This window comes from Solea solea, chromosome 9 (genome assembly GCF_958295425.1).
Source record: "Solea solea chromosome 9, fSolSol10.1, whole genome shotgun sequence".
NCBI lineage: Eukaryota > Metazoa > Chordata > Actinopteri > Pleuronectiformes > Soleidae > Solea > Solea solea.
Window position 1 is genome coordinate 457,201 of NC_081142.1, and position 72,089 is coordinate 529,289.

A 72,089-nucleotide genomic window follows, 5' to 3' on the forward strand; every position below is an offset into this window, starting at 1 on the left:
ATCAGAGTTTTGAATGTTTACAACATATTTCCAATAATGCAGCAATGTCTCTCCTCTTGCTGTTTCAAATGTTACAATGATCTTCTTAAAGCCTAATCAAGCTGCCTCATTATTTCAGATTGCCTTAATGTCCTTAAGAATATCTGATTAAAAAAAATCTAGAGATCTGATACATGGTATTTTTAGAGTGTAAAAAAAAGAGAAAAAAACCACAAAACCGAACCCAAACCCGTGATATGAACCGAACCGTGGATTTGGTAACTATTCCTAAATGTATTCATGATCAAGAAAAGATTAAAATCAATCTCATTTCCTCTAAAAGTAGTTAAAACACCATCACACTGATACTTATATACACTGTGGGTCTACTACACACACACACACACACACACACAGAGTGTTATCCTGACCTGAACCATAAACAGTTAATGCCTAACCTTAACCTAAGCACAATCCAAATCTTAGCCCTAATCTCAACCAGTTGCTCAGTTCTGTCTCATTAGGACCAGGTTTTGGTCTCCACAAGGACTACTGGTCCTGATAAGGTCAGTGTTTCTGCCAGAAAAAGATCCCCAAAGGTAACAAATACAAGTCTTCTCTTACACACACACAGCCATGGTTGAGAACATGAGGAGGATGATGATGATGATGATGATGATGATGTGTGTGTTGTGGACTACACACACATTAAGGTAATTTCACGGAGTGCTGAATCCAACTTGTAGCTGTTTGCAGTGAGATGTAAATGTGTGTGTGTGTGTGTGTGTGTGGGTCTGTGTGTGTGCGCGTGTGTGTGTGTGTCTGTGTGTGTGTGTGTGTCTGTGTGTGTGTGTGTGTGTAGGAGGTTGAGGGGAATTGTGGTTTGCTTTTCATCCTGTTACATGTTCTACTTTCTACAGCACAGTGTGGGAGTGTTTGAATGAACCCAGTTTTTGAAACCCTGGACATTTAACTGCACCATCCACATCCACTCTGAGAGAGACACTGTTTTTTTGATGTGATTGATTCACTCGTTAAAATGTGTGTAAAGCAAATGCAGAGATAGAGATTCTCTTCTGCAACATTATATGTGTAAGAAAATAGAGGCTGAGAACGTGAAAAATGTGTGGAGTAAAGACTGAAAATAGTCCAGTTTCTCTCTGGTCCACCTGCTCCTACACTACTCTCTTTGCTTTGGCAGAGACGTCTTTGTCCCACAAATGCATCGTCCCTGGATGCAAAGACATTTTATTTGAGGAAGAACAGACCCCTGGTGTCGCAGTAAAATATGACCAACAGTGGCGTTGACCTGGTCTTAGTCTCCACCAAAGCCTGTAACATGTTATAAGAGTCCTGCAGGGACACTTTCATCATTCACATTTGTGGCCATTTGGTTGATTATCTAGGAATTTTTTGGGACCAAATTCAAAGTTTTGCCTCTGACAGATCTAACCAATCAGAGTGTTGCTCTTGAATATGTGATGTTCAAAATATTCAAATGAATGAAGGAAGTGTGCACAACTTTTAATGTTTATTATGTAAATAACATCACTTCATCATCCCTACATGTTTAATGTGTACCTGAACACTTCATGTGCATGACATGGAAATGGTTTCTGAAGGGTTTGAGTTCATGAGTAGTGGTGCTTGCTGATCTATTGCAATTGTAATTTTAGTCCGATAATGTTTTTGGGGGTTTTTTATATCTCAGGCTTGTGTTATGGTCAACACTATTATGACAATGTACAATAGTACAGCCTGGGATAGGATTGCGTTTGGACTGAGAACAGTACTTTTACTTGTGTCAGTGAGACAGACAGGATGACTGTCTGGTTATTATGGGACAGATAGACAGGATGACTGTCTGGTTATTATGGGACAGATAGACAGGATGACTGTCTGGTTATTATGGGACTAGTCCTGAGCCAAAAACATACCGTACCAAAACAAACCAGCTAATGTTGCTGAGGTTCTCTACTGACCTTACACTGTGACTGTCAATCACGTCAACTAGTCGTAAACATTAAGTCCCATTTAAGGGAGCGCCAGTTAACGTGATCTGTTTTCCACGTGACACGATTTTTGGGGGGTCTCATTTGACCTTAATCCTGTCCTCAATAATGAGGTATAATAATAATGTTTACGCTAATGTTCTGTATTTATATAGCACTTTTCTAGTCTTGATGACCACTCAGAGCTGCTTTACACTTCATTTTTGCCATTCACCCATTCACTCGCTGTTGGCACCATCGTCAGGAGCGATGTGAACCCACATCCTTCCAGACGACTCACTCTGCCACTGAGGTACCGTCGATGTGCTCTGTGAATCTGTATGTTGGGTCATTGATCTTCCATCACAGAATACTGGTGCTAGTGCTAACATATTAAAGCAAGGAGAGCTAAAGAAAGAAAGCTAAGTAGCTTCTATTTAACATTTTGAGCTAATTTGCTCTAGCTTTACTTGCTTCCGTGTCCTTTTAAGGAGAAACACAGCAGTTAAAAACCTTGTAAAATGTATAGAAGTCGTGTCCAGACGTGTGTTTAGGTTTGAACTTTTATAGTGTGTTAGTGCCGGTAGGAGAACATAGGAGGCAAAAACAAAAGTGAGCTCCCTCAACTGTCAACGCCCACATTTATTTATGGTTATGTTTCACACAACATTAAATAAATGATACTACAGCGTTGACAATTTGTGGGACTTTACTTTTTCCCAAGACTTCCACGACAGCAGCTTTAAGGTTTCTCCCTCTTGTTTCGTGGGGATTAAGGTTTAATATCTGCTGCTCACTGTTTCATGGTGTTCATGGTGGTTTCATGTGTTCACTCTGTAAAGTGACCAGATTCGAAGCAACACAACCAAGTGAAAATGTCTCCTTTAAAATATTACTTTTCTTGAAACTCTCTGAAAGGGTTAGCTCTGTGGTGAGTTCACTCTCACTGAAAAAATGGCACATGGAGACAGATTTTAGCCACTTCACCATCATCCATCTTAAATCTACGATATCTCAAGAATATGTGTGTTGCTGTATCGTTAGACAAGTCTGTGTAGCTTAGTAAAGTGCTCACTCTGCACACCAAAGTCTATAGATATATAAATCAGCAGTTTTGCATAACGGCAGACAGTAATTGGTGATCTATAGCTGCCTCCATCAGTAAGTTCAAATGTAGGACCTGGGAGTGACGTCAGTACTCTGTGTACGATTTACTGTGAAACCAAGAAGACAGACGTGCTAATAACAGCGAAAGTAGCCGTGTTTGAACAGGTAGCAGCCATTTTGGAATCGTACATCAGGGTTGGTGAGGTTGCTCCGACTTTCTGAGTTTACCTCAACTCTGAAGCACCTTAAATGCATGCGTCGCTGGTTCTGAAGCACCTTAAATGCATGCGTCGCAGGTTCTGAAGCACCTTAAAAGCATGCATCGCAGGTTCTGAAGCACCTTAAAAGCATGCGTCGCAGGTTCTGAAGCACCTCAAATGCATACGTCGCTGGTTCTGAAGCACCTCAAATGCATACGTCGCTGGTTCTGAAGCACCTCAAATGCATACGTCGCTGGTTCTGAAGCACCTCGAATGCACACGTCGCAGGTTCTGAAGAACCTTAAATGCATGCGTCGCAGGTTCTGAAGAACCTTAAATGCATACGCCGCTGGTTCTGAAGCACCTTAAATGCATACGTCGCAGGTTCTGAAGAACCTTAAATGCATACTTCGCTGGTTCTGAAGCACCTTAAATGCATGCGTCGCAGGTTCTGAAGCACCTCAAATGCATGCGTTGCAGGTTCTGAAGCACCTTAAAAGCATGCGTCGCAGGTTCTGAAGCACCTTAAAAGCATGCGTCGCAGGTTCTGAAGCACCTTAAATGCATGCGTCGCAGGTTCTGAAGCACCTCAAATGCATGCGTCGCAGGTTCTGAAGCACCTTAAAAGCATGCGTCGCAGGTTCTGAAGCACCTTAAAAGCATGCGTCGCAGGTTCTGAAGCACCTTAAATGCATGCGTCGCAGGTTCTGAAGCACCTTAAATGCATGCGTCGCAGGTTCTGAAGCACCTCAAATGCATGCGTCGCAGGTTCTGAAGCACCTTAAAAGCATGCGTCGCAGGTTCTGAAGCACCTTAAAAGCATGTGTCGCAGGTTCTGAAGCACCTCAAATGCATGCGTCGCAGGTTCTGAAGCACCTCAAATGCATACTTCGCTGGTTCTGAAGCACCTCAAATGCATGCGTCGCAGGTTCTGAAGCACCTCAAATGCATGCGTCGCAGGTTCTGAAGCACCTCAAATGCATACGTCGCTGGTTCTGAAGCACCTCAAATGCATACGTCGTTGGTTCTGAAGCACCTTAAATGCATACGTCGCAGGTTCTGAAGCACCTTAAATGCATACGTCGTTGGTTCTGAAGCACCTTAAATGCATACGTCGCAGGTTCTGAAGAACCTCAAATGCATACGTCGCAGGTTCTGGTCAGAAACAGAGACACGTGTTGATAGCAATGATGCTCACATTCACTTTGTGATTGACTCTTGTCAGTTGCTATTCCACCAGCTGTCGTAAATGAAAAGTTCTGTTCAAACAAATGCTATGTTTTACAAACACAGAACAACACAGAACTGCCCAGAGGACAGAAACTCACCGTACTGTACATTGTTAGGTGTGAGGCAGATTAACTTCAGATAACAGAGCAGAAAAATGCCTGTGTGGACACAAATAGTTTTCATTTTAAAACCAAAAATCTAAAGTAGTATTATTGATGTAGCCAGAGTTTTGGAGGGAAGCAGAGTAGAATGTAGCAGCTCTGGATTAAAGGCTGAGCTCAAGGCAGTTTATCTGACAGAGAAAGCCTTTCACTGGGGCCCCCTGCTACAGCAACATCTGAGGCTTTTCTACACACACACACACACACACACACGCACACACACACACACACACACACACACACACACACACAGACACACACACACACACGCACACACACACACGCACACGCACACACACAGACACACAGGGCTTCCTGTGTGCACTGGGACGAAAGCAGCCAACAACAGACTGGAATGCTGAACCTGAGTGTGGAGAATTGATCGGAATGTTGTGTAGGCTGTGCGTGTGTGTGCATGCGATGGGGGAGGGGCATGCAAGTTATGGCTGAAATACTAATGTGTGTGTGTGTGTGTGTGTGTGTGTCTGCTTTGTTTCCACGAGTGAACCTCATGCCTGTGTGTTAGTCAGTGTGTTTACATGTTAAACGTCGGATTCTATTTGAACTAAGACGATAAATAAACACGTTAGTCCGACTACAATCAAGTCTTAGTCTTAGTCGGAGTAACACACCTGGATAGTGTGACTCACAGTCCCAGTACTCCTGAATGTAGACACTTAGTTGGACTGGACCAACATTTGAACAACACAGCAAACACAAGAGCCATGTTGGATTTAATTTGGATCACAGCACGAGCCGTCATCGTTGTTCAACAGGAAACCGATACAATGGAGGCGGAGTCACGCATACACGTCCAATAAATCGATTTTCTCCTGCGGACTCTGCAAGTTGTCCGATCGCCTGTCTTAGTCAGACTACGGCCTTAGCGTACTGACAGTGTGATTAGCCTAGCTTAGCCTAGCTTAGCTTAGCATAACAACTGACGACAATGGGGGGAAAAACACCAATAAACATTTCTAAAACGTTGTCGTCCACACGATGTATTGCAAATGTCACCTCATGCTTAGTGTTCAGAGCTGGTTCATCAGTGAAAGTACACAAGGATGCTGCACGTGTACTGTGTGTTACTGTGTTACTGTGTTACTGTGTTACACCACACAACTCACACTGTATAGTATTACAGAATTTGCATGTTGCAAATTAAAAACACATGTCAACACTGAGTTAGATAGTGGTTCCGTTTGTGATTGCATTGCAATTGTAGGAATTCCTGGAGGAAAAACACAGACTCCAGGTCCCTGAAATAAAAGTCTATGGGACGCTAGAGTTAATATTCTCAATCTTCAATAGAACATGATGGTAATAGATGATTATACACATGAGCACATATACACATGTATGCTTCAAGTGGAACAGATCGGTTTGGTACAGTAAGTACCTTACTGTACCAAACCGATCTGTTTGGAAGGGTTATTTTGTACTATTATACGTACCGTATAATAGTACAAAATAACCCTTCTCTTGGAGTAGCAGAGTAAAGTCAGCTGAGGCCGGTGAAATATCTTCCAAATACAAACCAAATGAAGGTAACGTGCTAACAGAAGGTTTCATTCGCTCCAGTTTATGAATCTGAAACAGTAAAAACCTGTTTGAATGCTTTTTACAATAATTACAATATGTTGCATCACAATTATTTTTGGACACGTGTGTGTGTGTGTGTGTGTGTGTGTGTGTGTAATATGATTTAGCGAGACAATAATAGCCATCCACGCGTTCTTCCCCTCCCCCAACCCGCCATCTCTCCTCTCTGTCTGTCTCTCTGTCTGTCTGTCTGTCTGTCTGTCTGACCACCTACTGTATCACTGCCGTCACTCTCTGACCTGCATTTGGTCGCCCGACCCCCAGGCCTTATCAGAAGACGTTGCTCTCCCTCTCTCCCCCTCCCTCTCCCCCTCTCTCTCCCCCTCTCATATGGCTGTTAGAATAAAGGCAGCACTGTATTGTACAAAACCAATGATGATGTCAGCTTGTTATTGACTCTCCCAGGTCTGAATGACTGAGCAGAGGATGGGGGTGGGGTGGAATCTATCTATTGCAGTGAAGGTGACCAGCCAGGCACAAATGAGCTCTAGTGTGTGTTGTGTTTGTGCATGTGTGCGTGTGTGAGTGTGTGTGTGAGTGTGTGTGAGTGTGTGTGAGTGTGTGAGTGTGTGGGGGGATGGGTGGGATCCTGCAGTCCTCGTTTCCGCAGACATAATCTGTCCCAGTTGCTGCACACCTCTTACAGTTTACAATAAGCTCTCTCTCTCTCTCTCGCTCTCCTCCCATCCCATCCCCCACTCTTGTGTGGAGATGGATGAGTCCATTTGTGTAGAGAGGGAGGGAGAGAGAGCAAGAGAGGGAGAGAGCGAGAGAGAGAGGGAGAGAGAGAGGGAGAGTGAGAGAGGGAGGGAGAGAGAGCGAGAGAGAGGGAGAGGGAGAGAGAGAGGGAGAGAGCGAGAGAGAGAGAGGGAGGGAGGGAGAGAGAGAGAGAAGTAACAATAACAGAAAGAGCTGGAATGTCACAGTGTTGAAATGACTTTACCCACAAGATTGAAATGCTCTCAGTGTTTTTGTCCATTTCAGGCTTCTGTATATTTATCCATTGACCCTTTTATACCAAACTAAGCAAATGCAAACTTCTTCAAGGCGAGTAAACCTGCAATTGACTCAAGTTTCTATTGTAATAATAATTTTAAATGAATCCCCTTAGGGAAAGTATTCCTCTGCATTTGACCCATCCTAGAATTAGGAGCAGTGGGCTGCCACACTGAGTAGCGCCCGGGGAGCATTGGGGGTTGGGTACCTTGCTCAGGGGTACCCCAGCCCTTTTTGGCCGGGTGGCGATTTGAACCGGCGACCCTCCGGTTACAAGCCTAGTTCCCTTTCCACTTGGCCACGGGTTGTAAATAATAAATAATAATAATAATAATAATAATAATACTACGCTTCTCATTCTGTCTTCAAACATGTTTACACACAAAAAATAACACAACTGTAATATTTCAAGTGGAACAATGAAGGTGTTTTACTCTAATTGAACAGCTTAGTGTGTGAGCATCATTACTGTTACTGTGATAGCAGAAGATCAGGGGCGGCGTCCCAGAGTCCTCAGAAGAAGTTAGAAGTAAGAGGACACATGTCAGAGCTGCTCACACGCAGACAGCATTAAATACACGTCACACCAGCACATGCATCATATACAGCTGTGTTTCCATCACGCTACGGTTGGGTTTGTCATGCTTGTGTCTCGTCTGATACTGACGTGTGACGACAATGAACCACGGTTTAGTCTCAACAAGGCGTCAAACTTTGTATGAGCAACACTGCGTTTGCATTGACTTCCATGGGATATTGAAACCAGTCGCCCAATCAGCTGACTGTCGTGGGTGGAGCCAGTCTAGCTCCACCCTGACCTTACTGTGGTACACCAAGGGAAAAGTGCCAAAGAATGGAACAGTTGGGATTATTTTGGTAATAATGCAGAAAACCACGCGTCATACTTTACTAAACCAATCGTTTCACTCGATGGAAACACGGCTTTAGAGAATTGTGAAGAGATATTGTGAATTATTGTAATTATGTCCACTGAGTAGCAGCTGCCTCATTGTCTGTGTGAACACATGTGCAGCAACAGTTTTATCTACATCTGCTGAAGTCGTTACAACTCGTCACAGAACTTCTACATATGAACCCAATTCTGCTGAAATCCGCTTGATATTTGTGGAGACATTTAAATCAGAAGCATATTTGTGGACCTGCAGAGGCCTGACGTCTGCTCTCACTTTATCACAGTTACTGTTTATACTTTACATCCCTGAGATTTGAGGGTTTTTATCATCCGTGTTATTGAGAATTATTGGTGTTGAGAGTTTCAGCGGGACATGGTACTGACTGTGGGTAAAGGTTTTATAACTCAGGCTTGTTTGCTCACTCTGGGATTTATTATTGCTGGGTGTTTCCTCCTCCTCCTCCTCCTCACCTCCCCTTTCACTCAGGAGAGTCTTTAACTGTCTGTGCTGGATTTCCTGGTTGTAAATGTTAATGTATAACGCGGTGAGCAGGGGATCGATGAGGATATTAGAGTGACTGGCCTCTTTGTCTTATCAGTGTGATGAGGCGGAACACACCGCGCTCTCTCTCTCCTTCTCATTCACACATGTGTAAAATATACAAGTCATGACTTCCTGTTTTTCTTCTCCTCATACACAATGATGCAGTGTCTGTTTTTCTGCGCTGAATAATTTACTCACTTAACACAAACCGTGCTGTTCCCGTCTCCGCGGCGCAGGGTCAATTACAGCCGAGCAGGTAGAGAACAGCCATTACTGTACATTACTGTACGTTACTGTACATTACTGTACGTTACTGTACTGTACATGACCTCGTCATTAGTATTACATGTCCTTTCAAGTGCGTATAGTCTAAGGTTGGTGTGGGGAGTTTTTAAAGGCCATGGATGTTATTATTCGATGTGCAATGACTGTGGAAAGTGTGTGTGCACATGTGTGTGTGTGTGTGTGTGTGTGTGTGTGTGTGTGTGTGTGTGTGCACGTGTGTGTGCGCGTGCGTGTTAACCACAGATAACGGAGGACATCATTACGGCTCTGCTAAGTGAGGGATTTCCTCATTAACTCTTTATCCTTCACAAGCGGGTCGCCGGGCTGCCGGTGCCAATCCCAGCTGACATATCATTCACTACCTGGGGTCAAATTAGAGGGTTTTTTTCTATCTGAAAACTCACACCTTCACCTGGAGAACATGCAAACTCCTCACAGCAGTACCCTTCTCGCTGTGAGGCCACAGTGTTAACCACTGCACCGCCTTGTGGCTTTAACTGAGCACACTTCCCACAATAGGGACACAGACTCACCTGAGCTTTGAGCCTCTTTATAAAGTGCACTTTCTATAAGTGAATCCATGATGTTACATCACAGCCTCAGGAGTTGTTGATCCACAGCTGCTAGAACTATAGTTATGAAATGCTTTGATTTACCTAAGTCACACAAACTTACCAGCAGCTTGTGTTATAACACACAGCTGTGTGTTACAGCTGTGTGTTACAGCTGTGTGTTATAGCTGTGTGTTATAGCTGTGTGTTACAGCTGTGTGTTACAGCTGTGTGTTATAGCTGTGTGTTACAGCTGTGTGTTACAGCTGTGTGTTATAGCTGTGTGTTACAGCTGTGTGTTATAGCTGTGTGTTACAGCTGTGTGTTACAGCTGTGTGTTATAGCTGTGTGTTATAGCTGTGTGTTACAGCTGTGTGTTATAGCTGTGTGTTACAGCTGTGTGTTACAGCTGTGTGTTATAGCTGTGTGTTACAGCTGTGTGTTACAGCTGTGTGTTACAGCTGTGTGTTATAGCTGTGTGTTACAGCTGTGTGTTATAGCTGTGTGTTACAGCTGTGTGTTATAGCTGTGTGTTATAGCTGTGTGTTACAGCTGTGTGTTACAGCTGTGTGTTACAGCTGTGTGTTATAGCTGTGTGTTACAGCTGTGTGTTATAGCTGTGTGTTACAGCTGTGTGTTATAGCTGTGTGTTACAGCTGTGTGTTACAGCTGTGTGTTATAGCTGTGTGTTACAGCTGTGTGTTATAGCTGTGTGTTACAGCTGTGTGTTATAGCTGTGTGTTACAGCTGTGTGTTATAGCTGTGTTACAGCTGTGTGTTACAGCTGTGTGTTATAGCTGTGTGTTACAGCTGTGTGTTACAGCTGTGTGTTACAGCTGTGTGTTATAGCTGTGTGTTACAGCTGTGTGTTATAGCTGTGTGTTACAGCTGTGTGTTACAGCTGTGTGTTATAGCTGTGTGTTATAGCTGTGTGTTACAGCTGTGTGTTACAGCTGTGTGTTATAGCTGTGTGTTACAGATGTGTGTTACAGCTGTGTGTTACAGCTGTGTGTTATAGATGTGTGTTACAGATGTGTGTTACAGCTGTGTGTTATAGATGTGTGTTACAGCTGTGTGTTACAGCTGTGTGTTATAGCTGTGTGTTACAGCTGTGTGTTACAGCTGTGTGTTACAGCTGTGTGTTACAGCTGTGTGGGCAAATGTAGGCACTATACTCCTGTAAATGCAATATACGCCAGCGTTTACTTTAATAACACGCAGTTACACACAGCTTGTGTTCATTGAATGACTTTTTCTCATTTCAGGTACTGCACACGTACAGAATATACTTGGATAAATGTGCATATGCAAAGTTTAATTGTGGGAAGATGCATTTGAAGTATTATTTGTTTCACAGTTTTAAAGACTTAACAAACTTCAGTATATCATGAATACTTATTGTACGTACAATGCAATTGTGTCTGTTTTGTTGAGAGCTCCATTAACACGTGGAATCTACATGTGATTTCAGAAACATTATCTGGATGATGACATTTGACCTGGAATGTGTTTTTAGATCACATGTTAATGCCAGTAGTAAAACCATTAAAAAGGCCAATTCATTCATTCATTCATATATAATTCTTTATACTAAACACAAATGAAGGGAGAGGACTTGCTCTGTGTTAACTGTTGACAGATCCCACCTGAGTTGTAAACACTGGACCATTTTTATTCCACTAACCCTTTAAAAAACCTGATCATTACAAATGTTCCTCGGTCTAATACAGACATGGTTTTCATGTACAAAGCCATGAAAACATTCTCACCTTGTGAGGCAAAGCTCAGCACATGATCTCATCCCTGTTAAACAGTTGATATAGGGAATACTTTTCAAATGACATCACTACTGTTTGCTTCTTAACTGAGCTCACTTTGATTTATGCATGAGCACAAACTGAATGTGAGCTTATTTAAGACCATTTATACTCCATTTTATCTCTGTCACTAACCTACATGTATGTTTACTATTTATTGTCTTTACTGTCTTTGCTGCTGTGACACTGTAAACTATTTTCTCTTTATGCAATACTTCCTCTGGAGGGCATTACCAAATACCAAATTACAGGCATCAACGTGGCAACTTGTAAAATGTGTAGTTGTCGACACACAACATTTCCCGTTGCTTTGTTATGACTTGGCGATCTTTGATTCATCACCACTTCCATCTCTGACACCCCAGTACCCTCCTTGTTTCCTCCTCCGGATGTTTGTCCACGTTATCTCTTCGAAACGTTCCATTTTCAGAATTTTCCGTGTACAGGCTCTTCTTTGTCGTTTCCCTTACTGTCCCCACCATTTCTGGTGGTATTGCTCTGTTAAGTACGGACGCGAGGCTCCGCCTGTCTCTGTGTTTTGTATAAATGAGCCTTTAGAGAAATGATTTCAGAACCTTGCTGTCAGCTCTTTGTCTAAAGTTCGTAAGTTCATGTTATTTTCTGCTGCACGACATTCTTTGGACTCTTCCAAAGTCCAAGGCTACGACACTATTGAAGACATATTTCTTCATGATAAACAGTAGTCGTGGAGCAGTGGTGTTGTGTTTGCTGCAGCATGAACAGAGCAGAGCTGATGCATATACTACATGCTGTGTTGTGGTTTCCCCGGAAAGTCATTACGCTGACAGTGGCGTGCTGCACCCTGAGGTCTTTCACTTCTATATCACTGTTCTTCCTCTTCATTCATGGCCCACAAAGGCAGCAGCGTGACTTTAACTTGACTTCTTTCTCCTCAAAACATTGTCGTCTTAAAGGAATTCATTTGAGAACAATGTAAAAATCATTGCCCCCATCACATTTCTAAGGGCCGTCTTGTAGTACAAACCTCCCCAGGCGTGTGAAAATGCCGGCCGGGGTGACTCACTGATGTCACCCCCTGAATAAAAGTCATTACCCATCCTCCACTTTCCTGTTACAGCCACGCTTAAGCTCACACTATACTCCACCTCAGGGCTTTCCATCCGTCTGTCTGTCTGTCTGTCTGTCTGTCTTTCAGCAGAGCCTGAGCTGCAGTGTGTGTGTGTGTGTGTGTTGATGAGCATATGCTTTGGGTTAATGCAAACAGCCACGCATGAGTAGTTTCCTATTGTATTTCATGGTTTACATGTGCAGACATCGAGACAAGCCTCCTGCCTCCTCCAACCGACGGCTGGAGTACAATCCACACGGACTTCTAACGGGATGGAGCGACACAGATTCAGGGCGATTTTAAGTGACTTGGTTGTGACCGACACATTTCCAGTGTCACACCTAATTATGAACATTGGGAATGATGAACAGACTATATTCCTTTTTCCTGCCTCGTCTGACATCTCCCACGACTGGACGCCGAGCAAGTCCCCTGAACAAGACACGGCATGAATCAGTGCCACTGTGATTGATAATCTGACGCGGTGACCATCGTGACAAAAGACAAAACTATTGTGTAGACATGTCAACACTGTTGTCACACTGCTTTATGACTACATTTAAATGTGCACTTTGGTCTAAATGAAGAGACTGGAATGACTTCATTACTACGACGGTTTGTATTTTTATAGGATTTTCCCGTCGTGTGAATCCAATCTCATTGGAGCGAATTAAACTTCCTTTTCCAATTACAAATGGTATGAATGAAATTTTACAGGGCACAGAGTTCAGAGCTGGTTTAACACGCTGTGACTGACAGATGATGAACGGCAAAACTAAATTGCAATCCAGCTCAATATAACTTGGCCAAAACTTTTCTTTTTCTTTTTCCTGTTTTAGCAATTATTTGGTCACAGCTCACTTCATGTAGGCAAAGACTTTTTACGTTCACTGTAAATCACACAAGTGGTTGTTGTCATTTTTAATGATTGCCATTGTGGTTTTGGGGTTTCCCTAAACTTGCACTGATAAATCAGAAGACTCTGGGCTCATCGGGTTTATAGACGACACCATGGGCTAATGGGAGCCCGACCAAAAATACCTGTGGTGTTGGTTTTTGATTTATAATTCGGCATCAGCCAAAACACTCATACAGTCTATAGATCAAATGGTCCAGCTGCTTCAGTAAGGGTGGAGTTACAGTGCTGATGGTTTTGAAGCGGACAGAGGTGGGACTATGACATCATCACTTTCCCAAAGTCTACATGAAAACGCAAAACTGTTTTAAAGCAGTTTCCAAACAAAACGCTGTTAAAATGTTAGAATTATAGATAGAATTTAGAAGATTGACCTATACTTGTTTTTGTGTGGAAATGTTTGTCTGGACGCAGAGTTTTTATCCAAAATGAAGTAAAGACGCATGTTTTATATGCAAATGCTAAAGTGTGTTTCCCGCATAAATAAATTCTTCCTATTTTGCTTTAACTTCCTGTAGCGAGTTGTAAACCAACAAAAAAGCTCTAACTCGGTCAAAACAAAGGGTTTTAAAAAGGCTCAAATGAGCATGAAATATGAAATGATATATAATATATGTAATATCGAAGTTGTGTTTGTTGTGTTTGTTGTGTCTGTTGTGTTTGTTGCGTTTGCCTGAACCTCGGTGCTCTCCGTTCTTCTCCACACTGCGACACCCATTTTGATGTTTGTGTGAGCGGCGCGTGCTTCCTGCAGAGAGAAGCTCGGGCCCGGGCTCATTTTCGCCTGGCGGGTCTGCTGCTGTGTTTCAGTCTGAAGCCGTTGGCTGCTACTGAACCGTTTGGCTCTTTTCTCTGCTAGCGAGCAAACCCACGATCCAGACCCAACTGTCCATCCAGCTCGTTTTTAAGGGGATTTATCGCCACATATGCCCGCGAATCCGACACGCGGCGGTCATTGGGGACTCCCAGCAGCGGGTGGCCGGGTCTGAGGGCCGTTATAACGCGTTTTCGAGCTTTAATCAGAGCTAGAAAACAGCGGTGGTGGTGGAGGAGGAGATTCCATATTAGGAGCACAGAGGAGAAGGCACCCCCCCCCCCCCCCTTGTGTGATTTGGAGCTTGTGGTGAGTGTTTATCGTCTTTTTACCTTATTATTGCCGTTATAAATTGCACGTACATGTGGAGGGATACCGTGGGGCTATGAATACGAGGTTTGAGCGGGTTATTGCGCCGTTGACCACCTTTATTTTCATATTTTCTGCCGCGGGTGTGGGGGATGGGCAGCAGCAGCCGTCGGCGCGTGAGTAGGTGCGCGCGGTTGCGTACGCGTGCGTGCGTTTGAACGCGGGATAGAAGTGGCGCGTGCGTGCGTGGTTTGTGTTTGTGATCGCGCCCATCCTGCCACTAGTGTTAGCGTTCAATTAAAACTACTCATTTACCAATTGTTACGTGAACGCAGTCATTCCAAACTCAATTATGTTTAATAAACACAGTGGAATTTAATTCAATTTAACTTTTATTTACTTTAGGACACTTTTAAATTATAATTCCTACTACAACTTTAATTCATTTTTTTGTAGTTTTGTGATATGCTCACAACAACATTATTGGAAAAACCTAATATTATGTAAACAAAGATGATTTTTGTCCTGTAGTTACAGTGACCAGTCTGTGGACCAGTCTTAATTAGTGAGTGAACGTGTGTGTGTGTTGTGCTGCTGATGTGATATTAAAAGTGCACTCTTTACTGTCTTATTACTTTTATCACATGTGTGTCAGTCTTATTCAAGGCTTTACTAGAGTGCTCCTGCTGCAGCTGGTTGCTCCAAAGACATTGGTGGTGTGGGGGAGGGGTCCCCCCCCCCCCACACACACACACACACACACACACACACAGAGAGAGAGAGTAGGGCCACTTGCCAACCTTGTGAAGCTCAACTCAATGACATGATGTACCAGTCCCTGATAAGCCTTTAGTATTAGAACAGGGAAGGAATACGTTGGTAGTTCCAAAACTCACATGCTGATTATTTGCTTAAAACATTCATTAAATTTAAGCAACTACACATTGTTGTATCCTGTTGCCCACATGTTGGCTCTGCAGCTCATATTTAAAGTGGGTTATATCAATGATAAGGAGGCATTTTGATCAGATAAATTTCAGGTCTGAGGTATGGAGTAAAAATATAGGTGCCTGCATAAGAATTTTGTGGTTGGACGACCTTTCATGACTGGAAAATGAAATTAGTGTTGCTTTTTAAAGAAATCACTTCCTGCACCCAAAGTCTATAGAGAAAGTCTGTGATGTTTCCTCCACTGCAGACAGGAGGTGGAGGTTTGGATCCACTGCTGCTTCTTCCATGAAGTTCAAAAGTGTTATTTTGGGACTTTGGAATTTCACATCCTTTGTTCGGATAATCCTTAGTGACACAAACTTTCCAGAAGAGACAGCATCAGGTTCCATGTACCCACAAGCTTAAAATGATTGATTTTCTGTATAGATGTTGCGAGAGAGCGATCTGTCAGTCACTGTTTTGTAGTAGAGCTCGACTTACACTGGACTTTCAAAGCATTTGTTCTTTTCCCAGATAACAGTCGTTTTTAACTTGAACACTGAAGCCCAACATCTGCTGCCTGTAGGTTGATTTAAGTTTCTCAGGAATTGTTGGCTTTAGTTTCCATCATTATTCAACTCCCTCTCGCTTGATTGGAAACAATGCTTTATCACCCAGTTTGTGACCGGTTGAACAAGGACAAAATATCTTAGATATCATGTTTTCCCCCGTTGGATCATATGATGGGACCATTTAATCAGCTTTTTGGGAATAGAATCTTTGACTACCGTGCAGGTATTTCCTTCCCCACAGGTCTGCCTTTGTGGTGTGTTACAGTACAACCTTTCACAGACACTGTGAGCCAACGAATGCTGAAGTGTTTCGTGCTTGTATGTCGATGTTGGCTTGGGGACGACTGACAAACACAGAAAACGGGTTTTCATTTGTATCGTGGACATGGACACACGTCATGTGTGTGTCTGTAAGTAATGACACAGCTATTGAGAAATTCTTGGCAGATTTGCGTACTTATGTTTGGAGAAGATCGGGCGACTTTTGTGTCCCCAGTTAGGACGTAGGTGCTTTTCCTCAAGGCTGTTGTTGTGTTGCATCATCAATAAACACACAAACAAAGGTGTAAGATACAAAGTGACCATTCTTATTTATTGTTTTGGACATTGAATAATGCACTTCCTCTGTAAAAATCAGTCCCGGTGTCCAATACAATATTATAATGATACATATATGGTTGTAGTAGTTTTTCTATCACCATTACACTGTGTAATCAGTGGTAACATCATAATCCCAAATTCAAGCCACGGGCACAAAGGAAAAATACATTGTAGTCTTTCACAGGATCACATTGACCAAACATTACCTTTAGTTACAGACAGACATTGTTTTTTTAGAATTATTTTAGCCTCAGATAAACATCAGCATCTATATTGATAAATACAGATGTGGAAAGGGAACTTGGCTTGTGACCAGTTTGAATCCCGACGGGTCAAGGGCCTGTAGTGCCTCTGAGCAGGGTACACAACCCCCATTGATCACTCACATCGCTCATTGCCCACTGCTCCTAATTCTAGGAAGGTTCCCAGAAAAGGACGGATTAAATGCAGAGATTAATAAAGTACAAAAAAAAGAGCTAAAATAACCATAAAGATACCGATGGTCAATAGTCTGTATATCAGCCAATTTACTGCTGATGAATCTGTTCATCTCTAGTCACAACTGGTTAGATTTGTTTTTATTAGCTCTTAAAAATGATGAAGGAGAATGGCCTGATCATTTGGATTGTAGAATATAGTGGAACACTAGCCTGTAACAGAAGCAGACCAGCGTTTACTGTATTCCAGATGCTGCTTTACTACTGAAATGTAATTCACCGAGTCCGGAGGGAAAACCGTTCCCTGGATGTTTCCTCTCTTGCTTTTTTCTTTTGTGCCGCTGTAATCACAAGCCCTGACTTTAGCTAGTTGCATATTAGTTAACTGCTCTGAGATGGTTGTTTGTGTCACAAATGGTTACCTTTTAAGCTCTAATCAGGATTCTACTCTGCAGGTAGGAATAAAATAACCGTAAACATTGAACTGTTTATTTTACACCAAAATCTCAGTTTAATCTCTGATCCAGATTTTCTGGGTGGATTTCCTTTTTCCCCCCTCGTCTAATAAAATACAACAGTTGAATTAACAAAGGAAGAACCTTTATACCTGCTGTGACATGAGTATGCAAATGTTTGTGTTAATGTATGTACACAAGAGATTAAATTACCTCTGCAGTTGGGCATATCGGCAAAACGTCTACCATCATGTGATCCTTCTGTCTTGTAACATGTGATTGGCTGTTAATCATATAGAATTTAGATGTTCAGTTCATTTGGAAATAAGAAAGTGTAAAATGATTTGCTATTGTCAGGCATGGCTGTTCTTAGTGTCGTTCAATGCTTTTTGTTCCACTGGCTGAGTAACCGCAGCAGTAGGTTTTTATGCGTTCCAGCGCTGATAAGCAGTTACTTAATATTTGAAGTCTAGACGATAATGTGCCACCTTTTAAACATCTAAATCTAAAATTGTTAATTCATTGCTGAGCAAAAATATTACCATTAAAACATTGTCACTTGTTGCCATGGTGCTTTTTATCTGCTGTGTCTTACATTTCCCCTTCAGATGCATCACTTTCTAATGTGTTGTTGTCTGACGTTAAATGTGACTTAAAAATACTGTTCTGTTTTACTCTCTTATGTTGTGCAAAAGAGATGCAGCCATGTATCCAAAGTTCCATTCAACTGAAAGATTTGAGCTTTTCAGAGCCCACAGAATAACATTTAAAGCATCACTTTAGTTTCATGTTGACGGTGTCAGAGAAGTGGTTGTTTACTTTTGCTGTCATTATGCTCTTGTCACTCTGTGCTGTGAAATGAAATCCCAACAGTTTTTTCAGATTAACTGAAGAAATGTGCTTTGAATGGCGGTGTATGTTTTAGTTTCCTACTCTGATCCATGGAAATGCGATTAGAGTAAAGCAGAGAGCTTGGTGGTGACCATCCTCACACTTCCCGACTGAACTGCAAAGCAAGGTTTCCATTAATGAACGTCATGAACCTGAACACAGTGCAGTGACAAAATTCTCTTTATAGTTACTTGTTTCTTAAAAGCTTCACATAGCAATTTCAGCAGAGGAGGAGGCTGAGATTGACCAGAGGACTGAGTGTATATAGTACAACATAATGTAAACACTGCTGTACATCCAGTATATACTGGATTTTCCTCATTTGTTCTTGCTTTTCCAGAGCAAACAAAAAAGCACACGCAACACTAGAACATGGTTAGTTGCAGAGCAGGCAGCTGAGTCATGTTATCTACATAAGACACATTGATTAGTTGGCCTTATTAAATCACAGAGGCAGAGTGGTGGAGTAGTACAGTTATGTAACTAGAGCACATCACAGGGATGTGAATTGAAATGGAGGAAGACAAAATAGACAAAGAAATGCAGTGAGTGAAAATGTCTTCCTTAGTTAGGTAATGGCCTGACATGCAATGGAGAGATGCACAGATATGGAACAGCCTCAGATCTTGTACACATGCAGAAAATGAATGAACGTCATTCTTTATAATAAATAAAAAATCCTGTCCTCTACGTAAAGTACACATTGTGTCAACCATAAGCTCTTTCTTTTCCAAACAGTTCAGTGAATGGTAGCTCTTTATTCACAGTGTAATCGGCTGCATTGGATTTTATTGCCGTCTCAGCTTCCTCTGCAAGCGAATATTAAATTCCTGTCTTTGAAGAGCTGCTGGCGGCGGCGCTGAAATTCCATAAGTGCACAGTTTATGTTTCATGGTGCTGCTGTTGTGCTTTACAAGTCAGCAAACTTAGTTTTCCCTGCAAATTGTGGGACACACCCAGAGCAGTGTGGACAGTACATGTTTCCCACGATGCTCCCTGACTGACAACCAGCCATACTGTAATAAAGACATATGAAATGTCCATTTGCTATTGATGTTGTGTCAACGTGGAGTGGTGTGTTAAGCTCATTTTGCACTTCCTCTCACTGCAACGGCACTGTTGGGAGAATTTATTTTTGTCTCACAGGCAAAGAATGCAAGAAAGGAAACGACACGATGCTGCACATCTTAAAGATAGGTTATGTTATTATTTAAATTATGATGAATTATAGTTGGAAATAACTGATGATGAAGGGCCACCGAACGTTGGTCAATTAATGGGAAACAGTGGACACACTTAAAAATACAGCAAAGCTTGGGGCTGCTCTGGACATGGTTTGCCGGTATCCTCTCGCAGCAGCAGGAGAATGTCCGGAATATTCAGGTCAGGGATTTAACTTGGGTCGATCTTGCAGGTGGCAGAACACTCATTTACTGCAAAATACACATGGGCTCACTCGGATGTTATCCATAAAATCGACTTGGGACCTGGCAGGAGAAGGTCCAGGAAATATTACTCTCAATTTCAGTCTACAATTGCATGCATGTATACGTGATGACACATTAAGTTCAAGTAGCAGCAGTTTCTCACCAGGAGTTTGCCCACTTTTTTTTTTAAAGTCCACTATAATTGGTCATTTGGTATGAATTTATTACTAGATGGATACAGTTTTACAGTGTGACATTCCTACTGGAAATATGTTAAATTTTGTGAAGAGGTGGCACCTCGGAGACATCACCAATGCACCGACTCGCTCACTTTGCAATCTCCAGACAGAGATTGGCTTTAGTGGAAGTCATAGAGATGATACATAAAAGACTGATTTTTACGTTATGATTGAAGCTGCTTATTTACTGAATGAGGCCGTTTCACGTGGTGCTAAACTGCATTCTGAGTCCATTACTTCCCTTGGCTTGAGGCAGGCTTGAGTGTCTTTCCAATTCTTCAAATGGTAGTGCGAGCACCAACCAAATAATAGTTATGCAAATATTCTAGCACAGGTGTTTGCCAATTTAAGCAGGTTTATGCATTTAAGCTCAAACAGAACTCTGTCCAAGGCCGTTCGCTTATTTGCTGGTGACACCACAACACCATCACGTTAGTAATAATAGCTGCTCGTGCTATGAAGTCGGCCATGATAGATGCTCCTCTGCTAACTTTTCAAAGTTGCCCTTTAGAGCCTGGTGTGACACATACATGTGAGTGCAGTGCTACCTTCTTACACACTGGTGTTTAGAAAGGTTCAGGTTTGCAGTGCTGGTGTGAAAGTTGCCTCTGGCTGTGGACCCAGTCCCCGTAGTGTAATATAATACTGTATATTGTGATGGTGCAGTCTGAGGGGAAGGTGTGGTTGAAGATTCTCCCGACTCACAGAGACACCATGAACAATAACAACCACAAGGTACAACCTGAGAAATGATCAGAGTTAAATCACAACCTGCCCCATTCACCCAAGCTACAACAGTAATTATGCCCTTCATTATAACAATATGAGTTCATTACGTTTGAACAAGGTGAACATTTTAAGTGTTACTTTGAGCTCTGAGGCAATTTTCTTTTGTTATCATATTCCCATCTTTAACAAAAGACTTTCTTTTCCCGAGGTTTTTCACTGCCTGATGATTCTTCAGACATAAACTTAGGTTCATGTGAGTCTTATTTATTAGCTGGAAATCCTTTTAAATTAAGATGCTGATAGGGTTCATATCTATATTTGTGGGTGGTTGTTGATGTACCACGCCTCCTGCACTAATGCTAGTGTTGAATAATAAGAACGTTAATAAGTTGCGTGGGAGTCGCTTCTTATGGCGCTTTTCCACTACATGGTACAGCATGGCTTAACTCTATACAGTTTAGTTGGTTTTCCATTACAATATAGTACCTCCTCAACGTGGGCAGAGTCATCACAGCATGGCTGCATGAAACTGCCGTGACTTTGTTTTATACAGGATACACACAAACTAGTGACATGTGACTTGCAAAGCAGTTATTTCTGATGTACTGAATCATTAGACTCAGCTAATTAAAAGGATTTGTTCACTTCTTCCTGAATGACCGGAGCACAGACTCCGTCTGACACAGTCACCAAACTGAAATACAGCGTCAGGGGTTGTGATGCAGCAGTGCTGTCGCTAAACACACCAGACTCCTCTGTTAATGTTGAGATTTTAGACATGTCTTTGCTAAATGTTGGAGGTTAACACACGTTTTCAGGATTGTTAAGGCTTTTTAATTGATCTACAGTGCGACATTGTTTGGTTTGATTCTTGTGTCGGACATCTTGCTCATGCCTCTTCCTGTGACAGCCAATCTGTGGCTGGCAGTGTTAACAATGTCATACATACTGTAGTATCAGCTCAGCTCGCTTGTACCTCACCAGAGCAGGTACCAAAAAAAGCAAAAATAAAAGGGTTCAAAAAAAGTCATGCCGTGCCAGTACCATGTAGTAGAAAAGCGCCATTTGTGTTCACATTATATTTTTACAGTAGTCCATCATGTTAATGGCAGCATTAGATCACTTTCATATTTGAGTAAATCAAGTGTGGTAACTGAAATAACCAAAATCAAATTGGTGTTCAATCAAAAATCTAATCTAATTTTGCATTTTGTCACATTTGAAGTAATTTGTTAAATTGCTAGAGATAGTGGGCTCCAGTTTTTGTTATTACCATAAGTGGATAACTGAGCCATTATTGTGGCAAACATGTTATTTAAATGGAGCCGGTGCAGTGGTTAGTGCTGCTTTTTGTCTACTAGTTTTTCTGTTTGTGCTTTTGGTCATGTATTTTGGTCTGGTAGAGTCAGACCGTTGTATAAGTGAGCAGATTTGTTATGTTCTGCAGACTAGTGCAGCCACACAGATACTTAAAGTATAATGTTTCAAATTGTTCTGGTTCAGCCGATGTCTAGCTTTTACTGAGAGAGAATGGTCTGTGTCATGAAATGTGGGAGAGAAATTTTGCAAACAAAATTCAGCTGATGCAGAAGACTGAGCTAGCGACATGTGCTACAGGGAGCATGTGCGGTTGGTTTGTGTGGACTCAAACTGGAGCTGTTTCAGATTCTATGCAGAAGACCCCTGGTCACATGACACAATGAACGTCACACTGACGTAAGGGGAAACAGAATGTTGTTGACCGACCTGATCCTCATTGGTCACAAATATCGTACATTGATGATGAGATTTCATTTGTGTTGTCCAAACCTGACTGAGGTTCAATTACTAACTAACCAAACCCGCCCTGAAACCAGTAGACACTTTGGTCTTTGTGTTTAAACCAGATCTGAGTTTGACATAGTCATGATTTCTATCGCTGGGGGCCGTTGACTGGCAATAGGTGCAGTGGCTTTCAAAATGCTAGGGATAAATAATGTGTGAGGGGCATTTTTGCCTGTAAAACTGGGCTGTGTGCACAGGCAGTGATCAAATGTAATTTGACGTCAAGGTCCTGCTTGTGCTTTATTTTTTGCTTGGAAAGAAGGGAAACCCCATTAAAAGCAGAGGTTTTTGTTGGTAATGTCCACCTGTTGCTTAATTTGATTGGCTACCTGTGCCAAGTCTGACATTTAAGAGCTATATTACTCCTCACCTTGTGCTGAAAAGATGATATAATTGTATCTTTACTGTACTGCATGGAAAACACATCACATCAATAGTATTGTTGGATGTGTTCTTTCTGTGATTGGCGTATTAGCCAGGCTAATATAACCTGAGATTGCATTGATCAAAATACAACAAATAGCTGAAGTGTTGTGTTCAGGCTTTGTCATGCAAATAAATGTCATATGAGTGAACAGGATGTGGCTAACAGGATGTGGCTATCATGTTTATTATAGCAACATAGCCCTGTCATTGTTACTGAACCTGACCTAGCTTGACAAGCTCAGGTCAGATATTCAGCCTTTATTCCAGACTCCATTCTGCTGGTGTTGTTTCAGTGTCTGAGTCACGTCACTGTCCCAGTGCTGGTAATATTACATGAGAAGAAACATCAAAGAAGACGTCCTCGACTATCTGTTGACAAAATTGTAATTCATGTGCTACTGCGATTCTTCGGCATAGATAATAACAACTAAAAGAAACATTTAAATAATGATTTGAATACTGTATTCCAGGGCAGATTAAGCTTTGAATTGTTCGTATCAGCTCTGTTAAGTACATAACATTTGCTTTGAAGTAGATTTTTCTCTGCAGATGATGGAATAAAAATACCTCTTGGATCTCAGTGTCCTTCTCCTGAGACAGATCATCAATGGCATTCGCTTTGAATCTTTTCATGGAAGAGTAAAATGATGATCTGAAAACTATGATCATGCCGTCCTGATGTGTAACATTATTATCAAGACTTGATTTTGCCTGATAAAAAACACAGTAATTCCCCATAATGAAATGAACAGTTTTCTACAAACTAATCAATGTACGGTTTGGTTTGGTGCAGCACAGCACGGTTTGGAATGATAAAGCCCTGGGTCAGGCTTGTGTTATGACTGAGAACATTACCTTTACTTGGTAGGCGGGGTATGGACTGTGCCTGATGACCACATAGCGTGATGTTGTACAGGTGTGACACGCAAAAAACAACATGTAGCATACTGGACTGTTTCTCTCAGTGGAAACACAGTGGAAATGGTACGTTTCCATGTACAGTTATGTTAAGTTATGGTTGTAGCTGTGATTGTGTCACCAGTTAATTGGGCTCTGCAGGACAGTACTTGTCCCAGTGCACTACTGTGTGGTGTATTTATTGAATGTTGTACTAGGTGTTTTGTGGTGGACCCATCGTGTCACAGACTTAAACAACGCTAGCTGGTGGCTAATTGGTACCACGTTGAATGCCGTCTACCATCACCTAGGCCAGTTTTAAGTCCAGTTAAATGTATACATTATATGCAACAGTAATTCAACTCCCAACTGCGTTATCTGGGTGTTAGTCCAACTTTAAATTTGATTAAGTACAATTTCAGTGGGGCTAACATTGTTACACATATTTAAAAAATCTGGTTTCAGTCAGAGATGAGATGATACTCCGTATCTGTCCAATACTGGTCAAAATCACTGGATTGGAAATTGAAAAGATAGAAACAAAATATTTTATAGTATCCAAAAATCCTGTTAACTGTGTAAATGTAAATAGAAGGTCATAAAGGGTCATGTCAGCCCGCTTTTCTCTTCCCAGTGAGAGAATAATATATTACAGACAGTTGGAGAAATGTGTCTTTTAAATGGCTTTAGCACTAATGTGTTGTTAATAGCTGCATATTTTTAAATGTCCTAAAAAAAGCTTATCGGATTGATCGGTATCAGTAGATGTTTGTGATGTCGTTATTGGACACAAAAAAAAGCTTATCTTGTTGTCCCTAGTTTTAGTTGCACTAACAGTAGTTAGAATGTTTGTGGGTTAAGTCTTAGTTTATTTCCAGGAAGAAATCAAACACATTTCTCACAGATCCCTCTCACTCTCTTTCTCGTGTGTGTGTGTGTGTGTGTGTGTGTGTGTGTGTGATGACCTCAGGAGTCAAGTTCAATGCAACAGAATGCCTCTGGGCCTGGTGGCCCCTCCCCCTCATTACCCACAAGGCTTTGAAGTGTGCAGGCCTGCAGCTCATCTTTCCCTCCACTGCAGAGGGAGGTTATTTGCTTCCTGTAGCTTTTCACTCAGTTCACCTGAGTCCATTCTATCACATATCACCTTTATTACAGGGGCTGGTGGTTACTTATTTACTGATCATTAAATAATGACTGATTACAATTATGATGACCTCCCTAAATGTATCTTATTAGTACAATGAGCATAAATAACTTACTGGTTTCAACTGAGATGAAGTTTTTTTTACGTGTTGAGTCCAATAAATCCTGTTTTTCCAGTGGTAATGACCCCACTAACATCTGACTTTTGTCCGGGAATCCATATTCACCCTCAGGTCCAAAGACTCTGCACTTGACACATGTTTTTATCGGCTCTGGCCCCAATCAGTAGGGATGATAACATAGCGTGAGCTCGAACGTGCTAATATCCAGTGTGACATAACAAAACGCACCGTTCCAGACTTTTGGTCATTTTATAGACCTGAAAACTGATCAGTTTGAAAACGGTGCTTCTGTTTTGGTCTGGATGTGCAGAAACACACCCACACACAGAGCAGCTCCATAGATCAACCCTGTTGTGGTGTGTCAAGAGTCCTTTATTTACTCCCTCCGTCTTTCCTCTCCAGTATCTCCTCCTTCAGTGTGATTGTGTAACAGTGGCTGCAAGGCGTTTATGTCAGTCACCTTAACAGTTGTGTTTGACTTAACCCACATGAGACTTACAGGGAGCGCTGTTAGCCTAAACCAGCCAAAAATCTGAGGTCCACCCAAACCTTACATCACGGCTCACGTCAACGGGTAAAACACATGAAACCAGGATCAATAATTCCCATATAAAATATAAAATCCCACATATATATTATTGTTTTCATAAAAATTCTGTGCAGATTAATAATCAGTCCATTTCACTTTATTTCAGAATCTGCATGTCTTTTAACACATGCATGTGGTTATTACAGCTGGGCTCCATGTAATATTTGAAAGGTTTAGCTTTCAAATATTATTATATTATTATATTATAGTGCTCACTCTCAAACAGCTCTTTCCCATTATATACAGTTCTAGCACTAGTCTACTCGGTTTGGTATCGGATGCATCTTTTTCCTTTACTCCAGAGTACCTCCTCAATGGGGAGGGGTCATCATAGCATGGCTGCACCAAACTGCTATGATGTCTATATGTGGCACAAACACACAACTGGTGACGGGTACTTGCAGACTTCTTAGTCTGCAAGTACTGAAGTTATCAGTCTTTCTAACTGATCTACAGTTCGCCATTGTTCAGTTTGATTCTTGTGTCAGACTTCCCGCTCAAGACTCTTTCATCTATCGACGTCACATTTTATTATCCCCTCAGCTGGCTTAGAACCTCGCCAGAGCAGGTACCAGGTACTATCCCTAATGGAAAAGCAAAAAAATAAATAAATGAGTCGAGGCGATCTTAGTAGTGATAGAACTGTATAATGGAAATGTGCTAAAAGTGATTAATTATTCATCAATATAAATAACAATTTGAAAAATAAAATGAACAAATGAACATTGGGTGCAATTACTGCATGCTGACTGGCTGACACTGACTGGATACTTGCACATTAAATGCACACTAGAAGACTGACACTGGCTAAGCTAACCGCTAGGCTAGAACAGATCCGTGTAACACAGTGTGTCAGTGGGAGTGTTGCCAAAGGACCACGGGGGTATTTATTAAAACAAAATGGAGCAACGTATTTCACTCGAAACCAATGAAAGAAACAAATCTAAATCCTTTGGGATGAAAATAGTAACAGAGTTTGTGGCGAGCTTCATGTTTGAAGATTCGTCGACACTTGAATTATTTGTTTGAGAGGAAGCAGGATGAAGCAAGATGCTTATAACATCCTGTCCCTTCATTAGCAATGAGTGATTCAATTACATTCAGCTAAATGCAAATTAAATGAATAAAACAAAACAAAATAAGCCATTTTATAATCACTAACAGGCGCTCACGAGGGTGATCATCGAATCACCATTTCACTGCTAATCACCGTCATCACGTCAACATTTCATTTCAAATCTGCATGTACCTGCAAATATAAGAAATTACAGCAGGGTTTTTTTTACACTGAGATTGTTGCATATGAATGTTGGCGATTTGTTTTTTTAAGAACACGGTCTCTGACCTTCGCTTCTTTAATGTGGATTATGTTTAATTTCTATTTCCAGTTTCCAGCATTTCCAGTATTCTCCGCTGTTTTAAATTTAAAGGTTTGGGAAACATTTTTTTGCAATTTTCTCACATATTATGGAACACACAACAAATCAATGAATATAGAAAATAACCATCAAATTGATCAATAGTGACACAAATGGTTAGTTTTGACCCTATATGAATATATATATATGATCAGTGCTACAGACTGAGAACAAGATAGAGAAATACACAGCAGGTAGAACACCAAAGTGTATGTTGCACTGATGTTCTCATTCATTTCTGCAGATGTTTGAGAGCTCCTTCAAAGAGCAGACCATTTTCTATCCTATCTGTCCGTGCAGTCTGATTCCCTGTCACAAGCACAAGTGCCACGTCTTATAGCACATGCTACTCTCTTTGCTTACTGGCTGATTGGGAACACCCCAACACAGCTGGTGTCTCTGCGCAGAAAGAAAAGACAAAGGGACAGTGGACACACTGCAGCGGAACTGTGGGTGAACATGTGATCCTTTGGTGTGAGATTCAGTGGACGACTGACTGCAGACTCTTTGTTTCATTGCAAATCTGACTTTGACAGCAGAGTGTGATTGTGGACATGATACAGAACCAGAGAATATGAGTCGCTGTGATGCTAACCCCTGGTTTGGCCCTCCATGTGCCGTCTTTGCTGAAACGTTAAGTTCGGATACTTGTTGTTCTGACTCAGTGTCAGTGTCAGTTGTGAATGTTATGCAGTGACATCTGGTGGTGATTTGAATCATTGTGTCTTTAAGGAGATCATGCACATGCAGACCACCAGAGTTATGTGTCTATCCTTGAGTAGATCCATCAGTGAGTATGGTCACTCATAGTTGTTTAAGTTGTTAAAAACACGTGTAGATGTTCTACGACTGTTGTTGGAAGCTTTATTTTCAGTTAGGGTCAGGCTAACGCTAACCGCTAGCATGGGTTTAGCTGGGCTAATTATATATAGAGTTAGCACAGACTGTTAAGCCTTATTTATGATTTACAGCCTGTTTTATTTAGCTCATTTGCTTATGTTCTTTGAGTGAAGAATATTGTGAATATGCTGTGTTTATTGTGCTTATGTTGATGTTGCACATATTTGACTGTAACATATTGCTTATTTTATACTGTATTGAAGTTTTACAAAAAAGAAAACAACCAGGATTTCAGTAAAGAAAACACTCAACTGAGTCTTATTGTTGATGTTCGCTACCTGTCTAACACTACCTGTCGAACACTACCTGTCTAACACTCAGCCAGGACAGAATACTTGTGCTTTAGCTGTTCGCTCTTGTGAATAAATCAATGGCCTGTTGAAATGCTAATAAAGGTGTTTAGTGAATAAAGAATAGGGTTCATAATAAATTCACAGGAGTATTACAGCAAACAAAACACAAGGCCCAGTGAACTAATGACCCTGATCTTGCTGAGAATATATGTGCATTTGGTGCAACTGTTGTTCCAACAAGCTTTGTCGCAGTTGACGTCAGAGGTGCTGCTCGTCTTAAGTAAACTGTGTTTGTGAAAGGGAGCCTTGTGCTCAGATTGGTGAGATTGCTTGTGCAGTGGAGGAAGCTCCATTGATATCTGCAGCTGTGACAATATGGCAACTGATCTGATGTTATCTGTGTGCACATGATGCCTCTGTTCCTGTTTGTCTGTTGCATTTTCTGCTTTTGCGGATAACTTCTCTTGACGCTAGTGAGAAACAGTTTGCATGTTCACTTTTGATTTTACTGCATGACACAATTTTAGTCATCTTTCTTTCATTTTTGGCTGTTTTTTAAAAAGAAAATTCAGATTGAGCTTAAATTGCTGTATTTGTCAATGGACTGGTTTGAAGGAGTAAGAGATTTATAAAGTGGCACAAACTTCAGTTCAATCTTTTCCACCTAGATTTTATGAGGTGATCCTTTTTTAAGTGGCTAATATATTTATTTATTATTTATAGTATTTAGTTTTCTTGAGCATGTTTGCATATTCCTGGCTGTTTCTCAGCAAAGGTTATTCACAGAGTATATTCACCTTTATGTAACACACCAACTATTTATACATACCTCCTACAACCCCGTTGTGTCCCATAAATAATAATATCAGTTTTAGTAGACCGCCACAGTCTAATTTGTGGCATAAGCTTCCAAATAAACAAAAAGAAAATTCAGTTCCTGTATCAACTGTGTGTGTGTGTGTGTGTGTGTGTGTGTGTGTGTGTGTGCGCAGTTTCAAATCGAATTTTTAATTTCGGGCATCTCAGATGTGTTCTTTACTTTGTCAACTAGAGTGTAGAACTCAAAATACTTCCACATGCTGCTTTTTGGACGCTTTTATGCCGTAATTGTTTGCTCAGGAGGTCGACGTAGCTTGCTCACATTGCAGAAAAAGAATTGAATCAATGTCTTTATTTTTCTGATTGGCTAAGAGGGCATTCAAGGTGACCGATTAATTAATTCTTTCATGTCAAAATGCACACCCTCTGCAAATGAATTTAGAAATGAATTAACTGGGTAATACATTGTCTTTTTTTTTTGACGCAGCAGTTCTTCAATTATAGCAGGAGAAGAACTGTCTGAGAGAAATATTTACGGCCATGGAGTTGGTAATGAGGGTCAATTTCTTTTATCAGCTGCTTAAATATGTTATTTTCGACCGTGCTTAATTGCATCATATCACTATGGACTGCTAGTGTGGTGCAGATATCATTTTAGCTTTAAAGAGAGGACCACCAGCATGTACTCTGGTCTTGGATTGTGTGTTCTCCAGGGGATGGCACTGCTACAGGTGTCTTCCTCTCCGTCTTCTCTGGGAACGGTGTCGAGGTTTTGGATTTTGTGTCATCATTTTCTCTTTTGACTCGCTCTCACTTCTGCCGTGTTGATGCACATGGCTGCAGGTAATGAAAACATAACCACATGTGAGACCAAAATTTGAGAAAGTGTAAGTCAATTTTACATTTGCTCGTGCATGTGCAACCAGTAAATTTGCCATTTTTTTCCATGGAGCTGATGGGTGACGGACTGCTGGACAAAGGGATTTATCACAATAATTCAAAAACTACATATGTACTGTAAAAACAATTATTTCCAACAATTCTAAACTTCAAGCACACAATCCATTTCATTTGATATTATGCTGTCCTCCACAAGAAGTCAGTGAATATAACTCAACTTTTAATAGATATTGTTCTTCTTCTCTTTCTTCTTTTGGCTACTCCCTTAAGGAGACACCACAGCAGATCATCTGCCGAGTAGATATTGTTCTTGTTTAACAATTAAAAAATGAAAACCCTCGACACTATAAACAAACACTAGACTCCCGTGAGAAAGGATGAATATCACGCAGTGCTCCCTCAGAAATGATTATTTTTGGACCATAATAATAAATTGGATAGATAATCTAAACAGAGTACCGGCATCTTATGGATCAATAGTAAAACTACACTTTTATCTTTATGTTGCTTTTTCAAAGATGCGCAATAAAATTTGACACTGTAAATTTAAAACGGTACATTGTACATTTCTCCATTTATTATCAAAGTATTTATCAGTAATACAGTAAAAATGAAAAGGTAATGTGAATATTTGCTTTGCAAGTCCATTTACAATGTGCACCCCTGAATTTTTGTGAGCCCTGCTATTTGCTCGGTTATAAAAGCTGATGTCTGATCTGCGGCTCTGCGGCTTGGATTTAGCAGTTGACCCAGTAGGAGTGAAATTTGAGGTGTGTTCACTGCAGATAAATGTCATGGGATCCTTGCCGTGTGCTCTCCTGCATTGTGTTCTCTAATGATGAGGATTTGCCTGGATCATTGCTGATTCAGAGGTTGATGTGTTTATCTGGGATTCAGGCTTGAATGTGCAGAGTCTGTGCCTCAGTTGAGCCGCTCTGGATTGGTGGGTATTGAAAGAAGTCTGATCTCATCGAGGATTTGTGGAGTTAGCATGTGCCTGTGATCTGACCCACATTTATGATGTGGCATGGCGGTGAGGTGAAAGGCCTGTGGTCCATGAGCTTCCCTGACATACAGGGTGTGTTGCAGCCCGGGTTATGATTGTGGTTGTTTTGTCTGACACGGTGACGTATGATAGAGAAGAGAGAGTTGAAAGCTCTGTCCCTGTGATTTGCTGTTGTATAAAAGAAGGGATGTTTGAACTGCCATGGTAAAGTGATCACCGTAGAGAAGTTATTATCACAGTTATAAGTATAAACAGTATAAACTTCCCTGAAAAGCAGTGAGAGACAGACACAAGTGTGTTAGGCTACACTTTGATGAATGCAATCTCCTTTCAGACGTGCAGTTGAGCTTCCTACCAATATGTATCCAAACCAACAGTGGACTGCTCATCTACACTGTAATCAGAGAGCAGTTGTACTACTACTGTACAGCTGTACTACTACTAATGAGAAACAACAGCCATGAACATTCAGAGCAGGAATTTCTGTCTTTCAGTGTTGACTCTGAGCAAACAGAGACTTAGGGAAAAAAACCACTAATTTGCTGCATCTGCTCCAATGCCAATAACCTTAAATGAGCTGTTGGATGGAAACAACTCTATCTTAATCTGGTCATGTGTTTAATCCAAAAGAACCTGGAAGTCAAAGTAAAGTTCCAGCTCTGTCGAGCTGTGAGTAAACTAGCTGTTTTTTTTTATTCTGCACATGCAAAAACCATAACATTACAAATATTGCTTGAGAATTTAAAACCCAGTGACTGTGGTGCATCCTGTTTCCATTTGTGTTTTTGTCTGGCAGCAGTGGAGGAGGTCATGAGATCTGATGCTGAAATAAACAATGAAAGACAGGAATAACTTTTCAGCCTCCCAGTGGCACCTTCTTCCATTTGAATACATGTCTACAGAAAGATGGATAACATGCTCGGCCCTATTTATCTCTGCTTGTCTACACGTGTAACATAAATCAATAAACATAAGACAAAGGGTTAGATAACAACCACCTCCTACACCTGAGGACACCAGTAGGGATGATATTGTTAGGATGTTATCAATATTGATACTGGTACTGCTAATTGAAACAGATATTTCAATACTTCTGTTGATACTGTCTCTTTGATTTGGTGCAAAAAAATAAATGAAAAGGTGTAAAAGATTCAAGTTTATTTCCATTATAACGTACATTTGATTTTCTTAAAATGTGATGTTACCATTTGTCCAAATGCTTATCTTATATTTCAGTTTTGATGAATTAGGAAGTGGCTCCTAGTGTCTTACTGGTTCCATTCACCCCTGCATTCTCTGGTGACATTATAGCTCCATGTGCTTTATAGCTTTGCCACAATGGTTGAGCGAGGTAGCAACTTAATCTTTCAGGGAAAGTGTGACTACAAGGATAGAAGCACAGAAGGAATCAAGGTCAGGAAAATAGGGAAGCAAGGAGTGAGCAAGGAGAAGGAGCCTGCAAATGAATAATGTTCAGTTATTTCCGGTGCACATTACATTATTGCGCTGCCCAACACCTCATTTTGCAGCTGTAGTAATTAGTAGAATAAAATTCTTTGAATTCTTTGTCTCCCCCAAAAAATCTGTGTTGATTTCAGAGCCCCTGCCTCTTAACATGGCTGCTGCTTTCTGATTGGTCATCTGTTAAGTGCTCTTATAACATGTTGTGTATCTGTTGTTCAGACTTCTGAATGAGCGTCAATCACGTGGTAAAACCATGCAGGCCCATGTTGTGTTGAGTGACAGCATCATTTTGGGTTCGGTGACGGAACGATGTCGATACAGATTGTGACAATGTTATTTGTTACATAAGCATTTGGCATTGTCATTAGCTGTAATTGCATGAACATTATTTAGTCATGAAATCAATCGTCACATGTTCAGGAAAAGGAACAGCACATGATTCGTTTTAATATGACTTTACATTTAATCGAAAACAATGACAATGTACATTTTTTCGATGGATACCAGATATTTTAATAACTAACATTAGCTCACAAAGTCCAAGTTTCCCTTTAGTGACAACAGGCTGGAATCAATTAATGAAGACTGATGGATTATGTGCTTTTTTGCTGTGTTGGCTTTGTCCTGGTCAGTGCGAGGGGTCACCACCTCGACGCATTGCTTAAGCCATTTGTCACATTTCCAGTACACACGACTAACAGTAGCCTGGCTAAAGATGGTCAGTTTCTGTTATTTCTCTCACGGGCTCTTGTCAGGATTGGACCATGCTACACTGTAGTGTAGTTTACTTGTCGTGTATAACTTCGGCTTCACTCTGACACATTTTGGTGAATAGAGGAATGAACAGTATACCCCCACATGTGCAGGAAGAACACTCAGAAAGTAATCAAGTTAAATTATTTTTTTTGGTTAAATAATTGATAGGTATTTCATAGTTTCTGATTTAAGTGTTTGTGTAGAGCTTTTTAATACTCCTTGAGCTTTTACACATATGATAATCATAATTTAAAATAACATAAAATAAATGTGCAAATCTGATGAGATCATAAACGGCAGCATTTACATTTGGTTTTTTTTTTACTCACAGGCTGCACCTTCACAGTCACCATTGTGCCAGTTTCTATTGTATGCTGTATAAAATGTTTGATGTCTGAATGAAAATGTACCCTATTTAAAATAAATGACAGACAGCTCAGAAATGAATTTTAATTAAGAGCAAAGCCCTGTTCATGACCTGTATAAACAAGGAAGTCTACTGTTACATAAAGTTCTATGCAGTGATTAATAATTCAGTGTTTACTATCATGAATAAATCTGTAGGTCCCTTTGGAGTCCGTTGGCATATCTTGTATACTCAAAAAACTGTGAGAAACCTGTCTTCAGTTAAAAGTAGTTTTCTGTGTCAAATGATATGACCTTTGATTTTTTTCATTTTTCCATTTTCTCATCCAATTCTTCTTCTGATCTGTTGTTTTGTTTCAGGTTGTGAGCCCATGGTACACGGCCCTGACTGAACACAGTGGTGGTGCATACATACATACTGTGGTAAGTGACCTACAGTCAAATACTTCTGCCTGCCTCCTTTCATCATAGGTGGTACTGAACACGATCAGAAAACCTTCTTAAAATCAAAGGGAAAAGCAGTATTTCAGATTTCTCATCTGTCTTTTTAAAATAAGTGCGTCTCTGGGTAGGACAAAAGAAGATCCTGTTTTTGTTTGTACACACAGATACATCCTGATTAATTAACCCGTTTCATTTGATCATTTATTTATTTATTTTGTAATAATATAAAAAAATGCTCATTTAATTTCCCCAAGGTAAAGTTGATGTATACAGATGTTTTGTTCAGTCAAAAGATTTAATAAAAAGCTCACATATGGTGTGTTGACATTTCAACAATTCTCCAGAGGTTTTCTAGTTATTACTTTTTAAAAGCCAATGTCCAGTTTAATGGCTGATATCGTCCTACTCCACACTACTGAGGGGAAACAAAATCAGAAAGAAAAAAAAAATATCAGTCAGCGTTATGATTTTCTAGTCAGACAGTTTGCAATGACAATATTGTTACAATATTGAACAGAACCACTGAAACATGTAATGTGAATGATAGAAGTGACAACATTTTCTCAGCATTTAGTTAGGGAACTGCATGTGTTTGCAGAAGTAATGGAATTTACGAGGTTTACTGAATGCATCTCTAAGCTCAACATACTGAGGACTCCACTAGTCTCATGTGTTTGATCTGTCATGGATCCAGCAGCGGTCTGCATAGTTTTTTTTTTTTATCTTTAAACAGTTAATTGTCTTATTAATTAATGAGGAAAAGTAACCACATTCACCCACATTTTCAGCAAAATGTACCTTTAAATGAGAAAATATAGCTATTGATCCAAAATATGTGCTGAATGTGCCACTACTTTGTAGCAGCCGTAGCTGTGAAGCCTCCATTTAGAGAGGTGTTCTTTGTCTCCTCATGATGGGTCGCCTTCAGTCATTATCAGAGCCAGGGTCCTTTGATGCTGCTGAAGTAGTTGGAGCCACGTAATCAGCTTAAACAATGAATTGGTTGACCAATTATCTTATTTCCTTACATGAATCAAATAAGTCTGAATTCAATGGGAGAAAAATAACAATTTAAGAATGTCTTTGTTTGATTGACATGCTCTGTAACACAGAACAGCATTGTTGTTGGCACTGCTTCTCCTCACGTCCTGTAAACCCTGGTGCCCTCTGCAACCCCCCCCCCCCCATCATCCTGCTCCTCTGTCTTATTTTACAGAGGAGAACAAACATATTGGATGTGAAGTTTCTTTTCTCTCTGGTTTGATTTCCAGTGGAAGAACTGTGCTCTCTCTTCCTGTTTTGCACTGTTTCAGACTTCTGCAGACTTCCTGTGTGAACTTTGTCCCGCAGCATGCTATGATGTTGAATGTGGGTTTGGACTTGTGGAATCTGTCATGTCTCCTTGGTGATGCTCTTTGTTTGTTTACGTTTGGAAACCCAAGGACATTGTGCCTGACTCACTGACGTTGGTTTTATTCTCTGGGTGAAACACAATGCTTCGCTGTGACAGCTACAACCGCCACTGTCGCCCTTTTTGGCAGAGGGTTGTGTTAATGTCAAGCCAGCGTCACTGGACAGCTTTGTTTTCCTCACTTTACAGCCCTCAGATTGGCTTTTATTATTTCATTCATGCTGAAATATTCTGCACTGCAGTGCTTAGTCATGTGGTGTCTGTGTGTCGTTTACATAAATAACCTTCAAGCACTCATGCATGATTCTCGTTTCTACACCAGCCAGTAGAAATGCACAACATGGCAAAAAGAAAAATCATATGATTCATCATTTTTGCATTTTAATACCTAATACCTTCCCCACATTAGAGGGTTTTCAAATCTGACAATCCAAATCCACAATGAATGTTGTAACTTCAGGGAGGAGATGCCAGGTTGGGATTTGGGATCTCACAGAAACTTGCACGAGTCAACGTGACTTCAGAATATAAACACACATGGACACGGACTGTCGGAGTTGTCAGTTAATAGCTGTTGTGTGTGTTTTGTGCTGAAAAACGCTAAATCTGGCCAATTATCCTCTTGTGTGAGACGGGCTTTAACTGTCACTTTCCTGATTATTTGATATTTTGTAGTGTGTTTCTGTTCTGAAGAGCACCGTAATGATGTTCTGTCACACATTTGAACCTACCCAAATAAGGGCTCGATACATATCCCGATATATGGGTAACAATATGATATATTGGCATACATTTTGATTTAGGGGCTGTCAGTATTTAATCCATCCTACTTTAGAGTGCTGTATGTTAGAAATACTCGAAATAAATAAGGGATGCAGCACTGTTAATTAACAATGAATAAAATTGTTAATAAAGTAATGAAAACTGGGTCATTATAAACTTGATTTTTGTATAGTAGTCATCCTTATAATAGCCTTTGTTTCAGTACTTATTCGTAGACAATAAAATACACTTTATTTTACCTAATTGTATTACTTATACTTAGACAAACACATGTTTTGTGGCATCTTTGTTGTGTAACAGAGCGTTTAAATTGACCTATACTGTGCAGCGAAAAACTAAAGAGACACAGAGACTCCTTGCATGAACTTAACGCTAAACAATAAAAATGGTGTACAATTGCAATTTTTCATTTTCCTAGTTTATTGAATTAAAATGATTATATTTATTGTTAGTAGGAAGTAGTTACACTTCACAACTGCACGGAAAAAATCGTGGCAATAAATATAACTCTTCTATAAATAAAAAACACGAGTGGTGACTAATTCACCCATCCACTCACACCTTCATATAGCGCATCTATGTGCAGTGCATTTTCTATCACTCATCTTTCATACACATTCACAGCTGTCAGGAGGAACAGCGCCAGCAATCGAACCCAGAATCCTCGAGTTAAAAGACAACTCGCTCTTCCACTGAGCTACCGTAGCCCCGTGCATAACAGGTCAGGTAATGAGAGTAATGAGCAATAAAACCAAGAACCAGAAGAACAAGAAGTTATTCTTGTTGTTGTTTCACACAGCACAGGAAAGAGTTTTCTGTTGTAATGTTAATGTTCACCAGATGGAACTTTTTATTTGGTGAAAATGAACAGTGATGTCAGAGAGAGCATATTGGTCTCATAAATGTCTGCTGTTGTTGTTGTGATTTTTATTGTGTTGTTTTTGCGGATGGCATGCAGCTCCGCTTGCTCTGTTGCCGAGCAATTACTGACTCTGGATCAGAGCTTTTAAGGTTGCGGGTTAAAAACAAACAACACACCCAGTTTGTTTGTGCCCTGCAGGAACCTTTCACCCGCTATCACTGACTCTAATTTCACTCTGAACTCTTGAGATTGCGCATTAAGTGTAAAATGTCTTTCATGACCCGGGGAGTGAGATGAAAGATCCTGATTCACACGCTGCTGGTTTTAGGAGACGTTGGCAGTGGATCAGATTTCCCCCTAAAATTGCGATGACTCTCAAGAAAACATGGCTTCATACTCAGGATGTGTTTTTGTATGTTCGTAAAGGAACAGTGTGTCGTTCCCACAAGGCTGCTGAATGAAACCAGAGAAGAAAGTAGTCTTTGTTTTAAAGTGATTCAGCACACAGTGTTGATTCAGTGCAGCATTTGGACTAGAAATGAGCTCATATGTTGGGCCTCTCCAGTCTCTGAATACACCACAGATATTTCAGAGTCAGAGAAGAAGTCCACAGATCCTTCAGAGGCCTTGTCCCTGTTTCACCCAATGTTTAAACCCTTGTGTTTTATCTGCTGATTGTTAAATACAGAAAAGACCTGGGTGATAAATAAGGTCGCTAGCACAAATAGAGAAATATATATTTGATGCAGAATAGGGTTGTGCACCAAATGTGAGCTGCATGTTGAAGACTTTGGCCAGAGAAATGGTTCAATTATGCACATGCTTTTGTCTTTCTGCCTGTAAGGAAAAGACACCTCATGCACTCATTGTGTACTTTTTACTCCAGCTGTTTCCACCTGTAGTAACTAGATACAAAGAGACACAAGAGGACGTGATTTGTATGATTATGCTCAACTGCTGCTCAGGTCCCCCATCACAAATGTACAAGAAAACTGTCATTTATTAATAGAATAGAATTATTGCAATTCTCTCCAGTTTTTTAAATTTATTATCTGTGTTTGTTGTGTGAATTTTTAGTTATTCAGTATGTTTGAGATGTTAATAAAGGCTGTTTTCCAGTTTGAAGTTCAAATTTGCACTGTACTTGACAATTGAAGTAGAAGCACAGTTTTAAAAGTATCTTTTTAAAGCACCAGTGTCATAAGAAACCTGTACGATATCTAACCCTAAAGCTGACATCTTCTTTGTCTTCTTCTGTGGTAGAGTGCTACTTAAAATAGCCGTGACTTCCATGGGATATTTACACTGTTCGTAAGAGAGTTACACTTTTCTGTCGCCATCAGCTCGCTGTTGTGAGTGGAGCTAGTTACCTCCACTGTACCTGACCTTTACCGTACCATTTCACTCTGATACTCCAAGGGCAGGATGCTTATAAATGCAATGGTGGCGGGTTGGTTATTTTGGTACTATTCCTAATTCTAATACAAAAAAAACCCTGTACAGCAACTCTTTCTTTGTGTTCTTCTCTTTTTTAAAGAAGTGTGTTGCTCAAAGGTCATGGGGTGTTTCCATGGGGTAATGGAGTTCACCACATCTTGATTTAACTCAAGACTGCAGCTTTGCTTCCATCTAACCCCAGCTGTCAATAAATTGGCTCATCCTGTTGCTCAGTCACTGGCTCACCTCATTCTTACATGTAGTTAAAGCGTCTGTACATGGATTAACAGATAACTGCAATAATACCAGTCGTCAACAACAACAACAACAACAAATACCAGGATTAGTGTCTCTTTGGTGTGCAGAGGTGTACAAATAATGTGTATCACCAGACAGAGTTAATCTTGGTGACATCAAAAACTATAAAGGTCCACTGTTGAAAATTTAGGAGGGTTTATTGGCAGAAATGTAATATATTACCCATAAGTATGTTAGTATAATTACTTCTAAATAAAATCATTCTGTTTTTGTCGCCTGACAAAAAGGCTTTCTTTGGTATATAAGTTGAGGACCATGTCTTTACTAGGGGTTGGCCGATAACAGATATTTGGAACCGATATGTGTTTACAGAAGAAATTTAAAAAAAAGACTTGACTCTTACACACTAAATTAAGGTTAAATGTCTTTATGCTCATCACTACTAAAACTTTTTTCAAGAAATGTTGATAAAAAAATAAAATAATGCATTAACTGTTATCCAATTCAAGAAGTGCCCTCTTATGAGCTAAGTGAAAGAACTCTTTTTTTCCTTTTGTCATTTATATATTAGCTTAGCAATTAGCACCAAGAGACTCTAGGTTGTTGATTCCAAATGGCCCCCAAGAATGAGACAGCAGCAGAGCTACAGTAGAGCATTTTGCTTGATAATCAGTCGACAATTAGTTGCTTCAGCAGTCCGAATGGATAATCCATAACCCAACAAAGAAGAAGAGTGAAAGAGTGGAGTGGACTACAGTTTTCGGATGTGTTTGGGAAATAAGTTGGGATGAGTATTGATAGTATGTTGCAATCTTCTAACATTCTGGACCTTTAAATTGTAGTTTTAAGATATGTAGTATCTCTTCAATGGTGAACATCATATCAAAACCAGTATACCTTTGTTGTGCATGTGCACTACAGATCTGCAGATCAGGCCATGATCCTGTTTTTCTCCTGTAAAGTGCATCAGACTTGACCTTCTTAAAAGATTCTTAAAGTGACTTGGATTCTGTCTCTCTTACACAACGTCTTCTAATCTGAGCCATCACTGCAGCTCGCTGTGAGATAACCGCTGCTTATTCAGTGGCCCCCTGTGACTTGCTGCTCCCAGGTGGACTCTATGTGTCCACAGCAGGTTTAACTGCCCGGTGAGGAGGGCGAGGGCTGTCGGGCCACCATCTGTCACTGACGGGGCACGTTCAGATTGCGCTGCATTGCTCCTTTAACAACCGCAAGGCTGAATTTCCGACCATACTGGAGCTTCCATTGCTGTCACTTAATATTTATGCCTCGACTTCCATGGGATATTTACACCAACCCCAAGAAGTGCCCTTTTTCTGTTGTCCAATCAGCTGACTGTCGTGTGTGGAGCCTGACCGTACCTTACTGAGGGATCGGCTTTGTATTTAACCTCGTGAAAAGTTTGATTCATGTTGTGTGTAGGAGTTCAGATTTGAAGTTTGGGTCTTAAAAGCTAATAAACTATGAACTAATAACACAATTCATTTATTTCTGGAATTACATTATCTAAACCATTACTACATCCCTGACCTTGGATTATTTCAGTAATCCATCCCTGGCTTTTTTCTCACTGCAACTGTTGAAGTGAGAATCCTTTTTTTAGACACATGTAATAGTGTGAGACAATGCAAAATCTCACTTTAGCTTGAATCGTTCCATCCCCCCACTGCCTCTGTGTGTTCTGCTCCAGTCTGAAAATAGACCCAAACTGTCAGGTCCTGCTTGAAATGAGGAGAAGGAGAGCAGTAGACATCACAGCATGGCCCTAGTTCACGTACAGTATGTGCAAGAAGGCCTTCAACAACATGGCACCTAAACTGTGGATATTATCAAACATGATCATGATGGTTTCTGATGCAAAGTTGTCAGACTGTAACGTTAACCAAGTAAAGTGCTCAAACTGTTTAATTAAAGTCAGCAGCTTTCTAATGTTGTTTTTAAGCTTTCATACAGAACATACAGTCACAATATTGGCACAATATTATGGATAGACACTTTAAAGGCTGCAAGTAACCCTTATTTTCAAAAAATGTATTATTTTCTTGATTAATGGATTAATGGATGTTTGGTGTTACTGAATCATTAGAGTCAGTTAATTAAAAAGATGTATTCACAGAATCGCTCAGTACTTCCTGCATGACCGGAGCAAACACTCCGTCTGACATCTCCCTCTCACTTAATTGAAATACCACGCAAGGGGCTGTGACGTGTTGCTTAATGTTGGGGTTAGTGTATGTCTTCAGGATTTTGAAGCCATTTGAACTGATCTACAGTTCTGCATTGTTCAATATAAATATTGTGTCGGACGTCACGCTCATGCTGGCCCTCATGCTGGCCCTCATGCGGGCAGTCTGTTCACCTCACATTTAGTATTGGCTCAGCACGCTTGGAACCTCACAAGAGCAGCAGATTACTAAATAAGTACCAGGTACTGTCGCTAATGGAAAAGCACCATTTGACAGCTGAGTTGTGTCTTTTGACAAAAACAATAGTGTTCCACTGAGTGGACTGAAAAGTGTGCTACAGGGAGCATACGCAGCGGAGACTTCATAAATCCATAGATGAAAAGAGGAGTCAATCTAAATGCAATCTTCATGCGATTATCGCTGCTTATGTGCGGCTGCTGTTGAGAGACACTGGAACAAATTAATTCTGAAACTGATTAGATTTACAGCTCTGAACTCTGTATCTGTATTATAATTAATGTAAAGCAGCTGCAGTTAACAGTGATGCCTTATTAAATATAAAGCTGAGAAACATTGGGACCTCGAGCAAAAATATATACCCGCAGCACAACACTGATAATATTGAAAACATGAGAAACATGAGAAACATTAGAACGACCTCATGAGATTTCAGAAAATAGAATCCATGCTAATGTGGATGTAGCATTCGTGCATGATGCTAGGTTAACACAACACAAACACCTGCATGTTGTGAATGTGACCGTTGAAGAGAAGTCAGTGATCTCAACTTGTACGTTAACTCATCAATAAACTTATTTACACACACACACACACTGTTTCTTAGTAACCAGCATGTTTGGGAAACATTTGGGTCTGTGCGTCAAGGCTGCCGCGTCCTGATTTTCTCTTGGTGTTGACTGATCATCTTTGTAGGTCTGTCCCCACTCAACTCTCGCCCTCCCTCCATCCCTCCCTCCCTCATTGAGCTGTGACTTCATATAAGATTTACAGTAGGAGACTGTTAGCCACTTGCAGCAGTCTGTGGCCAACTAGAGAGAGAGAGAGAGAGACTGAGCAAGAGGACGGATGAATAGCTTAGACAGAGATTCCCTTCTCCTCCCACACCCACTCCCTCCCTCTCCTCTCCCACACTGTCAACACAGAGGATCCAGGCTGCAGCTTGTGGCTCCACAGCTCCACAGCGCCACTGCAGGGGGGAGGCAAAGGCTTGAATTACAACTGCCTGTTTACAAACTCAAGGTTGTCCCCAGGCCCTGCTGCTGCTGTCAGATGGTATTTAAGCCGAGGGTCTCAGTGATCGGTGACTCAACAGTCTGCTGCTTTACTTCAGCCAAGCAAAACATCAAGTCTTTTATTCAGGTCAGCAAGTCATTCCTGCAGGTTCACTTTATTGTCATTCAAGCATGTCATAAACATGGAGAGTGGAAGTTGTTACTCAGGTTCATTGGAATTAAATAACCAATAGTAATATTTAAGAGTATAATATATTCATCATATATATATGTGTGTGTGTGTGTGTGTATGTGTGTATATGTGTGTATATATGTGTATATATATATGTGTGTGTGTGTGTGTGTATATGTGTGTATATGTGTGTGTGTGTGTATATATGTGTGTATATATATGTGTGTGTGTGTATATGTGTGTATATATATATATATATATATATATATGTATACTGTAAACATGTATGTACTATCTAAGTATTATATAACCACAAGAAAGTTTCCATGGTTTCCACGTCTTTTTCGTTGTCTCTTTGGACCAAAACAAGATTGTGCCACTAACTGGACTGAGACGTGTGCTACGTGGAGCATACACAGCAGACTCGCACTGGAGGTGTACGTGGATTCAAGCAGATCGATGTGATGAAAGCAGACCACATGGACTAACGCAGAAGAAATTGCCAGATTATGAAATTTGTATCACATGGGTGGGATAGTGGTTCATAGTATTTATGGATAATAATCTCTTAGCATTCTGCTACTAGCACACATTTACTGTAAGTATGTCGTCTCAAACACTTAGTTGTGTGAAATAAACAACTCCACTGACGACCCGACCCTAATGCTGCGTGACTATCAGATGCATTTCGTGACCCTCAGAATTGCTGCCGTCTTGTTTTGCAATCACTGATAAAAAAAATTGTTAAATTTGGCATCTTTTTAATATTGACATGAATATTGCTGTTGCATATCTTACTTTTCGGTGTGACTTGGCCGCCATATTGTGTAAATGTTGCTCCAGAGTCAACAATATTTACTATGCCACTGAAGTCGTAAAGTGTTAAAAATAGTCATTTCTGGTCGTATTATCCACTGATTATTTATCCAGAATCTGGCACATTAAAATCCACATCACAGCCAGGTTTGCTTCACTGTGTACAGGTGCTTGTTATTCTGCTCGCTCAGTCTCAGTAGAGATGTGACCGCCGATACTATGGTGCGAGTATCACAGACAGTCCAGTCTCTTTTTAATTAATCGGCAATCAACTTATTCTCAGACTCAGTTAAACTGTCAGACATTGAGGCCATAAACACACACTCACTCACACACACTCACACACACTCACACACACTCACACACACTCACACACACACTCACACACACACTCACACACACTCGCCATCAAGTACAGAGGTGTGGTGTGTTTTAAGTAAGCAGGCAGCTGGAATGTTTGCTCTATGTAAGTCAATTGGACGTGAAAGCTGCTCGACAGCTGTGTATGATTTAATAATAGGCTTCATTTAGACTACAGTATGTCTGCAGTGCCAGGGTCGGGAGTAATGGCTCATGTCGGCATGACAGACGGTTGCCAGTTAGCACCGGGCCACGTAACTTAATCACAATTACAAACGCTGCTGCGAGCACTTGTAATTGTGATTAAGTTACTTCAGTGCTGGTGGTTTGTATGTCAGCTGTGGACTGAGTCTGAATGTCAACGCACCATCGCATAGAAGTCGTGAGGGCAAACTTTAAAATTTGACCTGATGAGAGGATTAGATGAAGTTCAAGGTCACACATCTTTTTTTGCCTTGTGAATCTTAAGAGTGTCTGAAAATCTTTTCAAATATGGATCCAAATGTTCACTTGGTTTTGCCGATTAGTGTTTTGATTTGAATGATCAAATGTCGAGATCACCGTGGCCTTACAAAACCTTGTTTTGAATGTTAAATTCCTGTTAATTCAATCTGGGTTTGGTATTGTTCACATTGTTACCTTGAATTCGACACGGGTCTCCCAATTCTCTTTAATAACTAAAATCTTTTTTATTTGTGAAGAATAAGCCCAAACCTCTAAGCCTTAACATTTTCAACATTGAGAACATTAATTTACACCCAACAGATTGATTATGCCATCTGTGTCTTTTTTTCTTCTTCATTCTGTTTGTGTGTTACCAGGCAGCTGTGCACACAACACCCTGCTCTTACCAGGACAAATAGCCTATTTTGAAATTGTGATTTAGGTTGGCTTCTGTCCTATTGGCTGAACTTTGTATTTTATATCTATAGGTTTTACACTGTTTTACATTGCATGGCTGCAGTTAGGGGAAAACAAGTCATGCAGACATCAGGTACACAGTATACAGTGTTCTGTATGTGTATAAACTGCATATGGTTTGGATATAAAAACAGAGAGGCAGTCTCAGACCCAGTTTTCCATCATGTTATGGTTCAGTTTGGTAAAGCTTGGATCAGGCTTTTGTTTCAACTGAGAACAGTACCTTTACTTGGTAGACGGGGTGTGGGCCGTGCCTGAGGGCTTATCAGCGAGATACGTAGCACATAGTTGTACCAGTGTGACAACGAACACAACAGACAATAATGGACGACATCCAGCAGCTCTTTTTTCCCCCGGTACTATTAACCAGATTTAGGTCAAACCAGTTCACCCTGAAGTCAACATGCACATATGAGCTTGGATTAAAATTGTCCAAGCAAACCGAGTTGGTCATTCTAGTTTGTTGTGCTTCTGGTGATCAGGTCTGACTCTGTCTCAGAACCATCATTCATCTTTAAGAAAAACACAATGTCTTCTTCATGCAGGTGTCGTCATTGTCGTCGTCGCAGATCCCTGAACAGCTCTCCCATCAAAGCTGTATTCTCTTGTGAAGGTGATGCAATCTATTGTTGTGGATTGGTGAGAAGACATGAGCAGCCACTCTGGCCCTCTCTGACTTCACACTGCATCGTATCCTGTTCACTTTGTAGTAACCTCTTCCCTCTCAGGTTGATATTAAAGATTAATCACAACTGGTTGTCTCTTCTAATCACCTGTGGAAAGTGTATAAGACGCTATTATCACAGTGACAAACGCCTCCTCCCTTCCTTATCTCTTCCTGTCAGCGTTGAGGCCACAGGTCGTGCTTAATGTTTCCTTTCGCCAGACAATGAAAATCCGAACACCCTAGGAAATTAAAAGCAACTCAGTGCTCACAGTAGCCAGGAGACACTATTTCATCCACTTATAAGCCAATAAACGCACAGCAAGCTTCTCCTCCTGGGAGATGGTGCTGCAGACACTGAGCTCCAGGCTGATAGGGCTGATTTTTCTCCTGGGAAATGAGCTCTGAGGCTGGTGGACTTCACAAAAATCACAAACGGAGCCAACGTCACGCGAGATGACGCTTCACAGTCTTGATGCTTTATTAATCATTTGGTGAATGTTGGACTTGATATTTTCAGACTAAATCATTCATTATAAAAAGACATTTTCCAGTGTATGGAAAGTGAGAAAAACAAAGTTATATCTCAGGAACCACGTTTCTGCCTGCTCCGATAATGGATCTCACCATGTGGTGTTCAAGGTGAGGGTCAGATACAGACGTTGGGCAGCTGTGTGCAAATGTGTGCCACAAAAGTTATGTGTAAAGGTTCCTATAACAAGAATTCATATTTACATTATGTGCAGCGAGGATGTGTATTAGCTGCATCCACATTGGTATGTACTGTACTGCTGTGCCTTTATGAAGCAATAATACACCTTGAGCTGTGGGGGACGTGGACGTTGTCCCCTCTTCAAAGCTTGTGTATGTGTAACCTTTTTGTCATTCTGTTGTTGCTGATGTCGTCATTATTCTGCCTCTTTTTAGTTTTGGTGTACGCTGCGTCCTTTCAAGCAAACCCACGAAAGCCACGGCGGCTGTTCTCTCTGGCGGTCTGTCCTGACATTAAACAAATCACTTCCTGTGTGCTGCTTGTTAATGTGACTGGAGAAATGCAGAGAGAGTCATGTAGTGATTTCACTCTGGATATTTGTTTGTGACTCAAAGTGACTCATATTTAAAGGTAACTAATGAGGTAAAAACTATTTCTGTGATCTTTAGGGATGAAAATGTACAAATGCAACAATATTGAAGTGAGGCAGTTTGACTGCTTCGTTTACATCAAGATCGTTGACGAGTCTTTTAGTAATCGATCAATCGAGTTGTTTAATCTAACGTTTAGCAAAGCTAACATTTCTGCTGCTACTGACTGTGTGTGACCTCCTGGCTCAGACAGTGATGGAAGGATGAACGTGAACGTGTTGCTGCTTATTCCAGACGCTGTTGGCATCACTTGTAGAATATATATGGTAAATAATCCCAGAGCGTCAGTCAAGCAGCAGCAGTTACATCAGTCAGTCTAAACAACAACAAAAACCAGCTGATGTCACAGGGTCAGCAGTCAGTTAGTTTATTATAAGAGATTTACAGCCATTCATTGCATTAGATTAGGGCTGAAACGATGACTCAAATCGATTATTTATCGATTATCAAATGAATTAAAACCAGTTTCTGTGATTTTTCTGCTTCTTAAATGTCAATATTGTCTGCTTTCTTTGCTCCTCGATGACAGTAAACTGAATAACTGGTTTGTGGACAAAACAAGACAATTAAGGACATCTTTGTTCTAAAGTTTGGGAAACACTGACTGTCATTATTCACAATTTTCTGACATTTTATGGACTGAACAAGAAATTGATTAAATGAGAGCATAATTAACAGATGAAACCATCATGAAAGTATTAATTAGTTGCTGCCCTAATTCTGTGTCAACACAGCTTTCTCTTATTAACTCATCGTTAATGAATCTATCTCTCTGTCTGTTTTTCAGGTTAGGTGTGTGTGTGCTGACCTCATGGTGTAACAGGAGTAAAGATGAGCATTAGCAGTGATGAGGTCAACTTCCTGGTCTACAGATACCTACAGGAGTCAGGTATCCTCATTCACCTCGGAATGTGTTGTACTGATAATATACTGCTGCTCTGTCACTGTCCTCTGATGATTCATTTAAATAATAATAAGGGACGCACGGTACCACTTTTTCATGTTTGATACTGACACTGTGTTGTTATTGGATTGCTTTGTACATATACTTTGGAAGCTGGTTTCACAGTCACAACATCTCTAATACATAATAATAATAATAATAATAATAAGGATGTAAGAAAATACTTGAGTGTACTGACAATAACCTTTATCAGACTGAGTTGAGCTCCTCTGTAAATCAAAGTGGCAAATCTGTGCAGAGGAGCTGCCTGAAGGCTCAGCTTCACTCTTGCATGTTGGAACAATGGTGGTGTTTTGGCTGTGAATCACTCTGCCTCACTCTTCCCTCATGTCAGATCTGTCTGTTGCATAATATATGAGAAAAGCTACAGATGGCTAATGTTCATCAAGCAAGTAGTAGAGCTGATTTACATATAAACCAAATACAAATAAAAGCTTTGTGTCAGTGACATGATGGAGGACTGCTCTGAGTCCAGGTTCTACATTTCTCATCATGATGTACTTTTTTCATAGTGGTCTGAGCAAGCAACAGTCATTTTGAATAATGCTCATATCCTGCACAGAATTGACTTAAACTGCTGTTTTATTAACCCCTTAACAACATGGCAATGGACGTTTGCTAGAGATGTGGCTGCAACATGTCACTTGACCTGTGCTGCCACCCGCTGGCTTTATTCATCACTGCACTTGAAAGTTGATGCATGAAGAATGAAAAAGCCAATAATCGATTAATCAGCTGATAGCCTCCTCCGCACTCACCAAGAGAAAAAAAACAACATCATAAATAAAAGAAATGTCATAGTCTTTGATCAAATGACTGCCTGATTAGTTAAGGGCTGTATATTTGGAGAAGTTCCGAAATTAAAACATCCCCCAAACGCATCATCAACAGTGTGTTGGTTAATGGACTGCATGTGTGTTTGCAGAAGTAATGAAATTTACAGAGTTCACTGAACACTCCGCTGCACTCAACACACTGTGGATGTGCTGGATATTTGAGTCTGCATTGTCTTGTTTCATGGAGTGTTTACACTTTTATGATTTATCATCAGGAGAAAATCACATATATACGCTCAGCTAAAATGGCATTTGTCATTACCCACTGTGCACTGGAAACCTGATATGTTGATGACTTCCTGTCACTGCTAATGTTTTATGACGTAAAAACGTCTATTTTATTTTATACAATGAACTAATCCAAAAAATTATTTTATAAAACATCACACACGCACACACACACATATATATATATATATATACACACACACACACACACACGTATATATGTATATATATGTATATATACACATAGCAATAATAATAACTAATTAAACTAAATTTATAAACGTCATCTTTTTTTTTTGAATAAAAATAAATGTTTTGATTAATTATATATAACAACTAAGAATGTAGTATTAAAATCCTCAACCTGCCGTACATTTTTTGACAGGAAGTAGTCATACCCAGAACAAATAAGGCTTTGGGTACAAATTGGTTAATGACGAGTGCTTAAATGAGCAAATCTAGCCACTGACCCATATTTTGAGCTTGGTTGCCCCTAGTGTCCATGGAGCAGCCATGCTGTGGTGACCTGTGTCTCCACATGACAGGAAGAGGCAGTGCACCCACAAGCCAGGGTTGTAAAAATGCCCTGTCGGACATGATTATTTAGCTACAGTCGACCTCTGCTTCTATCTTACGCTCTTATAGCCTTCAAAGTATCAGAAGTACTGGTCGCATGTCTTGAATGAGTCATGTTGTGTTAAATAAATACAATATAAATGATAGTAGTGTATCATCGCTCTCATCGTCCCTCTCCTCCCCAGGATTCTCCCACTCAGCATTCACGTTTGGTATAGAGAGTCACATCAGCCAGTCCAACATCAATGGTGCTCTGGTTCCCCCTGCTGCTCTCATCAGCATCATCCAGAAGGGCCTGCAGTACGTCGAGGCAGAAGTCAGCATCAATGAGGTGGGACACAAACTACTCCCCTTCTTTCCTCTTCCTGTTTCCCCCGTCTGATTCGGACTTTTCTGCTCCCACCCTCCAGGATGGGACGTTATTTGACGGACGGCCCATCGAGTCTTTGTCTCTAATCGACGCGGTGATGCCGGACGTGGTTCAGACGAGGCAACAGGCTTACCGGGACAAAATGGCCCAGCAGCAGGCTGCCGCTTCAGCACCGGCTTCAGCCACTGGAGGCAGCATCACCGGCAATGCCAAGAACGGAGAGAATACTGCCAACGGGGAGGAGAACGGACCCCACGCCTTAGCAAGTGAGTTACAGCCACAGATTTACGTTGAAGTTACTTCACTTTAGAGAAGTCGGTCACAGGACTTTTCACGACTGTTTTCTGTGACGCTCTGACTCGTGAATCTCTGTGTGCTCAGATAACCACGCAGACCTGATGGAGGTGGACGGAGATGTGGAGATCCCTCAGAACAAGGCCATGGTCCTACGGGGCCACGAGTCTGAGGTCTTCATCTGTGCCTGGAACCCAGTCAGTGACCTGCTGGCATCAGGGTGAGTCCACAGAAACTGCCCCTGCCTGCCTCACAGAAACTGCCCCTGCCTCACAGAAACTGCCCCTGCCTCACAGAAACTGCCCCTGCCTCACAGAAACTGCCCCTGCCTCACAGAAACTGCCCCTGCTTCACCAATGCAGAAAAAAAAGTCACTTTCAAAACCACTAAAATGTTGCGTGGTACTGTTCCTGTGGTGTGAGCTGCTGTTTATGACCATCAGAGACGTAGTGCAGCAGGCTTCAACTTACAAGTAACACTGTCTTAAAATGAACATCTGTAACCAGCTGTGAGAGTTAGTGTCTGTCACTGATGACATAAACAACTGTGTGTGTGTGTGTGTGTGTGAATCAAACACATATTGACACAATCAACATTAAAATGGCAGAATCAATAGTTTTAGAATGTTGTTATTATTATTATTATTATTATTCGTAGTAGTTTGAATAAACACAACTTAAAACAATGTATTGCATGTACTTCACATGATACTGATACTGTACTGGCACAACCACGACATCCCTGGTCATTTTTGCGTCAGTCGTCAGATTACTGTGACCATTTATTGGTCAGCAATGATGCTAAATGTTGACCAGAATAACTGACATCCCAGCCGTAGATGTCCTGATAATACAGTCACGTGTCCCTCATGTGTCCTCTGTCCGTCTCAGGTCTGGCGATTCGACGGCCCGCATCTGGAACCTGAGTGAGAACAGCACGAGCAGCTCCACACAGCTGGTCCTGAGACACTGCATACGAGAGGGAGGACAGGACGTCCCCAGCAACAAAGATGTCACCTCGCTAGACTGGAATGTAAGCACATGAACGCACTTCACACTTTTTGATTTCCAGGGCCGAGAAAATGTTCAGCAGTGTGTACATTAACATACTGCAGATACAGCACCACACAGGAACTCCCACTGAGCCACTCCCACTGAGCCCTGAACATAACATGTGATGATATCGGCCTGTGGAATTTTCCCCTCAGTTCAGCCAGTGGGCTGTAAACTGAGCCAAGAGCAGAGGCAACAAAAAACACGTCCTGGAAACGTCCTGGAAATCATCCACACTGATGGAAAACACAGGCCCGGCTCATAAAACCTGCTGAATCACAGCCAGCGTCCTTTCATTCAGACTGGAAAAAACACCCGACATGGATCTGGAAATGACATGGGAGTGGATTTGTCAGTGGATTCATGGTGTCACACTCACCTGGCTTCACTCTCTCTCTCTCTCTCTCTCTTGTCTGTGACAGAGCGAGGGCACGCTGTTAGCGACGGGCTCCTACGACGGATTTGCCAGAATATGGACGAAGGACGGTGAGAAAAAAGTCCTTCATTATAGGAAAATATCAAATGTAAATGTAAATGTAAATGTGGTGGCTCTGCTCTGGTATGTGCGCCACATGGCTGGTTGAATCTTTAAACAATGCTGCCATCTGGTGGCAGGTTTGTAGAATGACACAAAATGTGGACTTCATTCTTTTATTGCCCTGTGTGTGCCCTAAGTGAAGTGGTTAAAATCTGGCAGCCATGTTTTTATCCATTTCCTGGGGCATGTGTTGACTTTGTGTCAATAACTCTGATAATCACACTAAAGAAAGCTCATGTTCACAGTCTTTGCTCCTCCCCCCCACAGGTAACCTGGCCAGTACACTGGGCCAACACAAAGGTCCCATCTTTGCCCTGAAGTGGAATAAAAAAGGCAACTTTATCCTCAGTGCAGGAGTAGACAAGGTAAAGCTGTGATTTGACCTCAGTCCAACTGTTACCATGTGAATCTTTGAGTCGCTGTCACCTCTAACTCGGCACCTGTTTTCTCAGACAACAATCATATGGGACGCCCATACAGGAGAAGCCAAACAACAGTTCCCCTTTCATTCAGGTATCAGAGCATCTTCCCTGCTCTTCATGTCACTCAAGAGTTTCCCAGTTTTCCTTGAGCTCTAATGTCTCACCGTCTCTTCCCCTCCTCGTCCTCGTCCTCGTCCCTCTGTTCACGTCCCACAGCTCCAGCTCTCGACGTGGACTGGCAAAGCAACAACACGTTTGCGTCCTGCAGTACAGACATGTGCATCCACGTCTGTAAACTGGGTCAGGACAGACCCATCAAAACATTCCAGGGACACACGGTGAGACAGATTCAATGTTAAAAAAGGACATTTTCACAGTTGGATCCAAACTAAGAATGTTTGAGACATTTAACTTGTGTCTCTGCAGAATGAAGTAAATGCAATCAAGTGGGATCCCACAGGGAACCTGCTGGCCTCCTGCTCAGACGACATGACACTCAAGGTGAGAACCAGACGTTGAAATAATTGTTATTATCTGACCGTGCTGGACTGTGAAGAAGGTGATGATGTGTTTATGGTGGTTTTACATGCAGGTGACTGGGGACATGACCGGGGACATGACCGGGGACATGACCGGGGACATGACCGGGGACATGACCGGGGACATGACCGGGGACATGACAGGGGACATGACTGGGGACATGACCGGGGACATGACCGGGGACATGACAGGGGACATGACAGGGGACATGACCGGGGACATGACTGGGGACATGACCGGGGACATGACAGGGGACATGACTGGGGACATGACCGGGGACATGACTGGGGACATGACCGGGGACATGACCGGGGACATGACTGGGGACATGACCGGGGACATGACCGGGGACATGACATTCACGCCATCTTAAGAACATGCTCATGTTAGAACAGAATACTGGAGTTGTGCTATTTTGTAAAGTGCTCACTCCCTTTTACCAAAGTCCATAGAGTTGTGGTTCCACTGTCGCCTCCTTCAGCAAGTTCAAATGTGTGATTTTTTTGACTTTGGCGTTTGAAATCTTTCGTTAACTTTCACCACCACAGCAGCAACATATCGTACACTCGAGTGAGCTTTTTGTTGAGTGGCAGAAAGAAACGAGCTGCTGTATGAAGTACTTCAGTACTGAAGTACTGAAGTACTGACGTGTACTGTACATGTTTACTATAGTCATTTCATGTTTGTCCAGAGGAAGAAGGTGTGAATGTTCCCTTCACAGTTTGTGGAGCTGTGTGTGACGCTCGTGTGTGACGCTGGTGTGTAACTTTGTGGTTTTCTGTGTTTCCAGATCTGGAGTATGAAGCAGGACTCGTGTGTCCATGACCTTCAGGCCCACAGTAAAGAAATCTACACCATTAAATGGAGTCCCACCGGCCCCGGAACCAACAACCCCAGCGCTAACCTCATGCTAGCCAGGTGTGTGTCCATCAAAAAAAGAGCAAATAGAACAGATGGTACGTTCCACCGCCAGCTGCAGTGGTTCCTGCTGCACTTTTATGAGCCACGTTTTTCCTGGTGCTTCCACAGTGCATCGTTTGACTCCACGGTTCGTCTCTGGGACGTGGAGCGCGGCATCTGTATCCACACGCTCACTAAACACCAGGAGCCCGTGTACAGCGTGGCGTTCAGCCCCGACGGTCGGCATCTGGCCAGCGGCTCCTTTGACAAATGTGTGCACATCTGGAATACACAGGTAGGAGCAGGAACTGACCTATGACCTGTTCAAATATATAGATAATATATAGATAAATAAGACTTTTGTGCCTGGTGTTTGCAGACGGGCGCTTTAGTGCACAGTTACCGAGGGACAGGGGGAATCTTCGAGGTTTGCTGGAACGCAGCGGGGGACAAAGTCGGAGCCAGTGCGTCAGACGGATCTGTAAGTGTGAAGCGGGATGGTTTAGGTTTACACTCTGAGGTCAGGTCATCATCGTCATCATCGTCATCATCATCGTCGTCTTGTCTCTCTTTCTCTCAGGTGTGTGTACTAGACCTGCGGAAATAGCACCGCTGTTTGTTGGAAGCCATGGACCGACCATGAATGTGTACATAGCCAAATGACTGTCCCTGCCTGCCCTGTGTACTGCTCACGCTTACAACTATGGCCCCGCCCACCGACAGACAGGAAGCAGGAAACGGGAACAGGAAGCAAGCAACCCCCCGGCACAGCAGGTCCTGACGAGAGGGATGAACAGTTGGATGGACGCATAAGCAGGCGGAGGGATGGATGCGCCCGTCTCCGCCTGTGCAGACTCTGACAGAGATGCAGAAGGGACGCAGCATTTAAAGAAAAAAAAAAGAAAACTCAAACAAAAACAAAACAAAAAAAAGTTCCAGATCTGTGTATGTACCACATTTGGAAGCTACTTTGCTTTTTTTTTTTTTTTTTGGATCTTTAAACCCATGCTCATTGTCATCAAAATGAAAAACAATGAAAAACAATGAAAAAAAAAGTGTTGCTCTTTGTTTAGCTGGATCTCATTGTGCAGACATATCAACTTCTCCACCTTCAAACACGATGGCACTTACTTTCATCTTTTGTTTCGGTGCTTTTGGTTTGTTTTTTACTTCTTTTTTTATCTTTGGGGTCAAAGGTTGGGTCGGCGTTTTATGCAGTGGAGAAGTACACACACACACACACACACACACGAATAGGAAACCGTTTCCTCATCGCCATTTTAAATGTACATTGTTGTGTTCTGGTTCTGGTTGATGTGATTGGGTCAAAATGCAGTAAGTCATGTCATCTCTGGACTCTCCTCCCTACACGTGACTTTCAGATGCTTTAAAAACACTTTGATCCACTTTTACCCACAGTTCTCCTCTCTGGACTCTTTAGTCAACACGGTTAAGTGTCCTCCACTCGTCCTCCACTCGTCTCAAAGGTTTTTTTTAAGGTTGCAGGAGGTACCGACACTTAGTCTGTTCAGGTTTGCTGTCAGTGACAATGAAGTTAAAGTGAGTGTTAGAGTCTTTTCTAACTGTAAAGTGACGTTTTAAAAACATTCATTCTTATTCACTGACACTGTCACACTTGGCAAACAAGGCAGCAGAACACCGAAAACACACTTTTTCTTTCAGGTGCAGTGAGTTTGACAACTTTCACTTAACTGTTGGAAAACGCTGCAAAGAAAAGGTGACAAACTTATTTATAACTTGAAAGGTGAAGTGGTTTAGTCACTGAGAGTGATCCTCTGGACTATGTGTCAGTGTTTAATGCAACCACACTTCCTGTCACCGCCTCTTACTTTACTGTACAACTACTCAAGGTTACGCTCAGCTTTACCATGTTTATCAGACGTGAAACGTTCATAATGTGACTCATTTTCACCCTCAGTGTGTGTGACGTGTGTGTGTGACAGTGTCAGCCAATGACCTCGTCGTTTTCTTTACATTTCTTTTGCAGATTAACATTCTCAGAGGTAGAAACGTCTCAGTGAGTTAAACCTCAGAGGGCGGAGCCAAAGAAAAAAGTCAAATGGTCGATGTTACAAAAGTCTCGAGACGCTGAGTTCAAAGTGTCTCCCCCTGCTGGTCGTTTGTTACACGCGCTCGTCTCCGTATTTCACTCTGTTGTGAGTGTAACTGTGATTTATCGCTGCATATATCGAACTCGACACATTGGTTTCTTGGATTGTTCGTAAAAGCTCTTGTAAAATTAGCGACGAGTAAATGTGGCAGAGTGTCGTGTAAATGGGGAGGGATTTCGGACGCAGCCTGACTAGCCAAGCTAAGCTAGCTTTCTTAGCTCAGATCTGCCCAGATGAATCATTAATGAGGGTGAGAGTTATCTTTAAATCATAAAAAGTGACAGACATTTAGAAACAACTACAGCGTCAGTGTAGCTATGTTAAAATGGCTGTTTTAGCTAAGCTAGCGTGTTCATGAATGAGAATTTAAGAGTTAAATCAGTTATTTAATGAATGAACAAACAAACAAGTGGAGGAAAACTTCACTGACATTGACGACGACGACATGAACATCGTTTGTGTTTTGACCAAAGTTTTGTCTTGAACATTGAAATTAGCCTATTAGCTCGTGTTCGTTGGCTTCACTCTGTTGTATGTTTAATTCTCCAGAGCAGCTCTGCCTCCAAAAAATCAGCTGATTTCTTTTTGTTTTTCACTCTTTTACATTTCCTGTAGTTTTGTGGGACAGGAAACTTTTCTTTTCTTTTTTTTAATCATGTGTTCCAATCTTTGGTATTGTGTCTGTGCATTAGTTCTTTTCTTGCCGACTGATCCCTGGAACAACATCGTTACTCAGAATCAGACCCAAAAGTGAAAAATCTTAACATTAAAACGGTTCTTAATGTGTGGGAATAGCAACATAATGGAGCGTTTAAAGGACAAAAAAAATGATTTAAAAAATCAGGGTGTAACCGTGTGACGCAGCTAACGGAGTCATAGTTGTTTAAAAACAAACCTCTCACGCCATGTTAGGTTCTGTCCACGTTTTCTTGTGTTTCCCTGCTGACAAAACATTTTATACTCTTTTCAAGACAAATTTAAAGTTACATTTTTGTAATTTCTTTGTAGGTTTAAAAAAACAAATGTGAATTGATGATTTATTGGCAGTGTTAATTTACATGTTCTATAAATTTTAAAGATTTTTCGTTTTCTTACTTCGATGCTATTGCAAATAGTAAAAAGGTTGACCCTGTAATGTAAGGCTTACAGAGCTGAGCTGTCATTCTGAAGAGGCACCTTTGGCCTGGGATGAGTTTTCCTGGGAGAAAATCACCACTAAAAAATTTGTCTATGTTTTAATAAAAGAAATGTTTTACTTTTTCTTTTGCTTGGATCTTTTTGGGCGGCCCTACTCCTGAAACTCGTCTTGGCTCGGGCACAAGACAATTTGAATAAAACTGTAATTTTTCAATCAAGCAGAGGTATTTTTTCTGTCCCCTCTCTCGTCTCGTTGCTAGCGTTGGGAGTTGTGCAGATGCTCTGTGGAGGAAATGGCTCTGAAAACAAAATCATCTCAATTTGTAATTCCATTCAGGGTGTGTACTGGGACATTTAGAGCCCAGAAAAAACATTACATATAACACAACTCACATTCTCTTGACACTTCTTCCTCTGTGTTTGTCTAAGTTGTGCTTCAGTTGGATAATGAGATGTTTCTGTGGTCAAGAAAAGGCTGAATAAGACCAAGACTGCTAGGGTCTGAGATAGTGTACTCCGGGTTCTCACGGGTCCTTGAAAGTTGCTGAATTTGAAAAATGTTTTTCAAGGCACTAGAAATTATAAATTGACATAGGTTATTGACAGTTAATATTTGTTGTGCCCTTCTTACTCGGCACAAGAACAAACGTGCAGTCATAATTACTAGAGTTGTTGTGGACACGCCCACTATCTCCCTCTACTGTTGGGGGAGATTCCATGCAGATCAAGGCAATCAGAGACGGCAGACTTCACCCCATTCACACAACAGGCCTCTGTCGGTCATATTGGCAAGTGTGGACACTAACGGACAGACACAGAGCCACTAAACACTAATACTTCAGTGAAGTAACAATGAGTGAGTTACAGAGAGCAAATGACAACATGATGAAAAGTCACCAAAGAAAATGACAAAGACTGACTTTGACCAAGACCCCAAGGACAAAGATACAAAGCAATAAAAGTGGATCACGGGCTCGTACAAGTCGTCCTCCCATCTGTGTCAGCACACTCAGTCCTTGAATTGGAGGGAATCGTGCCTGGAAAGTCGTTAAAAAGTCCTTGAATTTGATTTCAACCAAGGTGTGAGAACCCTGTATACTTTTTTGGGAGACTGGGCTCTGTACGAGTCCAGGTCTCGGTCTTGTTTGTGTGGTCTTCTCACCTACAGCTCTCCTAAATGAGTCAGAAAGCACATGTTGTTCTTAAAGTATTTTGCAAGTAAAGGGAGTTATTGTCATGAAAGTAAGCGCTTCTCCCATCACATGGTGGCTAGCATTGTTGCCTCACAGGAAGGAGGTCACCGGCTCGTATCCTGGTTTGACCAAGAGTCCCCATGTGGACGATAAAGAAGTAGAAAATGAGTAGTTGTAGTCAAGTCCTGGTGGCCTAAAGAACAAAGGATTCAGGTTTTCTTTGATAATATTTGACAGATTTAATGTTTGATTAAAGGTTTTGGCCAAATATGACTTATTGAAGTTAGCTGTGATCATTAACACCCCCCGTGACACGTGTCATACATGTTGACATAGAAACACACCAAGTATTTGTGCATTTGAATAATCTGAGCCACAAAATTCCAAAACTCCACTCAGATTACACGCGTTGCCGTTCTTGTGTCGACCTTAACAGAGCATCAGCCCAGCAACGTCTCCCATGTTTGTTTTTATTGCAACTTGCATCACATTGGTCTGTTATCGTTGACACCAGATCAGTAAAGGAAATGTCCAGAATAAAGTATATTTTGATAAGAGTTTGGAGTTTTTATTTGTGTGCGTTTGGTGTCGGCGCTAATCTGAGGATTAGATTCAACCATAACATCCACATGCTGGTGCTCCGTGTGCTGCAGCACATGATGAAATTAAAGAGTCATTCGAGAGGAAATACTTATTTATTTCAATTGTACAATATTAATTTAAGGGATAGTTAAGATTAGATTCTCTTTAGGCGAGACTGACTGAGCTGTAGAGAAACATGGCTGCCAGTGGGGACACAAGGAAATTAGATTTTGGCTGCTTAGCAAAAGACTCACCTCATAAAATCAATCACTTGCTTTCCTCTCCGTGAGTCGGTCTTTTCCGTCTGGAAACACATTTGGTGCAGACGTGTGCCTGGTACATACACTTGTGAGATAAAGTGACTAATATATTCTTAAGTGATAAGTGGCTAAAATCTTTAGTTTCCTGAGCACAGTGACAGACCCACTTCAAACAATCCTGAACTAGACCTTTAAATAAACCTGTGCTTGTTACTCTGATATTTGAATATAGTGAAGTGTACAGTGCTTTGGCATCTTTATAAATGAATACATGCATTTTACTTCAAAGTGTTTCAACTATGTTGGCTCAGGAACAGCAAGTGGAAGCACATGGAAGATCAGGGTTGCCAGGTCATGGGTCAAATTTATCTGCTGGTTGGGTAGATCTTCACCCAGTTCTTCTAGTGTGACCTAATTTTATCACCGGAAATTAAAAATTTGAAAATGTGCCTTAAATTGTTGAATGGGCCTGAACAAGAGAACGTAAATGACTTCCTTCCTCGTCTGTTATCTGGATTCCAGAAGTTTTACAGCAGTTGTGAGTGACGTTCATCATATATGAACAAAACAAACAATCTTTTCCAACATGAACACAATGAACACAATTTTTATGAAAGTGCCCTTTAAATCAAACGTAACAACAGCCATCGGTACTTTTCTCCACTCTACTTAAAGCTCCAGTGTGTAACTTGTCTCTCATGTGAACCTGCAGAGCTTTGTGAAAGGACGACTTTACCTCATGTTTCAGAGAACCCAGGTTCATTCCTTAACCTGAAGTCAACACTGTCAACAGCTGTTAGGCCTCCGCCTTCACTCTGTGTCTCCACAGACATGAAAACAACTGTACTGGGAAATGTGTTTCTATCGAAAAGTTACACACTAGAGCATTAAGATGCATGTACCTTATTCAAGTATTTTGCTTTTACTCCCTACATTTGAACATAAATCTGGATCTGTACTTTCTACTACTTACATTCTCAAAACAGGCGTGCATGTGAGGGGAATCTTTAACCACAGAGAGACAGTGTAACCAGAAGTGACATGGATGAAGAAAGGGGCCCCCACAGAAGCTTAATGCCCGAGGCCCCCAAACATCTATGAAATGCCTCTGACAAAGACACAATGTGCTGTGAAGCTCTCCACCACCATGTCATCTTTACTTTGGCACCACAAAAACCTGGCAACCCTGGCCAGCGTGAGACAGAGAAGAACGCTGCCACCGTATAAGAAAGAGCGCCTCCTTCAGGTGTGGCCCCACTTTAGCTTCCTACGCTGCAAGATTGAAAAAGTCAAAGTTTTCAGTTTGTATTAGGGGTTTGAATAGAAGAAAAAAAAGAGGGCTGAGCGTGGGTGATGTTTGTGAGGATCAGAGCAGCACAGAGAGATTTCCTGCAGTAAAACTCTGGGTCACGTTGTGCTCCAGTATTTCCAGACTGTGGCTGAAGAAATGCAGATAATGAGCCACGTCTGCTAGAGTCTGCAGCACGTCATAGCTCACGGCAAACAGGAAGTAGGTGGGGAGGAGCCACGTGAGGCTGAAGACGCAGTCGCCCACTGGCAGCGGGATGGCGAGGTGTCTGGACAAGAGTGAGAGGGATTCACCAAAAAGCCATAGTTTAGTATGTCGTCCAAAAAGCGACAAAAACGTCATAGTTTAGTATGTCGTCCAAAAAGCGAGATAAATGTCATAGTTTAGTATGTCGTCCAAAAAGTGACAAAAATGTCATAGTTTAGCATGTCGTCCAAAAAGCGACAAAAATGTCATAGTTTAGTATGTCGTCCAAAAAGCGACAAAAAATTCATAGTTTAGTATGTCGTCCAAAATGTTGCAAAAATGTCATAGTTTAGTATGTCGTCCAAAAAGCGACGAAAATGTCATAGTTTAGTTTGTCGTCCAAAAAGCGACAAAAATGTCATAGTTTAGTATGTCGTCCAAAAAGCGACAAAAACGTCATAGTTTAGTATGTCGTTCAAAAAGTCACCAAAATGGCATAGTTTAGTATGTCGTCCAAAAAGCGACAAAAATGTCATAGTTTAGTATGTCGTCCAAAATGTTGCAAAAATGTCATAGTTTAGTATGTCGTCCAAAAAGCGACAAAAATGTCATAGTTTAGTATGTCGTCCAAAAAGCGACAAAAATGTCATAGTTTAGTATGTCGCTCAAAAAGTCACCAAAATGTCATAGTTTAGTATGTCGTCCAAAAAGCGACAAAAATGTCATAGTTTAGTATGTCGTCCAAAAAGCGACATAAATGTCATAGTTTAGTATGTCGTCCAAAATGTTGCAAAAATGTCATAGTTTAGTATGTCGTCCAAAAAGCGACAAAAATGTCATAGTTTAGTATGTCGTCCAAAATGTGACAAAAACGTCATAGTTTAGTATGTCGTCCAAAAAGCGACAAAAATGTCATAGTTTAGTATGTCGTCCAAAAAGCGAGATAAATGTCATAGTTTAGTAAGTCGTCCAAAAAGTGACAAAAATGTCATAGTTTAGTATGTCGTCCAAAAAGCGACAAAAACGTCATAGTTTAGTATGTCGTCCAAAATGTTGCAAAAATGTCATAGTTTAGTATGTCGTCCAAAAAGCGACGAAAATGTCATAGTTTAGTATGTCGTCCAAAATGTGACAAAAACGTCATAGTTTAGTATGTCGTCCAAAAAGCGACAAAAACGTCATAGTTTAGTATGTCGTCCAAAATGTTGCAAAAATGTCATAGTTTAGTATGTCGTCCAAAATGTTGCAAACATGTCATAGTTTAGTATGTCGTCCAAAAAGCGACAAAAATGTCATAGTTTAGTATGTCGTCCAAAAAGCGACATAAATGTCATAGTTTAGTATGTCGTCCAAAATGTTGCAAAAATGTCATAGTTTAGTATGTCGTCCAAAAAGCGACAAAAATGTCATAGTTTAGTATGTCGTCCAAAATGTGACAAAAACGTCATAGTTTAGTATGTCGTCCAAAAAGCGACAAAAATGTCATAGTTTAGTATGTCGTCCAAAAAGCGACAAAAATGTCATAGTTTAGTATGTCGTCCAAAATGTTGCAAAAATGTCATAGTTAGTGCCTGCAGCTGCAAGGCATTCTAGTGAGAACCCTAGGGTTCTCACTAGAATGCCTTGCGCTGCAAGGCATCTCTTGTAATCGTGCGCGTTTATTCTGCTTTTTATTCTCGCGCCCTCCCGTTATTTCGGCACGCTACTCCTCCTGCATCTTTGAGAAACCCCCAACACAAGTTATATCAAAATGTGCGCCTTGACCGGGAATGGTGTGCTATGACTTTTCTAAGATTTTCATATAACCATTGGGATAATATTTACAAAAAACTGAACAAAAATTAACATTGAAGTGGATGGGAGACCGAAAAAAACCAAGCCCGCTTTGGAGCATCACAGTGTCGTCATACTTTAACGTAGAAACGTGGTTGGAAGTTTAAACGGGTCACAAGACTTGGGACTTTTCTGACCTAAGTCGACATTTTGATACATGTTACGGTTTTTGAACTATCGCAGTTTAAGTTTTGTACTTTTTTTCAAAGCTTTCTGATTTTATAATGGGTGTGTGTGTGGTCGTTAGGTGTGAGCTAGAGTGACACACTCTAGCAAGATCCAGCAAAATAATCAGAAAAACTTCTAAACAAACTCTTCTCCTGCCCACAATTTCCAACCTACAGAGACAATTTTTACATCAAAATGTTGCCATGGTTGTCGTCTAACCCTGTGTGTGTTTGTCATGTTCATATGACTTGTAGTTTTTCTTAAAATCACCTCAAAGCACAGAGAACTCTGGTCACAGTCTCAATTCACTCCCATGTTAAAATGTCTGCTTTGGAGTTGTGGAAAATCAAGATGAGGGTGATTTTAAAACTGTGATTTCTCTGTCAATTCACGCCCGTTTGTCACAAATTTTGAGATGGGAGCTGCTGAAAGCCTCCTGGCGCTCACAAACCAAACATTTTATCTCTATCATCAACCGTTCTTGAGATATGACAACTTTAAAACATGCTGTTTTCTCTGTGAGAATGGGAAACAGAGGGGATTGTGAATCTCTCTCTCTCCCTCTCTCCTGTCACTCCAGCAGTTTGCCCCGCCCCCTCCTCTGCCGGCCCTGATTACACACACCTGCTGACAATTAAGCCATGTGGACTATAAAAACTCCCTGTTCCCCTGTTCCAGTGCCAGTGTGTTTTCGTCCATGCCTGATCACCATAGCGCCTCGTCACAGCCCCAGAATCCTCAAGTTTTTGATCCTCTTGGTGAGCGATGCTTTATTTTGTAAGTTTTCTTATCATAGCCTGTTAGCTGATACCTTAGTTAAGATTTATAGCTTTTGTTTTCCTCCTTGGGAGAGATTTTTTGTTTGTTAATTTTCACAGCCTTTTAGGAACTCCAATCGCTAGGCTTGTGACTTACCTTTTATTAGTTAGATCCAATCATTTAGATTGCGTTTTGTTTTTTATCTCATTCTTAGTTGGTTAAGGATCGCCAATCATTAGGATTGTGCTTTTGAGTTAGCTTTTGTTTTGAAGTGTTTAGAGCCGTGTTTTCCTCCGTTTGGAGAGTTTTCTGTTTAAGTTTTACATGATAACCTTAGTCCGAGTATGTTTCCTCTTCGGAGTGATTTTTTTGTTCCGCGTTTATAGTTCCACAACGTTTCTCTTGTAGAGCGTTGCGCTCGCAATTTGTTATAGGTTTTCATAGCCACGCTTTTGTTTTTCCTCAGTAAAGAGGACCTGCCTTGAGAATTGTTTACGAGTGCCAATAAAGACAATTAAAAGGCCTCTGCGTCTGAGTCCTCTCTGATCCGTCTTGTTATCTCCTTTAAAACTTGGTGTTTTTAAAGGGTGAGTCCACCAAAATACCACTCTGTCTAAATGCTTTTAAAGGTTCAATCCACATTTTTAGATTTTATAACGCAGGTGTTCGGAAGGGGGAGGGGGCATCAGGGAGTGGGAGGGGTTTATGAGTTATTCTCTTTCAAAGGGTGATTCCACCAAAATACCACTCAATCCTTTACCAGCACAAGTCCTGCACGCGAAGACACATGCCGCAAGAACTGCAGGCACACTCGAAATTTCGGCACGGAATTGCGGAAATCTAGTTTAGTATGTCGTCCAAAAAGCGACAAAAATGTCATAGTTTAGTATGTCGTCCAAAAAGCGACAAAAATGTCATAGTTTAGTATGTCGTCCAAAATGTGACAAAAACGTCATAGTTTAGTATGTCGTCCAAAAAGTGACAAAAATGTCATAGTTTAGTATGTCGTCCAAAAAGCGACAAAAATGTCATAGTTTAGTATGTCGTTCAAAATGTTGCAAAAATGTCATAGTTTAGTATGTCGTCCAAAAAGCGACAAAAACGTCATAGTTTAGTATGTCGTTCAAAATGTGACAAAAACGTCATAGTTTAGTATGTCGTCCAAAAAGCGAGATAAATGTCATAGTTTAGTATGTCGTCCAAAAAGTGACAAAAATGTCATAGTTTAGTATGTCGTCCAAAAAGCGACAAAAATGTCATAGTTAAGTATGTCGTCCAAAAAGCGACAAAAAATTCATAGTTTTGTATGTCGTCCAAAATGTTGCAAAAATGTCATAGTTTAGTATGTCGTCCAAAAAGCGACGAAAATGTCATAGTTTAGTTTGTCGTCCAAAAAGCGACAAAAATGTCATAGTTTAGTATGTCGTTCAAAAAGTCACCAAAATGGCATAGTTTAGTATGTCGTCCAAAAAGCGACAAAAATGTCATAGTTTAGTATGTCGTCCAAAATGTTGCAAAAATGTCATAGTTTAGTATGTCGTCCAAAAAGCGACAAAAATGTCATAGTTTAGTATGTCGTCCAAAAAGCGACAAAAATGTCATAGTTTAGTATGTCGCTCAAAAAGTCACCAAAATGTCATAGTTTAGTATGTCGTCCAAAAAGCGACATAAATGTCATAGTTTAGTATGTCGTCCAAAAAGTGACAAAAATGTCATAGTTTAGTATGTCGTCCAAAAAGCGACAAAAACGTCATAGTTTAGTATGTCGTCCAAAAAGCGACAAAAATGTCATAGTTTAGTATGTCGTCCAAAATGTTGCAAAAATGTCATAGTTTGGTATGTCGTCCAAAAAGCGACAAAAATGTCATAGTTTAGTATGTCGTCCAAAAAGCGACAAAAACGTCATAGTTTAGTATGTCGTTCAAAATGTGACAAAAACGTCATAGTTTAGTATGTCGTCCAAAAAGCGAGATAAATGTCATAGTTTAGTAAGTCGTCCAAAAAGTGACAAAAATGTCATAGTTTAGTATGTCGTCCAAAAAGCGACAAAAACGTCATAGTTTAGTATGTCGTCCAAAATGTTGCAAAAATGTCATAGTTTAGTATGTCGTCCAAAAAGCGACGAAAATGTCATAGTTTAGTATGTCGTCCAAAAAGCGACAAAAATGTCATAGTTTAGTATGTCGTCCAAAATGTGACAAAAACGTCATAGTTTAGTATGTCGTCCAAAAAGCGACAAAAACGTCATAGTTTAGTATGTCGTCCAAAAAGCGACAAAAACGTCATAGTTTAGTATGTCGTCCAAAAAGCGACAAAAATGTCATAGTTTAGTATGTCGTCCAAAAAGCGACAAAAATGTCATAGTTTAGTATGTCGTCCAAAAAGCGACAAAAATGTCATAGTTTAGTATGTCGTTCAAAAAGCGACAAAATTGTCATAGTTTAGTATGTCGTTCAAAAAGTCACCAAAATGTCATAGTTTAGTATGTCGTCCAAAAAGCGACAAAAATGTCATAGTTTAGTATGTCGTCCAAAAAGCGACAAAAACGTCATAGTTTAGTATGTCGTTCAAAATGTGACAAAAACGTCATAGTTTAGTATGTCGTCCAAAAAGCGAGATAAATGTCATAGTTTAGTAAGTCGTCCAAAAAGTGACAAAAATGTCATAGTTTAGTATGTCGTCCAAAAAGCGACAAAAACGTCATAGTTTAGTATGTCGTCCAAAATGTTGCAAAAATGTCATAGTTTAGTATGTCGTCCAAAAAGCGACGAAAATGTCATAGTTTAGTATGTCGTCCAAAAAGCGACAAAAATGTCATAGTTTAGTATGTCGTCCAAAATGTGACAAAAACGTCATAGTTTAGTATGTCGTCCAAAAAGCGACAAAAACGTCATAGTTTAGTATGTCGTCCAAAAAGCGACAAAAACGTCATAGTTTAGTATGTCGTCCCAAAAGCGACAAAAATGTCATAGTTTAGTATGTCGTCCAAAAAGCGACAAAAATGTCATAGTTTAGTATGTCGTCCAAAAAGCGACAAAAATGTCATAGTTTAGTATGTCGTTCAAAAAGCGACAAAATTGTCATAGTTTAGTATGTCGTTCAAAAAGTCACCAAAATGTCATAGTTTAGTATGTCGTCCAAAAAGCGACAAAAATGTCATAGTTTAGTATGTCGTCCAAAATGTTGCAAAAATGTCATAGTTTAGTATGTCGTCCAAAAAGCGACAAAAATGTCATAGTTTAGTATGTCGTCCAAAAAGCGACAAAAATGTCATAGTTTAGTATGTCGTTCAAAAAGTCACCAAAATGTCATAGTTTAGTATGTCGTCCAAAAAGCGACAAAAATGTCATAGTTTAGTATGTCGTCCAAAATTTGACAAAAAAGTCATAGGTTAGTATGTCGTCCAAAATGTGACAAAAAAGTCATAGTTTAGTATGTCGTCCAAAATGTAATAAAAAAGTCATAGGTTAGTATGTCGTCCAAAATTTGACAAAAAAGTCATAGTTTAGTATGTCGTTCAAAAAGTCACCAAAATGTCATAGTTTAGTATGTCGTCCAAAAAACGACAAAAATGTCATAGTTTAGTATGTCGTCCAAAATGTGACAAAAACGTCATAGTTTAGTATGTCGTCCAAAAAGCGACAAAAACGTCATAGTTTAGTATGTCGTCCAAAATGTTGCAAAAATGTCATAGTTTAGTATGTTGTCCAAAATGTTGCAAAAATGTCATAGTTTAGTATGTCGTCCAAAAAGCGACAAAAATGTCATAGTTTAGTATGTCGTCCAAAAAGCGACAAAAATGTCATAGTTTAGTATGTCGTCCAAAATGTGACAAAAACGTCATAGTTTAGTATGTCGTCCAAAAAGCGACAAAAATGTCATAGTTTAGTATGTCGTCCAAAATGTTGCAAAAATGTCATAGTTTAGTATGTCGTCCAAAAAGCGACAAAAATGTCATAGTTTAGTATGTCGTCCAAAATGTGACAAAAACGTCATAGTTTAGTATGTCGTTCAAAAAGCGACAAAATGTCATAGTTTAGTATGTCGTTCAAAAAGTCACCAAAATGTCATAGTTTAGTATGTCGTCCAAAAAGCGACAAAAATGTCATAGTTTAGTATGTCGTCCAAAATTTGACAAAAAAGTCATAGGTTAGTATGTCGTCCAAAATTTGACAAAAAAGTCATAGTGTAGTATGTCGTCCAAAATGTAATAAAAAAGTCATAGGTTAGTATGTCGTCCAAAATTTGACAAAAAAGTCATAGTTTAGTATGTCGTCCAAAATGTGACAAAAAAGTCATAGGTTAGTATGTCGTCCAAAATGTGACAAAAACGTCATAGTTTAGTATGTCGTCCTAAAAGCGACAAAAATGTCATAGTTTAGTATGTCGTCCAAAAAGTGAGAAAAATGTCATACTTTAGTATGTCGTCCAAAATGTGACAAAATTGTCATAGTTTAGTATGTCGTCCAAAATGTTGCAAAAATGTCATAGTTTAGTATGTCGTCCAAAATGTTGCAAACATGTCATAGTTTAGTATGTCGTCCAAAAAGCGACAAAAATGTCATAGTTTAGTATGTCGTCCAAAAAGCGACAAAAATGTCATAGTTTAGTATGTCGTCCAAAAAGCGACAAAAATGTCATAGTTTAGTATGTCGTCCAAAATGTGACAAAAACGTCATAGTTTAGTATGTCGTCCAAAAAGTGACAAAAATGTCATAGTTTAGTATGTCGTCCAAAAAGCGACAAAAATGTCATAGTTTAGTATGTCGTTCAAAATGTTGCAAAAATGTCATAGTTTAGTATGTCGTCCAAAAAGCGACAAAAACGTCATAGTTTAGTATGTCGTTCAAAATGTGACAAAAACGTCATAGTTTAGTATGTCGTCCAAAAAGCGAGATAAATGTCATAGTTTAGTATGTCGTCCAAAAAGTGACAAAAATGTCATAGTTTAGTATGTCGTCCAAAAAGCGACAAAAATGTCATAGTTTAGTATGTCGTCCAAAAAGCGACAAAAAATTCATAGTTTAGTATGTCGTCCAAAATGTTGCAAAAATGTCATAGTTTAGTATGTCGTCCAAAAAGCTACGAAAATGTCATAGTTTAGTTTGTCGTCCAAAAAGCGACAAAAATGTCATAGTTTAGTATGTCGTTCAAAAAGTCACCAAAATGGCATAGTTTAGTATGTCGTCCAAAAAGCGACAAAAATGTCATAGTTTAGTATGTCGTCCAAAATGTTGCAAAAATGTCATAGTTTAGTATGTCGTCCAAAAAGCGACAAAAATGTCATAGTTTAGTATGTCGTCCAAAAAGCGACAAAAATGTCATAGTTTAGTATGTCGCTCAAAAAGTCACCAAAATGTCATAGTTTAGTATGTCGTCCAAAAAGCGACATAAATGTCATAGTTTAGTATGTCGTCCAAAAAGTGACAAAAATGTCATAGTTTAGTATGTCGTCCAAAAAGCGACAAAAACGTCATAGTTTAGTATGTCGTCCAAAAAGCGACAAAAATGTCATAGTTTAGTATGTCGTCCAAAATGTTGCAAAAATGTCATAGTTTAGTATGTCGTCCAAAAAGCGACAAAAATGTCATAGTTTAGTATGTCGTCCAAAAAGCGACAAAAACGTCATAGTTTAGTATGTCGTTCAAAATGTGACAAAAACGTCATAGTTTAGTATGTCGTCCAAAAAGCGAGATAAATGTCACAGTTTAGTAAGTCGTCCAAAAAGTGACAAAAATGTCATAGTTTAGTATGTCGTCCAAAAAGCGACAAAAACGTCATAGTTTAGTATGTCGTCCAAAATGTTGCAAAAATGTCATAGTTTAGTATGTCGTCCAAAAAGCGACGAAAATGTCATAGTTTAGTATGTCGTCCAAAAAGCGACAAAAATGTCATAGTTTAGTATGTCGTCCAAAAAGCGACAAAAATGTCATAGTTTAGTATGTCGTTCAAAATGTTGCAAAAATGTCATAGTTTAGTATGTCGTCCAAAAAGGGACAAAAACGTCATAGTTTAGTATGTCGTTCAAAATGTGACAAAAACGTCATAGTTTAGTATGTCGTCCAAAAAGCGAGATAAATGTCATAGTTTAGTATGTCGTCCAAAAAGTGACAAAAATGTCATAGTTTAGTATGTCGTCCAAAAAGCGACAAAAATGTCATAGTTTAGTATGTCGTCCAAAAAGCGACAAAAAATTCATAGTTTAGTATGTCGTCCAAAATGTTGCAAAAATGTCATAGTTTAGTATGTCGTCCAAAAAGCGACGAAAATGTCATAGTTTAGTTTGTCGTCCAAAAAGCGACAAAAATGTCATAGTTTAGTATGTCGTTCAAAAAGTCACCAAAATGGCATAGTTTAGTATGTCGTCCAAAAAGCGACAAAAATGTCATAGTTTAGTATGTCGTCCAAAATGTTGCAAAAATGTCATAGTTTAGTATGTCGTCCAAAAAGCGACAAAAATGTCATAGTTTAGTATGTCGTCCAAAAAGCGACAAAAATGTCATAGTTTAGTATGTCGCTCAAAAAGTCACCAAAATGTCATAGTTTAGTATGTCGTCCAAAAAGCGACATAAATGTCATAGTTTAGTATGTCGTCCAAAAAGTGACAAAAATGTCATAGTTTAGTATGTCGTCCAAAAAGCGACAAAAACGTCATAGTTTAGTATGTCGTCCAAAAAGCGACAAAAATGTCATAGTTTAGTATGTCGTCCAAAATGTTGCAAAAATGTCATAGTTTAGTATGTCGTCCAAAAAGCGACAAAAATGTCATAGTTTAGTATGTCGTCCAAAAAGCGACAAAAACGTCATAGTTTAGTATGTCGTTCAAAATGTGACAAAAACGTCATAGTTTAGTATGTCGTCCAAAAAGCGAGATAAATGTCATAGTTTAGTAAGTCGTCCAAAAAGTGACAAAAATGTCATAGTTTAGTATGTCGTCCAAAAAGCGACAAAAACGTCATAGTTTAGTATGTCGTCCAAAATGTTGCAAAAATGTCATAGTTTAGTATGTCGTCCAAAAAGCGACGAAAATGTCATAGTTTAGTATGTCGTCCAAAAAGCGACAAAAATGTCATAGTTTAGTATGTCGCTCAAAAAGTCACCAAAATGTCATAGTTTAGTATGTCGTCCAAAAAGCGACAAAAACGTCATAGTTTAGTATGTCGTCCAAAAAGCGACAAAAATGTCATAGTTTAGTATGTCGTCCAAAATGTTGCAAAAATGTCATAGTTTAGTATGTCGTCCAAAAAGCGACAAAAATGTCATAGTTTAGTATGTCGTCCAAAAAGCGACAAAAACGTCATAGTTTAGTATGTCGTTCAAAATGTGACAAAAACGTCATAGTTTAGTATGTCGTCCAAAAAGCGAGATAAATGTCATAGTTTAGTAAGTCGTCCAAAAAGTGACAAAAATGTCATAGTTTAGTATGTCGTCCAAAAAGCGACAAAAACGTCATAGTTTAGTATGTCGTCCAAAATGTTGCAAAAATGTCATAGTTTAGTATGTCGTCCAAAAAGCGACGAAAATGTCATAGTTTAGTATGTCGTTCAAAATGTGACAAAAACGTCATAGTTTAGTATGTCGTCCAAAAAGCGAGATAAATGTCACAGTTTAGTAAGTCGTCCAAAAAGTGACAAAAATGTCATAGTTTAGTATGTCGTCCAAAAAGCGACAAAAACGTCATAGTTTAGTATGTCGTCCAAAATGTTGCAAAAATGTCATAGTTTAGTATGTCGTCCAAAAAGCGACGAAAATGTCATAGTTTAGTATGTCGTCCAAAAAGCGACAAAAATGTCATAGTTTAGTATGTCGTCCAAAAAGCGACAAAAATGTCATAGTTTAGTATGTCGTTCAAAATGTTGCAAAAATGTCATAGTTTAGTATGTCGTCCAAAAAGGGACAAAAACGTCATAGTTTAGTATGTCGTTCAAAATGTGACAAAAACGTCATAGTTTAGTATGTCGTCCAAAAAGCGAGATAAATGTCATAGTTTAGTATGTCGTCCAAAAAGTGACAAAAATGTCATAGTTTAGTATGTCGTCCAAAAAGCGACAAAAATGTCATAGTTTAGTATGTCGTCCAAAAAGCGACAAAAAATTCATAGTTTAGTATGTCGTCCAAAATGTTGCAAAAATGTCATAGTTTAGTATGTCGTCCAAAAAGCGACGAAAATGTCATAGTTTAGTTTGTCGTCCAAAAAGCGACAAAAATGTCATAGTTTAGTATGTCGTTCAAAAAGTCACCAAAATGGCATAGTTTAGTATGTCGTCCAAAAAGCGACAAAAATGTCATAGTTTAGTATGTCGTCCAAAATGTTGCAAAAATGTCATAGTTTAGTATGTCGTCCAAAAAGCGACAAAAATGTCATAGTTTAGTATGTCGTCCAAAAAGCGACAAAAATGTCATAGTTTAGTATGTCGCTCAAAAAGTCACCAAAATGTCATAGTTTAGTATGTCGTCCAAAAAGCGACATAAATGTCATAGTTTAGTATGTCGTCCAAAAAGTGACAAAAATGTCATAGTTTAGTATGTCGTCCAAAAAGCGACAAAAACGTCATAGTTTAGTATGTCGTCCAAAAAGCGACAAAAATGTCATAGTTTAGTATGTCGTCCAAAATGTTGCAAAAATGTCATAGTTTAGTATGTCGTCCAAAAAGCGACAAAAATGTCATAGTTTAGTATGTCGTCCAAAAAGCGACAAAAACGTCATAGTTTAGTATGTCGTTCAAAATGTGACAAAAACGTCATAGTTTAGTATGTCGTCCAAAAAGCGAGATAAATGTCATAGTTTAGTAAGTCGTCCAAAAAGTGACAAAAATGTCATAGTTTAGTATGTCGTCCAAAAAGCGACAAAAACGTCATAGTTTAGTATGTCGTCCAAAATGTTGCAAAAATGTCATAGTTTAGTATGTCGTCCAAAAAGCGACGAAAATGTCATAGTTTAGTATGTCGTCCAAAAAGCGACAAAAATGTCATAGTTTAGTATGTCGCTCAAAAAGTCACCAAAATGTCATAGTTTAGTATGTCGTCCAAAAAGCGACAAAAACGTCATAGTTTAGTATGTCGTCCAAAAAGCGACAAAAATGTCATAGTTTAGTATGTCGTCCAAAATGTTGCAAAAATGTCATAGTTTAGTATGTCGTCCAAAAAGCGACAAAAATGTCATAGTTTAGTATGTCGTCCAAAAAGCGACAAAAACGTCATAGTTTAGTATGTCGTTCAAAATGTGACAAAAACGTCATAGTTTAGTATGTCGTCCAAAAAGCGAGATAAATGTCATAGTTTAGTAAGTCGTCCAAAAAGTGACAAAAATGTCATAGTTTAGTATGTCGTCCAAAAAGCGACAAAAACGTCATAGTTTAGTATGTCGT

At 40.3% G+C, this 72,089-nt stretch overlaps 2 protein-coding genes across 4 annotated transcripts in view; one reads left to right on the top strand and one right to left on the bottom strand.

Annotated features, from left to right (window-relative positions):
* Positions 1-14,171: 14,171 nt before the first annotated feature.
* On the top strand, positions 14,172-56,649 carry tbl1xr1a (TBL1X/Y related 1a). Its single transcript, XM_058637491.1, has 16 exons — positions 14,172-14,505; positions 34,072-34,134; positions 47,230-47,331; positions 49,232-49,377; positions 49,457-49,682; positions 49,798-49,930; positions 50,601-50,742; positions 51,185-51,248; positions 51,568-51,665; positions 51,753-51,813; positions 51,939-52,060; positions 52,149-52,223; positions 53,053-53,180; positions 53,292-53,457; positions 53,542-53,643; positions 53,743-56,649. The coding sequence occupies exons 3-16, from the start codon at positions 47,274-47,276 to the stop codon at positions 53,767-53,769; spliced, it is 1,548 nt and encodes a 515-aa protein (XP_058493474.1). The 5' UTR covers positions 14,172-14,505; positions 34,072-34,134; positions 47,230-47,273; the 3' UTR covers positions 53,770-56,649.
* Positions 56,650-58,300: 1,651 nt separating this feature from the next.
* Positions 58,301-72,089, bottom strand: part of si:ch211-51h4.2 (uncharacterized) — a 98,545-nt gene continuing 84,756 nt past the window's right edge. For 2 of the 3 annotated variants that reach the window (XM_058637489.1, XM_058637488.1), the window contains one exon: positions 58,301-60,043. In XM_058637489.1, the coding sequence (XP_058493472.1) occupies positions 59,954-60,043 (90 nt within the window). In that variant the 3' untranslated portion in view covers positions 58,301-59,953. The remainder of the gene's footprint in view (positions 60,044-72,089) is intronic. The other variant, XM_058637490.1, reaches the window with a different exon arrangement.

Bases quoted from the DNA above. Each gene is read 5' to 3' on its own strand.
- tbl1xr1a (XM_058637491.1), top strand. From the start codon at position 47,274: ATGAGCATTAGCAGTGATGAGGTCAACTTCCTGGTCTACAGATACCTA. The intron at 49,683-49,797 runs GTGAGTTACAGC...CTGTGTGCTCAG, and splicing joins CGGACCCCACGCCTTAGCAA to ATAACCACGCAGACCTGATG. The intron at 53,644-53,742 runs GTAAGTGTGAAG...TCTTTCTCTCAG, and splicing joins CCAGTGCGTCAGACGGATCT to GTGTGTGTACTAGACCTGCG.